This window comes from Hyla sarda, unplaced genomic scaffold, assembly GCF_029499605.1.
Source record: "Hyla sarda isolate aHylSar1 unplaced genomic scaffold, aHylSar1.hap1 scaffold_825, whole genome shotgun sequence".
Classification (NCBI taxonomy): domain Eukaryota; kingdom Metazoa; phylum Chordata; class Amphibia; order Anura; family Hylidae; genus Hyla; species Hyla sarda.
This window is the reverse complement of record NW_026610852.1, coordinates 40073-112161: the sequence shown is the minus strand read 5'-3', so window position 1 is coordinate 112161 and position 72089 is coordinate 40073. Positions and strand designations below refer to the sequence as shown.

General features: G+C 45.9%; 1 protein-coding gene across 8 annotated transcripts; it reads left to right on the top strand.

Moving 5' to 3' along the window:
- Window positions 1-16360: 16360 nt before the first annotated feature.
- LOC130347221 (uncharacterized) lies at window positions 16361-41791 on the top strand. 8 transcript variants are annotated; one of them, XM_056554641.1, is made up of 6 exons: window positions 16361-16665; window positions 28570-28623; window positions 31516-31974; window positions 34064-34117; window positions 38774-38809; window positions 40889-41791. In XM_056554641.1, exons 3-6 carry the CDS (start codon window positions 31849-31851, stop codon window positions 41279-41281), a joined length of 609 nt encoding a protein of 202 aa, XP_056410616.1. In that variant the 5' UTR covers window positions 16361-16665; window positions 28570-28623; window positions 31516-31848; the 3' UTR covers window positions 41282-41791. The 8 variants fall into 8 exon arrangements, 7 of the variants coding, with proteins under 7 accessions (XP_056410616.1, XP_056410617.1, XP_056410618.1 ...); XM_056554642.1 differs by having other exon boundaries at window positions 28531-28623; XM_056554643.1 differs by lacking the exon at window positions 28570-28623.
- Window positions 41792-72089: the final 30298 nt, after the last annotated feature.

Here is a 72089-nt window from a genome sequence, read left to right as displayed (position 1 = left end):
GCCTGCCCCGACCTTCTGCTACGTCCGACCTTGCTTTTGCCTACTCCCTTGTACCGCGCCTATCTTCAGCAGCCAGAGAGGTGAGCCGTTGCTAGTGGATACGACCTGGTCACTACCGCCGCAGCAAGACCATCCCGCTTTGCGGCGGGCTCTGGTGAAAACCAGTAGTGGCTTAGAACCGGTCCACTAGCACGGTCCACGCCAATCCCTCTCTGGCACAGAGGATCCACTACCTGCCAGCCGGCATCGTGACAATATCTATCTATCTATCTCATATCTATCTATCTCATATCTATCAACTATCTATCTATCTAATATCTATCTATCTATCTATCTCATATCTATCTATCTCATATCTATCAACTATCTATCTATCTAATATATATCTCATATCTATCTCATATCTATCTATCTCATATCTATCTATCTATCTATCTATCTATCTCATATTTATCTATCTATCTATCTCATATCTATCTATCTATCTATCTATCTATCTATCTATCTCATATCTATCTATCTCATATCTATCTATCTATCTATCTATCTCATATCTATCTATCTATCTCATATCTATCTATCTCATATCTATCTATCTATCTCATATCTATCTATCTATCTATCTCATATCTATCTATCTCATATCTATCTATCTCATATCTATCTATCTCATATCTATCTATCTATCTATCTCATATCTATCTATCTATCTATCTCATATCTATCTATCTATCTATGTCATATCTATCTATCTCATATCTATCTATCTCATATCTATCTATCTATCTCATATCTATCTATCTATCTCATATCTATCTATCTATCTCATCTTCTATCTATCTCATATCTATCAACTATCTATCTATCTATCTATCTATCTATCTCATATCTATCAACTATCTATCTATCTATCTCATATCTATCTATCTATCTATCTCATATCTATCTATCTCATATCTATCTATCTCATATCTATCTATCTCATATCTATCTATCTCATATCTATCTCATATCTCATATTGTCCCGGATAGAACGCATTTCTCAGTCCAGATATGCATGCCTGTCTATGGGCAGAGTAAAACGGTGTACAGCTTAGGACTGTGTGGGGGCCGAGGAGCAGGGGGTTTAGCTCCTGGCATGGACTCTTTGTTTTGGGATATTTCTTGGGATGCTCAATTTATAGGACGGGGAGGAGGATATTAATGTAGAGGTCAGTGTATTAATTCTGTTATTTCATTCAGGCCCTGAGGCTGTAAGGAATTCAGGCTGAAGATCCAAAACATCTCTTTTCTGACTAGTGCTTCAAATCTGTTGGTAAGGTGTCCAGGCACTTGGTCAATTGGTATAATTGTTATGGGGTTGGTGCTTCCAGGATGATGTCGGCTGCCGTGGCGCGATAATCCATGCAGTTGGTAACCTTTCCTTATGTTGGCCCGGTGTTGGTTCAATCTGATATGTAGGGGTTGTGTTGTCTTACCTACATATTGCTTTCCACATTCACATTGGATGAGATACACAATGTAGTTGGAATGACATGTGAGGTGTTTCTTTATGGGGAAGGATTGTCCAGTGTTGGTACTGGAGAAGTGTGATTCGTCATGACGGATGGTTTGGCAACATAGGCAGCTTGGTTTGTTTCACCGGAATGATCCTTTCTTCCCTTGATGTCCCTGTTCCTGTTTTAGGGTATGTCTTTTTAGTTTGCTTGGGGCAATCATTCCTTTCAGGGTGGGTGCTCGGCGGAATGTAATCCTGGGTTTGGTTGGGACGATTTCTTTCAGGTAGGGATCGGACTGTAAAATATGCCAATGTTTCTGTAGAATGTTTTTTATGGCTTGTTGGCCGGCAGAGTATGTTGTGATAAAATTGCAGTTGTAGGGGTTCTTTTTTGTGTCGCTCCTTTCTTTTTGCTTGGTCGGTAGGTCTGTTTTTTTATCCATGCGCTCCTCTTGGCTTAGTGCCTTGGTCCTGGAATAAGCATTTTGGATCAGTGTTTTCGGGTATCCTTTGGCCAGAAAGCGTTTTTCCAGGGTCTTAACCTGGGTCGCGAAGGTCGTGTCCTCGGGTACAATTTTTTCTGACCCTTTTGTATTGTCCGAAGGGTGTGTTTTCCCTCCATTTTTTGTAATGGCCACTGTGGAAACAGATGTAACTGTTTGAGTCCACAGTTTTGAAGAACGTGGATGTTATAATAGCTCCTTCTTTATGGGTGATCTCCAAATCCAAAAACTCCACTTTATCTGCGGAGAAATTTGGGGTGAGGGTTATCCCCCAGTCGTTGTTGTTAATCTCTACCACCAATTGATTTATTTTGTCCATCGGACCTTGCCATAGGATAAAGAGGTCGTCTATGTACCTCTTATATAGTCTGGCATATTTGGTGAACTGGTAATGAACGTATCTTCGAAGCGCCCCATGAATAGGTTGGCAAATGCAGGGGCTACTTTCGTGCCCATGGCGGTGCCACGTATTTGATGGAATGTTTGTCCATCATATTGGAAGAAATTATTTTTAAGGACTGTTTCCAGACAAGTTGTTAGAAATGTGACCTGTTCCGTAGGAAATATCTGGTACACTGGACTCCAAGGTCATGGCGTATATTGGTGTATAACGCCGTCACGTCCATTGTTACCAGGATCATGTCATCTACCCATGGTATGGGTTTCATTAGTGAAATAAGTTGATCGGAGTTCTTCAAATAACTATCGAGATTTTGGACATATTCCTGTAATATAAGATCCAGGTACTGTGACATGTTACAGGTACTACTGTCTATCCCGGAGATGATGGGTCTCCCAGGGGGGCATGTGGAGTTCTTGTGAATTTTGGGAAGGTGGTAATAATAGGGGACAGAGGGATTTTGTATGAACATGAACTTTTTCTCTTGTTTTGAAATTATTTTTTTGCTAAGACCGTCGTTGAGTAGGGACAGGATCTCCTTTTTTAATGTGGAATCTAGAGAGAGGGAGGAAGGCGCCTCATGTGCGGGATCAGTAGATCTTGCAGGTGGGGGTAGGGGACGGTAATTCCCAAGCCGCTTACCAAAGTTGGTTGTGCGCCCACACACAACAAGGTTAAGAGCAGAAGAGATATAGAAGAAGGTCCACTGCAGCCCTCCTGGGTAAGAGTAAAATCAAAACCGAATGACCAGGGAGTCAGGAGTTTGTCTGGCGCAGAGAGGAACCATCAGGCAGCCAAGTAAAATCAATGGATTTATTAATCCATTGATTTTATTAATCCATTGATTTTACTTGGCTGCCTGATGGTTCCTTTTTTAATGTGGGGAAAGGATCACCTTTGACTCTTCTATAGTAGTTTGTATCTTCCAGAATATGGCAGGCCTCCTGGTGGTAGTCTATATAGTCCTGGATAACCAGTCTCCCACCCTTGTCGGCTGGTCTGATGACGATATCCTTGTTTTCTTTTAGAGTTTTTAGGGCTTGTTTTTCTCCACATGTAAGGTGACCCTCTCGGGATTTCTGTGGGAATCGATCTGGCAGTTTCCTTAGATCTTCTGCTACCAATTCATGGAAGGTTTTCAGTCTAAACCCCTGACTTTCTACCGGATAGAATTTGGATTTGATATTTATATCAGGGTGTTTTCCAGTGGTTCCATGATCCTCGTCCTTCTTATAATTTTTTTTTTGGGTGTTGGGAAGTGTGAAATGACGCTGCAATGTCAGACGGCGGGTGAATTTATGAAGGTCTAAAAATACATCAAATTTGGCCGGATTGTTGTGAGGGCAGAAAGATAAGCCCTTCTGCAGAAGTGATGTTTCGTCGGAATTTAGGATATGGGTAGATAGATTGAATATTTTGATGGTAGAGTCCATGTCTTCGTTTTTATTTCTGTTTTCATTCATGTTTCCAATGGTGTCGTCTTGTTTCTTATTTCTTCTTGAATCTGCGACCCACTTACTTTCACTCAGCCTCGCTGACAGACGGCTGTCCGCGCATGCGCAGGGAGACTACAGCGGCTTCCAGGCACCTCCACAGCCCCCTGTACGCCGACCCTCCGACTTGCCAACTGCAGCGGAGGACGGTGACAGCCACCAGGGACCATATCAACATCATAGACACGTAGCAACAGCACGCACCTGTAATTGGAGGACACTAGTTGTCAGCATTTGACTACTCGATACCTGGTGAATCCACCTCCATAAAAACATCACAAAACTCAAAATCACCTAGTAAACATGTTCCTCTCTGTCATATACTTACAGAATAATGACTTAATGACCACTTATAATATGGTTTGTAACATCGCAAAGCACATGGTTCCTTTGTTTACCTTTTCTTTCTGTTCCTCCCTGACACGCACGCATGTCAGTGACGTCACCCGACCTACCCACATACCGTTTTTTTTTGCGTTTTTTTTCGTATATAAAAAGCATCATGTTATCTGTCACTGTACCCATGACCTGAGAAAGAGGGGCAATCCCTCGAAACGCGTTGTCAGTTTTATATGAAGAAATAAAGACTGCATTCTTTATCAAATCTGAAGTCTTCACCTGATTGACCACTAAGACGGATCCTGCGAGCGCCAGAGAAATGTCAACCTTTGATCTGTGACCTCTGCTATGAGCACAGAACTTGCATCTATCTCATATCTATCTATCTATCTCATATCTATCTATCTATCTATCTCATATATATCTATATATCCATCTGTCTATCTTATATCTATCTTATATCTATCTCATATCTATCTATCTCATATATATATCTATATATCCATCTATCTATCTCATATCTATCTATCTCATATCTATCGATCTATGTATCTCATATCTATCTATCTATCTCCTTTCTATCTATCCATCTATCTCATATATATCTATCTATCTCATATCTATCTTTCTCATAAATTATCTATCTCATATCTATCCATCTATCTATCTTTCTCATATCTATCTATCTATCTCATATCTATCTATCCATCTATCTATCTCATATCTATCTCATATTTATCTATCTATCTCATATCTATCTATCTATTTATCTATCTCATATCTATCTACCTACCTCATATCTATCTATCTCATATCTATCTCATATCTATCTATCTCATATCTATCTCATATCTATCTCGCTGCCAGCCCTTTATTCCAGGTCTTCCAGCTAACAACCCTCCCCGTGCCCCCTACCAGTGGGCGTTGCTAGGGTTGGTGTCACCCGGTGCGGTAGAAAATTGTGTCACCCCATACCTCCCCCCCCAGTAAGTTTTTAGCCTGTTGTGACAGACACCACTGTTGTAGCGCATTGTGAGAAATTCCAGTATAATAATCAGATATACCAGTTGCCACAGAATGGGAAAGTGTTAAAGAAGTTTTCACCATTTAAATATACAGCTCCCAGAATTACTTAAAGGGGTACTCCACTGGAAAACATTTACTTTTATATCAACTGGTGCCAGAAAGTTAAACAGATTTTTAAATTACTTCTATTTAAAATCTTAATCCTTACAGTACTTATAAGCTGTTGTATTCTCCACAGGAAGTTGTGTAATTCTTTCCAGCTTGTCCACAGTGCTCTGTCTGTCCATGTTAGGAACTGTCCAGAGCAGGAGAGGTTTGCAATGGAGATTTGCTCCTACTATGGACAGTTCTTGACATGGACAGAGGTGTCAGCACAGAGCACTGTGGTCAGACAGAAAATAAATTTAAAAAAAAAGAACTTCCTGTGAATCACTTATACAGCAGCTAATAAGTACTGGAAGGATTAAGATTTTTAAGTAGAAGTAATTTATAAATCGGTTTAACTTTGTAGCACCAGATGATTAAAAAAAATGTTTTCCAGTAGAGTAACCCTTTATGCAGTGGTTAGGTTATGCTGGAAGTTGTAGTTTCACTCACCATAACTGTAGAACTGACAAGTGACTACAGCTCTGATAGGACATAATGAGGAGAATGTACAATGATATCAGTGACTACAGGTGACGTGTTCTCTATAGTAAGGAGAATACACAATAATATCAGTGACTACAGGTGACATCTTCTCTATAGTGAGGAGAATACACAATGATATCAGTGACTACAGGTGACGTCTTCTCTATAGTGTGGAGAATACACAATGATATCAGTGACTACAGGTGACGTCTTCTCTATAGTGTGGAGAATACACAATGATATCAGTGATTACAGGTGACGTCTTCTCTATAGTGAGAAGAATGTACAATGATATCAGTGACTACAGGTGACGTCTTCTCTATAGTGTGGAGAATACACAATGATATCAGTGACTACAGGTGACGTCTTCTCTATAGTGAGGAGAATACACAATGATATCAATGATTACAGGTGACGTCTTCTCTATAGTCTTTCCTTATCTAATTCAGATGGTACATACCACCTGGTCCAGCTAAAACTTCTGTCTGCAGAATGTGATGCCCAGACGTCTCCTCACTATGTCAGCGCATTCTCATCCTCTATATGAAAACAAGTATTATTATAAACCTGCCAGACACTGTATCCTCTAAATATAATACTACTATACACTACACTCTTTGATTATAAACCTTCCATACACCGTACCCACTGAATATAATACTACCACACACTGTACATTCTGAATATAATACCAACACATACTGTACACTCTGCATATAAATCTGCCACATACTGTACCCCTGTATATAATGCCGCCACACACTGTACCCTCTGAATATAATACTACCACATACTGTACCCTCTGAATATAAATCTGCCACATACTGCGCCCTCTGAATATAAATCTGCCACATACTGTACCCTCTGAATATAAATCTGCCACATACTGTACCCTCTGAATATAAATCTGCCACATACTGAACCCTCTGAATATAAATCTGGTGGTGTAGCTAGTGGATGATGGGGGTGCTTGTACTGGGGGGTGTTGCTGGAGGATGATGAGGGTGCTACTGGCCATCCCCCCTGGCAGTATCATCCCCATCATCCATCGGCAGGATCATCCTCCTGGCAGGAGGCATCCACCATCAGGATCTGCTGATGGAGGTGCTGCTTCTGGAGGGGGTTGCTGGTGGATGATGATGGTGCTACTGCCAGGGGGGTAGCATTAGGTAGGCAGCAGTTCCCCCACTTAAGGTAGGTAGCAGTTCCCCCACATTAGGTAGGTAGCAGTTTCCCCACATTAGGTAGGATAGATTCCCCACATTTGGTACCAGTTACCCCACATTAGGTAGTAATTTCCCCACATTAGGTAGCACAGATTTCCCACATTAGGTAGCACAGATTCCACACATTAGGTAGCAGTTTCCCCACATTAGGAAGCACAGATTCCCCACATTAGGTAGCAGTTTTCCCACATTAGGTAGCAGTTTTCCCACATTAGGTAGCATAGATTCCCCACATTTGGTAGTAGTTTGCCCCCATTAGGCCACAGGTTCCCTTGCATGTTCTCCACCATAGGTCAAAGTCTCCCCACATTAGATCGCTGGTTCAAACAAACCCCCCCTCCCCCCACACAAAAAAAACACATACACACACAACACAGAGACACACACACACACACAGATAGATAGATAGAGAGAGAGAGACACACACACACACACACACACACACACACAGTCAGAAAGACACACACACAGTCAGAGAGACACACACTCACAGAGAGACACACAGTCACACACAGACACACAGAGTCACAAACAGACAGATAGTCACACACAGACAGAGAGCAACACAGACAGAGATAGCGACAGACACACACACAAACACAGAGACACACACACTCACAGACAGAGAGACACACACACACACACTCACAGACAGAGAGACACACACACACACAGAAAGTCACACACAGACACACACACACAGAGTCACCCACAGTCACACACACACATAGAGTCACACAGAGTCACACACACACAGAGTCACACACACACAGACAGAGACACACAAACAGAGATAGAGTGAGACAGACACACACTCACTCACCCAACCAGCGCAGCGCTCCTTCTCTCGGGGCGCTCTGCGAGTGACGTCACGTCCTCCTGCACGGCCCTGCAGAGGCACGTCGGGCCGGCGCAACAGAAGGCATGGGGGCGCAGGCCGGTTCACTGTGCAGGTGACGGGGGGGGGGATGGTCCTACTAGTAGGGAGACAGCGCAAGTGAGGACGGGGGGGGGGGGGTGCTAGTACAGAGACAGCGCAAGTGAGGACGGGGGGGGGGGGGAGTGCTGCTAGTTCGGAGACAGCGCAACTGAGGACCGGGGGCGTACCTAGTGTCACCCCATCAGGATGGTGTCACCCGGTGCGGGCCGCACCCCCCGCACACCGGTCGCAACGCCACTGCCCCCTACTCACTTAGACGCCAGGATGGGCTGAGGGCCCTTTACAATCAGCACAGGGGCTGCTACTATTTACCCAGGGCATTACTTACCTGGTGGAGCTACCTATTGGAGGCGTGACCTACCTGGAGGAACTACCCACTGATGGTACTTCCTATTAGGACATAACCTACCTGGGGGCACTACCTACTGATGGCACTTCCTACTTGGACATTACCTACCTGGGGGGGGGGGGCACTATTTCCTGGGAGTATTATTTACTCAGGGGCATTACCTACCGGGAGGAATAACTTACTACCTACTGGGGGCATTGTCTATTACATACCTGCAGGGGGCATTAAGTACAACTTATCTAGCTGAATGACCTACTGCCTACCTACTGGGACATAACCTATCTGGGAGCATTACTGAGGGAATTACCTACAAGGAGCATTATCAACCTACTGGTGGGGTTCTACTTTAACCCCTTAAGGACACATGACGTACTGGAACGTCATGTGTCCGTTATAGAACGTCATGTGTCCGTTATAGATCGAGGCGTGGCCCGGCCTCTAACAACGGCCGGGACCCGTGGCTAATAGCGCGCTATTAACCCTTTAGACACGGCGTTCAAAGTTGAACGCCGCGTCGAAAGTGAAAGTATGCCGGTTAGCTCAGTGGGCTGTTCGGGATAGACGCGGCGAAATCGCAGCATCCCGGACAGCTTACAAGACAGCAGGAGGGTCCCTACCTGCCTCCTCGCTGTCCGATCGCCGAATGACTGCTCAGTGCCTGAGATCCAGGCATGAGCAGTCATGCGGCAGAATCATCGATCACTGGTTTCCTATCAGAAACCACTGATCAATGTAAAAGATCAGTGTGTGCAGTGTTATAGCCCCCTATGGGAGCTATAACACTGCAAAAAAAAGTGAAAAAAAAATAAGTGAAAAAAGATCATTTAACCCCTTCCCTATTAACCTCTTCAGGACATAGGGCGTATGGATACGCCCTGCATCCCGAGTCCTTAAGGACCGAGGGCGTATCCATACGCCCGTGGGAATTCCGGCCCCCACCGCTAGCCGGTTGGGGACCGGAGCCGGATGCCTGCTGAAATCGTTCAGCAGGCATCCCGGCATATCGCCCAGGGGGGTCATTATGCCCCCACATGTCGGCGATTGCCGCAGATCGCTGGACAATTCAGTCCAGCGATCTGCGGCGATTCCGGGTCAATCGGGTCTCCAGCCAGCGCCTGCAGGGGTGAGGTGGCACTGGTGCCACCTCACGATCGCCCTGATTCGTCGGCCGGATTACCGGCCGACCAATCAGGGCGCCTGCTGCGGGTGTCATTCCCGCACCCGCTCCGCCCCTCTGGAGGACCCCGATCCCCGGCGTTAATGTTGGGATCGGGGCCCCAGGAGCAGCGGCGGCGGCGGGACTGACCTGCAGTGTCTGGATCGTTGGAGGTGAGTGACAGCCTCCTGCTGTTGCTTAGCAACAGCTCCCAGCATGCAAAAAGGGCATGCTGGGAGCTGTAGTTATGCAACAGCAGGAGGCAGACCACCACAACTCCCAGCATTCCCTTATGGGCATGCTGGGACTTATGGTTTTGCAACAGCTGGAGGCACATTCTTTCTATGGAAAAGTGTACCTTCAGCTGTTGTATAACTACAACTCCCAGCTTGCACAAACAGCTAAAGTGCATGCTGGGAGTTGTAGTGGTGCATCTGCTGGTTGCATAACTACAACTCCCAGCATGCCCGTTGGCTGTCGGTGACTGCTGAGAGTTGTAGTTTTGCAACAGCTGAAGGCACACTGGTTGTGAAACTCAGAGTTTTTTTTTACCTAACTCAGTGTTTCACGACCGGTGTGCCTCCAGCTGTTGCAAACTACAACTCTCAGCAGTCACCGTACACCATGCACCGTACATGCTGGGAGTTGTAGTTTTGCAACAGCTGGAGGCACACTGGTTGTGAAACACTGAGTTAGGTCACAAACTCAGTGATACATAACCAGTGTGCCTACAGTTGTTGCAAAACTGCAACTCTCAGCAGTCACCGACAGCCAACGGGCATGCTGGGAGTTGTAGTTATGCAACAGCTGGATGTCCCCCCCAATGTGAACGTACAGGGTACACTCACATGGGCGGAGGATTACAGTAAGTATCTGGCTGCAAATTTGAGCTGCCGCAAACTTTCTGCTGCAGCTCAAATTGCCAGCGAGAAACTACTGTGAACCCCCGCCCGTGCGACTGTACCCTAAAAACACTACACTAACACAAAAAATAAAATAAAAAGTAAAAAACACTACATATACATATACCCCTACACAGCCCCCCTCCCCTCCCCAATAAAAATGAAAAACGTTTGGTACGCCACTGTTTCCAGAACGGAGCCTCCCGCTGTTGCAAAACAACTCCCAGTATTGTCGGACAGCCGTTGACTGTCCAGGCATGCTGGGAGTTTTGCAACAGCTGGAGGCCCCCTGTTTGGGAATCACTGGCGTAGAATACCCCTATGTCCACCCCTATGCAAGTCCCTAATTTAGGCCTCAAATGCGCATGGCGCTCTCACTTTGGAGCCCTGTCGTATTTCAAGGCAACAGTTTAGGGTCACATATGGGGTATCGCCGTACTCGGGAGAAATTGTGTTACAAATTTTGGGGGGTATTTTCTGCTTTTACACTTTTTAAAAATGAAAAATTTTTGGGAAAACAAGCATTTTAGGTAAAAAAAAAATTTTTTTTTTACATATGCAAAAGTCGTGAAACACCTGTGGGGTATAAAGGTTCACTTAACCCCTTGTTACGTTCCCCGAGGGGTCTAGTTTCCAAAATGGTATGCCATGTGGGGGTTTTTCTGCTGTCCTGGCACCATAGGGGCTTCCTAAATGCGGCATGCCCCCAGAGCAAAATTTGCTTTCAAAAAGCCAAATGTGACTCCTTCTCTTCCGAGACCTGTAGTGCGCCAGCAGAGCACTTTTCACCCCCATATGGGGTGTTTTCTGAATCGGGAGAAATTGGGCTTCAAATTTTTAGGGGTATTTTCTGCTATTACCCTTTTTAAAAATAAAACATTTTTGGGGAAACAAGCATTTTAGGTAAAATTATTATTATTTTTTTTTACATTTGCAAAAGTCGTGAAACACCTGTGGGGTATTAAGGTTCACTTTATCCCATGTTACATTCCCCGAGGGGTCTAGTTTCCAAAATGGTATGCCATGTGGGTTTTTTTTTTGCTGTTCTGGCACCATAAGGGCTTCCTAAAGGTAACATGCCCCCCAAAAACCATTTCAGAAAAACGTACTCTCCAAAATCCCCTTGTCGCTCCTTCCCTTCTGAGCCCTCTACTGGGCCCGCCGAACACTTTACATAGACATATGAGGTATGTGCTTACTCGAGAGAAATTGGGCTACAAATACAAGTAAACATTTTGTCCTTTTACCCCTTGTAAAAATTCAAAAATTGGGTCTACAAGAACATGTAAGTGTAAAAAATGAAGATTGTGAATTTTCTCCTTCACTTTGCTGCTATTCGTGTGAACCACCTAAAGGGTTAAAACGCTGACTGAATGTCATTTTGAATACTTTGGGGGGGTCTAGTTTTTATAATGGGGTCATTTATGGGGTATTTCTAATATGAAGACCCTTCAAATCCACTTCAAACCTGAACTGGTCCCTGAAAAATACTGAGTTTGAAAATTTTGTGAAAAATCGGAAAATTGCTGCTGACCGTTGAAGCCCTCTGGTGTCTTCCAAAAGTAAAAACACGTCAATTTTATGATGCAAACATAAAGTAGACATATTGTATATGTGAACCAAAAAAAATGTATTCGTAATATCCATTTTCCTTACAAGCAGAGAGCTTCAAAGTTAGAAAAATGCAAAATTTTAAAATTTTTTATCAAATTTACGGATTTTTCACCAAGAAAGGATGCAAGTATCGACAAAAATTTACCACTAAGTTAAAGTAGAATATGTCACGAAAAAACAATCTCGGAATCAGAATGATAACTAAAAGCATCCCAGAGTTATTAATGTTTAAAGTGACAGTGGTCAGAAAACGCTCCGGTCCTTAAGGCCAAAATGGGCTCCGTCCTGAAGGGGTTAAAAGTTTGAATCACCCCCCTATTCCCATCAAAAAAAAAACACAGTGTAAATAAAAATAAACATATATGGTATCGCCACGTGCGGAAATGTCCGAATTATAAAAATATATTGTTAATTAAACCGCACGGTCAATGGTGTACGCGCAAAAAAATTCCAAAGTCCAAAATAGTGCATTTTTGGTCACTTTTTATATCATGAAAAAATGAATAAAAAGCGATCAATAAGGCCTATCAATGCAAAAATGGTACCGATAAAAACTTCAGATCACGGCGCAAAAAAATGAGCCCTCATACCGCCCCATACGCGGAAAAATAAAATAGTTATAGGGGTCAGAAAATGACAATTTTAAACATGTCGGGTTTGCAATAGTAAATGAGGGCCAATGTGTAAATAAAGAGAGGTGTATAACTACTATATAGCCTGATCCCAAAGAATACAACTGTCATCAATATTTAAGGGGTACGGACTATTTACCAAGCGAATAACCTGCAAGTCCCATTCTTGTGCTTTTATACTTAACCCTTTAATTTATTTATTTATCCAGGATATCACGCTCTCTTCTTTACCACACACTGCCACCTGGCATCAGGGACAGTTACACATCTATGCATACATAGAGGTAAGTACAACGTTGTGTAAGTGCATTACATTGTAGATCTACTTGTAGGTATACCCGGGCACTACAGCTCATTATACACGTATTCATTTTATTTTATCTAGACCATCGACACATTGAGGATTATTACCACTATCTGCAGATTACATCAACATTCAACAATAAAAGTATCTCTATTGTTTAACCCTTTCAGCGCTGGGATATGTTTATTTAAATATATATATTTTTATACACACACTCTACTGTAGAGACCCTGCTCAGGTTTCAGTTTGCGGCCCAATTTCCTGCCACAGGGTGTGGATTAAAGTTGCTCGTGATGCGATAGCTACACAGCACTTAGCATGACTGGAAGCCAACAATGAGTTAAGTGTATGCAGAAGAGTCCTTGCTCAGCTACTACTTTTTACTGACAAGAAAAATTCTTCTCATTGGAGCAGGAAGCAGGATTTTGGAGATAACTGGAAAATGAGTTCTGACTAGGCCTAAACTCCTCTCACATGGGACCTAGCAGAGATATGAGACAATCAGGTTCAAGTCCTCTAGCCTGTTCAGGACGTAGGGCGTATGCATACGCCCTGCATCCCGAGTCCTTTAGGACGTAGGGCGTATGGATACGCCCGTGGGAATTCCGGTCCCCACCGCTAGCCAGTTGGGGACCGGACTGGGATGCCTGCTGAAATCATTCAGCAGGCATCCCGGCACATCGCCGAGGGGGGTCCTGAGACACCCCCATGTTGGCGATCGGAAAAAATGACATGTCAATTCAGACATGCGATTTTCTCCTATTTCGGGATGATCGGGTCTCTAGTGACCCCATCACGCGGAAAATAGGGATGATCAGAGCTGTCAGTGACAGCCCCGATCATCCTGAAGGATAGGAGCGAGGTTTCAGCGCTGCAATCTCCTCCTGTCCCCTGCCATTAGTCAGAAATGAATTCTGACCAATGGCAGTGCACGACAGGGGGTTGCCATGGAAACCCCCCGCTCTGCCCACCCCTGGATGTCGGGCAGAACAGGGGGAGAAGATGGCGGCCTGTACCTGTGCAGAAGATGCCGTGCGGACTGCCGTTCATCGGTAGAGACAGCGGAGATCAGCGGCGCAGGTAGGGAAGTGACGGTGGGAGGGGGAAAGAAAGGTGGCAGTAAAGCAATATTTACTGCTGCCCTTCTAGTGGTTGCTAAACTGCAACTCCCAGCATGCCCAGACAGCCAAAGGCTGTCTCGGCAAGCTGGGAGTTGTAGTTTTGCAACATCTGGAGGGTCACAGTTTGGAGACCACTTTTAAAGTGTTGCCCAAACGGTAGCCCTCCAGATGTTGCCAAACTACAACTCTCAGCATGCCTACACTGCCCAGGCATGCTGGGAGTTGTAGTTCTGTAACATATGTCCCTTCAGATTTTGCAATTTTCATGAAAATTTAGAAAATTGCTGCTATAGTTTGAAGTCCTCTAATTTTTTCAAAAAGTACAAATATGTCCATTTTATGATGCCAACATAAAGTAGACATATTGTATTTGTGAATCAATATAAAATGTATTTGGAATATCAATTTTCCTTATAAGCAGAGAGCTTCAAAGTTAGAAAAATGCTAAATTTTCAAAATTTTCATGACATTTTGGGATTTTTCACCAAGAAAGGATGCAAGTAACAACTTAAAGTTACCACTACCATAAAGTAGAATATGTCACGAAAAAACAATCTCAGAATCAGAATAATCGGTAAAAGCATCTCAGAGTTATTAATGCTTAAAGTGACGGTGGTCAGATTTGCGAAAAAGGGTCCTTAAGGTGAAAATGAGCTGCGTCCTTAAAGGAGTAGTCCAGTGGTGAACCCAGTGGTGAACAACTTATCCCCTATCCTAAGCATAGGGGATAAGTTGCAGATCGCGGGGGGTCCGACCGCTGCGGCCCCCTGCGATCTCCTGTACGGAGCCCCGACAGCCCGCGGGAAGGGGGCGTGTCAACCTCCGCACGAAGCGGCGGCCGACACGCCCCCTCAATACAACTCTATGGCAGAGCCGAAACGCTGCCTTCGGCAATCTCCGGCTCTGCCATAGAGATGTATTGAGGGGGCGTGTCAGCCGCCTCTTCGTGCGGAGGTCAACACCCGCTATCTGGCCGGAGAGCCTGGCCCCCGTACAGAGAGATCGCAGGGGGCCCCAGCGGTCGGACCCCCCGCGATCTCAAACTTATCCCCTATCCTTAGGATAGGGGATAAGTTTTTCACCACTGGACTACCCCTTTAAGGGGCTAGGGAGAAAGGGTTGGACTTAGGAGACTAGCAGTTTCTGCATAGAATCTAGCTAAGATGAGTCATGTGACCAAGGATCTATACATTCTTACACATACATATATGGCTCATAAGTAGGGGCAACAAAGAGTAAAATGTCAACTCTTTCACAGCCATAATACCTCAATGTATTCAGTAGTAGACTTATAAAAATAACATGTTATGTAAATGTGACTTATGATAATGTCCATATTATGATGGGCCTGCACCCAACTAAACATACAGGGGAAGATTTATAAAAGCCTGTGCGGAGGAAAAGTTGACCAGTTGCCCATAGCAACCAATAAGATTGCTTCTTTCATTTTTAAATGGGCCTCTGAAAAATATAAGCAGCGATCTGATTGGTTGCTACTGGCAACTGGTCAACTTTTCCTCTGCACTGGTTTTGATAAATCTCCCCAACAATCCTTTATTTTTTCGAGATGAAATGTTTTCCCCATGTTGTATAAAATGAGGGCACACAACTCTTGGTACAACTTGGTACTAACTGCCAGGAGTGGTCCATATGAGCCGACCATTTTGAAAGTCAAAAGAAGCTCTGCAGCAGCTGCGTTGTGTAAGATAAATTATAGCCCCATGGTCTGAATATAATACGCTGCCTTATACTGTTTAAATGGTCATGGAAGATCATAAAGACCCTTTTGTGACTTCAAATATTCTTCTATTTTACAATAAGCCTTCATTATTTTATATATATATATATATATATATATATATATATATATATATATATATATATATAAGCTTTGTATTAGTTATTGCTTACAATTCAGTCTCCTATACAAGGAAGGAAACATAACATATGAGCAGTTGGATGAGGTCCCAGGTGACATGGAGTAGCACATATGCGGATTTACCTGTGTGGTGTCTATAAATGTAAATTATATATAGGAAATATACTGAGGAGCAGCTTTTGCATTAAGGACAGGCACTTCCATTAATAATTAGAGGGGATTGATGTCAGGGCCTACTATTGAAGAGGTTTCAGCAGGGATATTGGTTATTGATCCAAAATTATTGGGGAGATTTATCAATCATCCTAAAACCCTATTATATGTATGAATCCAGCAGATCATCTACATACAAAAGAGCTGGTTTGTGATTGGTTGGTCTTGATACAAGTGAGCTGGCCTGTGATTGGTCGGTCTGGCTTGGCACCTGCACGGTATGTTTGTCTGTTGTCCTGACAACCAACCACTCAGCTGGAGCGACCGCCAGAGGAGGAGCTATTCTGTGATTTCTGAGCCGTACAAGTGCATTATTGTATTATTTGTTGCGTCTTAGTGTCTGTGTGTGTTGTTTGTTGTTGTGTGTCTGTGTGTCTGTGCTTTTATTTCAGGTAACACCTCACTTTCCGGTTATACCATCCTTTCCGGATCATCCAGTGGTAAGTCCTACTCTAAACTATATTATCCCTCATTAATATCGTCACATATTTCTGTCCAGTTACACATCCAGGGGGAGAATTATCAAAACCTGTTCAGAGGAAAAGTTGTCCAGTTGCCCATAGCAACCAATCAGATCTCTTCTTTCATTTTGGACAGGCCCTTTTTAAAATGAAAGAAGATATCTGATTGGTTGCTATGGGCAACTGGGCAAGTTTTCCTCTGCACAGGTTTTGATAAATCTCCCTCCCAATGTATATTATAGCTGTATATTGCTCCAACTGTAAATATATGTCTGAAATAATAGGTCATGAGACTGGCATGTGATGGGCACTAACTGGTCACAGCCTGGCACATATATCATCTTATTATTATATGAACTGGGCTCTATGGGGGAGATTTATCAAAATATTTGAAAGAAGCGATCCAATGGGTTGCTATGGGCAACTGCACCACTCTTCCTCTACATGTTGGAGAGCACTGCTTTAGGCTGGAAAAAAAATGCCCCCAAAATGCATTTGGGACAAAACTACCGCTGCCAGATGTTAGCTAGGAGTCAATAGGAAAATATGAAATTCCATACCTACATAGTGTTTTAAAGGATAACTCCTGGATGTAACAACTTATCCCCTATCCTAAGGTCGCGGGGGATCTGACAGCTGGATCTCCCGAACGGTGCCCCAGTTCTCAGCATGAATGGGGCGTGTTGACCACCACACAAAGCGGCGGCCGACACGCCCCTTCCGGGCAGCTCTATGGGAGAGCTGGAGCGCTGCTTTCAGCAATCTCCGGCTCTGCCATAGGACTGCATGGAGGGGGCGTGTCAGCCACAGGTTCGTGCTGTGGTCGAAAGGGCTTGTTTCATGCAGGGAGCCGGGGCTCCATGCGGGAGATAACGGAGGGCCCCAGTGGTCAGACCCCAGCGATCTAACACTTTAGATAGGGGATAAGTTGTTACATCCCGGAGTTATCCTTTAATTTTTGGCATTACCTCACCCTTTAGTGGTGTTTTTTTGGGCTCAATGGAAACTTTTCAAAATCACTGCATTCACTAGCTATGTTCTTGTTTTTTTTGTTTTTGTTTTTGTTTTGTTTTTTTTCCTTTTCTTAAAAAAATTGTGGTGTTACTCCTCTCATAGTCCTCTATAGGTGGAAGAAAGGGCATTTTTCAATAGAAGTCACATGATATAAGAATCAGTGCACCTCTCTCCCCCTTGCCATGTGTTCTATGTACAGTTAATTGTTTACATCAGAATTCTGGACCAGGCTGTAAATTTTGGTTTTGGTAATATTTTTTGTTTGTCAGGGGAGCAGATATATTAATACTATTGATTCTTGGACAGTGTAAAACTTTCAAAATCACCAAATTTATCACAGTAGCTGTATGATATAAATCTGGCACATCTTTAGACTGTCTAATATAAGTCAGTACAGTGGTCCCTCAAGTTACAATATTAATTGGTTCCAGGGCAACCATTGTATGTTGAAACCATTGTATGTTGAGACCATAACTCTATGGAAAGATGGTAATTGGTTCTGAAGCCTCCAAAATTTTATCCAAAAATAGGAAAAAGGGAGGAGTAAACAAAAATAGGTAGATAACTAATATAGATAAAGCAAGTCCTTACATATAAAAGTACGAAAGATCTGCTGGTTGCTGTAAATCACTGTCTATGTAGAGGACAGGAGCTTCTTCAGGGTCCTGTATAGTACACACAATGTCCAAAAAAAGTATCATGGAGTCGCCTTTACCTGGTGTCCAAAGGAGCAGCTAACCCTGGCACAGGTAAAGAGTAGTACAGAACATGTAATACCTCCCTGCACTGTAGAGGGTGCTATCGGACAGGAATTCAGTGCATGCACTTCAGTAACAAGGGTTTTTCCAGTAAAATATCCGTTCTGATTGGTCAGTTCTTCCAGCCATGTTGAGTCTGGATTCAAGTTAAAATGGTCCAGAAAATACTATTGTATGTTGAAACTATTGTATGTTGAGGCCATTGTAAGTTGAGGGATCACTGTATCAGTAGTTTAGTTTTACATACCATTTCTGCATTCTTTTGTTTAGCAATTTGTTTATTAACCACTTAGGGACCAAGGGCGTACAGGTACGCCTTCGCTCCCTGGTACTTAAGGACCAAGGGCGTTTGTCACGATGCCGGCTGGCAGGTAGTGGATCCTCTGTGCCAGAGAGGGATTGGCGTGGACCGTGCTAGTGGACCGGTTCTAAGCCACTACTGGTTTTCACCAGAGCCCGCCGCAAAGCGGGATGGTCTTGCTGCGGCGGTAGTGACCAGGTCGTATCCACTAGCAACGGCTCACCTCTCTGGCTGCTGAAGATAGGCGCGGTACAAGGGAGTAGGCAAAAGCAAGGTCGGACGTAGCAGAAGGTCGGGGCAGGCAGCAAGGATCGTAGTCAGGGGCAACGGCAGAAGGTCTGGAAACACAGGCAAGGAACGCGCCGGGACAGAACGCGGGACAGAACAGACGGAGACAGAACAGACGGAGAGCGAGTCAGGTAGGGGAGCCGGGGTGCGCATCCCGAGCGGGCGCTACCCGCATCGCGAATCGCATCCCGGCTGGCAGCGGAATCGCAGCGCCCCGGGTCAGAGGACGTGACCGGAGCGCTGCCGCGGGGAGAGTGAAGCGAGCGCTCCGGGGAGGAGCGGGGACCCGGAGCGCTCGGCGTAACAGTACCCCCCCCCTTGGGTCTCCCCCTCTTCTTAGAGCCTGAGAACCTGAGGAGCAGACTTTTGTCTAGGATGTTGTCCTCAGGTTCCCAGGATCTCTCTTCAGGACCACAACCCTCCCAGTCCACTAAAAAAAAATTTTTCCCTCTGACCTTTTTGGCAGCTAAAATTTCTTTGACCGAGAAGATGTCCGAGGAGCCGGAAACAGGAGTGGGAGGAACAGATTTGGGAGAAAAACGGTTGAGGATGAGTGGTTTGAGAAGAGAGACGTGAAAGGCATTAGGGATACGAAGAGAGGGAGGAAGAAGAAGTTTATAAGAGACAGGATTAATTTGACACAAAATTTTGAAAGGACCAAGATAGCGTGGTCCCAACTTGTAGCTAGGGACACGGAAGCGGACATATTTAGCGGAGAGCCATACCTTGTCTCCAGGGGAAAAAACGGGGGGAGCTCTTCTTTTCTTATCCGCGAACTTCTTCATGCGTGATGAAGCCTGTAAGAGAGAATTTTGGGTCTCTCTCCATATGATGGAAAGGTCACGAGAAATTTCATCCACAGCGGGCAGACCAGAGGGCAAGGGAGTAGGGAGGGGGGGAAGAGGGTGACGGCCGTACACCACGAAAAATGGGGATTTGGAGGAAGACTCAGAGACCCTGAAGTTATACGAGAATTCGGCCCATGGGAGGAGATCTGCCCAGTCATCCTGGCGGGAGGAAACAAAATGTCGCAAATAATCACCCAAGATCTGGTTAATCCTTTCTACTTGTCCATTGGACTGGGGATGATATGCAGAAGAAAAATTTAATTTAATCTTGAGTTGTTTACAGAGAGCCCTCCAGAATTTAGACACGAATTGGACGCCTCTATCCGAGACAATCTGCGTAGGCAACCCGTGAAGACGAAAAATGTGTACAAAAAATTGTTTAGCCAACTGAGGCGCAGAAGGAAGACCAGGAAGAGGGATGAAATGTGCCATTTTGGAGAATCGATCAACGACCACCCAAATAACAGTGTTGCCACGGGAAGGGGGTAAATCAGTAATAAAATCCATACCAATCAGAGACCAAGGCTGTTCGGGGACAGGCAGAGGATGAAGAAAACCAGCGGGCTTCTGGCGAGGAGTCTTATCCCGGGCACAGATAGTGCAGGCTCGCACAAAGTCCACAACATCCGTCTCCAGAGTCGGCCACCAATAGAAGCGGGAGATGAGTTGCACAGATTTCTTGATACCCGCATGACCTGCGAGATGGGAGAAGTGACCCCATTTGAGGATTCCGAGGCGTTGGCGAGGAGAAACAAAGGTCTTTCCTGGAGGAGTCTGCCTGATGGAGGCAGGAGAAGTGGAGATCAGGCAGTCAGGTGGAATGATGTGTTGCGGAGAGAGTTCAACTTCTGAGGCATCCGAGGAACGAGAGAGAGCATCGGCCCTAATGTTCTTATCGGCAGGACGAAAGTGAATCTCAAAATTAAATCGGGCAAAGAACAGAGACCACCGGGCCTGGCGAGGATTCAGCCGTTGGGCAGACTGGAGGTAGGAGAGGTTCTTGTGGTCGGTGTAGATAATAACAGGAGAACTTGATCCCTCCAGCAGATGCCTCCATTCCTCAAGTGCTAATTTAATGGCTAGAAGCTCTCGATCCCCGATGGAGTAGTTCCTCTCCGCTGGAGAGAAGGTCCTAGAGAAAAAACCACAAGTGACAGCATGCCCGGAAGAATTTTTTTGTAGAAGAACAGCTCCAGCTCCCACTGAGGAGGCATCAACCTCCAATAGGAAGGGTTTGGAAGGGTCAGGTCTGGAGAGGACGGGAGCCGAAGAAAAGGCAGACTTGAGTCGTTTAAAGGCGTCTTCTGCTTGAGGAGGCCAGGACTTGGGATCAGCATTTTTTTTAGTTAAAGCCACGATAGGAGCCACAATGGTAGAAAAATGTGGAATAAATTGCCTGTAATAATTGGCGAACCCCAAAAAGCGTTGGATAGCACGGAGTCCGGAGGGGCGTGGCCAATCTAAGACGGCAGAGAGTTTGTCTGGATCCATCTGTAGTCCCTGGCCAGAGACCAAATATCCTAGAAAAGGAAGAGATTGGCATTCAAACAGACATTTCTCAATTTTGGCATAGAGTTGGTTGTCACGAAGTCTCTGAAGAACCATACGGACATGCTGGCGGTGTTCTTCTAGATTGGCAGAAAAAATTAGGATATCGTCCAGATATACAACAACACAGGAGTATAACAGATCACGAAAAATTTCATTGACAAAGTCTTGGAAGACGGCAGGGGCGTTGCACAGTCCAAAGGGCATGACCAGATACTCAAAGTGTCCATCTCTGGTGTTAAATGCCGTTTTCCACTCGTCCCCCTCTCTGATGCGGATGAGGTTATAGGCGCCTCTTAAGTCCAATTTAGTGAAGATGTGGGCACCTTGGAGGCGATCAAAGAGTTCAGAGATGAGGGGTAAGGGGTAGCGGTTCTTAACCGTGATTTTATTAAGACCGCGGTAGTCAATGCAAGGACGTAGGGAGCCATCTTTTTTGGACACAAAGAAAAATCCGGCTCCGGCAGGAGAGGAGGATTTACGGATAAAGCCCTTTTTTAAATTCTCCTGGACGTATTCGGACATGGCAAGAGTCTCTGGGGCAGAGAGAGGATAAATTCTGCCCCGGGGTGGAGTAGTGCCCGGGAGGAGGTCGATAGGGCAATCATAAGGCCTGTGAGGAGGTAGAGTCTCAGCTTGTTTTTTGCAGAAAACATCCGCGAAGTCCATATAGGCCTTAGGGAGACCGGTTACTGGAGGAACCACAGAGTTACGGCAAGGGTTACTGGGAACCGGTTTTAGACAGTTCTTGGAACAAGAGGACCCCCAACTCTTGATCTCCCCAGTGGACCAATCCAGGGTAGGGGAATGAAGTTGAAGCCAGGGAAGTCCAAGGAGAATTTCCGAGGTGCAATTGGGGAGGACCAAAAGTTCAATCCTCTCATGATGAGATCCGATGCTCATAAGAAGGGGCTCCGTGCGGAAACGTATGGTACAGTCCAATCTTTCATTATTTACACAATTGATGTAGAGGGGTCTGGCGAGACTGGTCACCGGGATGTTGAACCTGTTGACGAGAGAGGCCAAAATAAAATTTCCTGCAGATCCAGAGTCCAAGAAGGCCACTGTAGAGAAGGAGAAGGCAGAGGCAGACATCCGCACAGGCACAGTAAGACGTGGAGAAGCAGAGTAGACATCAAGGACTGTCTCACCTTTGTGCGGAGTCAGCGTACGTCTTTCCAGGCGGGGAGGACGGATAGGACAATCTCTCAGGAAGTGTTCGGTACTAGCACAGTACAGGCAGAGGTTCTCCATACGGCGTCGTGTCCTCTCTTGAGGTGTCAGGCGAGACCGGTCGACCTGCATAGCCTCCACGGCGGGAGGCACAGGAACAGATTGCAGGGGACCAGAGGAGAGAGGAGCCGAGGAGAAGAAACGCCTCGTGCGAACAGAGTCCATATCTTGGCGGAGTTCCTGACGCCTTTCGGAAAAACGCATGTCAATGCGAGTGGCTAGGTGAATAAGTTCATGTAGATTAGCAGGAATTTCTCGTGCGGCCAGAACATCTTTAATGTTGCTGGATAGGCCTTTTTTGAAGGTCGCGCAGAGGGCCTCATTATTCCAGGACAATTCTGAAGCAAGAGTACGGAATTGTACGGCATACTCGCCAACGGAAGAATTACCCTGGACCAGGTTCAACAGGGCAGTCTCAGCAGAAGAGGCTCGGGCAGGTTCCTCAAAGACACTTCGGATTTCCGAGAAGAAGGAGTGTACAGAGGCAGTGACGGGGTCATTGCGGTCCCAGAGCGGTGTGGCCCATGACAGGGCTTTTCCGGACAGAAGGCTGACTACGAAAGCCACCTTAGACCTTTCAGTGGGAAACAGGTCCGACATCATCTCCAGATGCAGGGAACATTGGGAAAGAAAGCCACGGCAAAACTTAGAGTCCCCATCAAATTTATCCGGCAAGGATAAGCGTATCCCAGGAGCGGCCACTCGCTGCGGAGGAGGTGCAGGAGCTGGCGGAGGAGATGACTGCTGAAGCTGTGGTAGTAACTGTTGTAGCATAACGGTCAGTTGAGACAGCTGTTGGCCTTGTTGCGCTATCTGTTGTGACTGCTGGGCGACCACCGTGGTGAGGTCAGCGACAACTGGCAGAGGAACTTCAGCGGGATCCATGGCCGGATCTACTGTCACGATGCCGGCTGGCAGGTAGTGGATCCTCTGTGCCAGAGAGGGATTGGCGTGGACCGTGCTAGTGGACCGGTTCTAAGCCACTACTGGTTTTCACCAGAGCCCGCCGCAAAGCGGGATGGTCTTGCTGCGGCGGTAGTGACCAGGTCGTATCCACTAGCAACGGCTCACCTCTCTGGCTGCTGAAGATAGGCGCGGTACAAGGGAGTAGGCAAAAGCAAGGTCGGACGTAGCAGAAGGTCGGGGCAGGCAGCAAGGATCGTAGTCAGGGGCAACGGCAGAAGGTCTGGAAACACAGGCAAGGAACACACAAGGAACGCTTTCACTGGCACTAAGGCAACAAGATCCGGCAAGGGAGTGCAGGGGAAGTGAGGTGATATAGGGAAGTGCACAGGTGAACACACTAATTGGAACCACTGCGCCAATCTGCGGCGCAGTGGCCCTTTAAATCGCAGAGACCCGGCGCGCGCGCGCCCTAGGGAGCGGGGCCGCGCGCGCCGGGACAGAACAGACGGAGAGCGAGTCAGGTAGGGGAGCCGGGGTGCGCATCCCGAGCGGGCGCTACCCGCATCGCGAATCGCATCCCGGCTGGCAGCGGAATCGCAGCGCCCCGGGTCAGAGGACGTGACCGGAGCGCTGCCGCGGGGAGAGTGAAGCGAGCGCTCCGGGGAGGAGCGGGGACCCGGAGCGCTCGGCGTAACAGCGTTCCTGTACGCACGTGGGAATTTCGGTCCCCGCCGCGCACCGGGCGGGGACCGGACCGGGTTGACTACTGATATCTATCAGCAGGCACCCCGTGCAAATGCCCAGGGGGGTCCTGAGATCAACCCCCCCCCCATGTCGGCAATCGCCGCAAATCACTGGTGAATTCATACTGGTCTACGGTGACCCGGTGACCCGGAAAGTAAGGGGGATCGGGGTTGTCCAAGACACCCACGATACTCCTGAAGGGATAGGAGTGAGGTGGCAGGGGGGGCACCCCTCCTATCCCTGCTATTGGTCGTTCAGAAGCAAAGACCAATAGCAGATCGGGGGCAGGGGGGGGTTAACGTTCGGTTCCCCCATTCTGCCCACCCACAGTGGCCGGGCAGAACGGGGAACCGTCGGTGCACAGTGCCGGAGGTCCACTTACCCATCGGCAGCTGGCGGCGATCAGCGGCAGCGGGCGGGGATTGGTCGTTCGGAAGCGACGACCAGTAGCAGATCGGGGGCGGGGGTTAACGTAGGCTGGGCAGAACGGGGAACCGTCGGGGAACAGCGCCGGAGGTCCACTTACCCATCGGCAGCGGGCGGCGATCAGCAGCAGTGGGCGGGGATCGGTGGCGGCAGAGGACAGCGATGCGGCTCCCTGGATTCTACGGAAGCCGGTGAGTTGCCTAGCAACATCTGGAGGGCTACAGTTTGGAGATCACTGTGCAGCGGTCTCTAAACAGTAGCCCTCTAGATGTTCCAAAACTGCAAATCCCAGTATGCCCAAACAGCAAATAGCTGTCTCGGCATGCTGGGAGTTGTATTTGCGTACCTCCAGCTGTTGCATAACTACATCTCAGTTGTAGTTTTGAAACAGCTGGACTGGCACACTGGTTGGAAAATACTGAGTTAGGCAACAGAACCTAACTGAAGGGTTTCCAACCAGTGTGCCTCCAGCTGTTTCAAAAGTACAACTCCCAGCATGCACGGTCTGTCAGTACATACTGGGAGTTGTAGTTTTGAAACAGCTGGAGGTTTGCCCCTCCATATGAATGTACAGGGTACATTCACACGGGCGAGTTTATAGTGAGTTTCCTGAAGTTTGAGCTGCTGCAAATTTTTTGCCGCAGCGCAAACTCCTAGCTGGAAACTCACCATAAACCCGCCCGTGTGAATGTACCCTAAAAACATTACACTACAATACACTAACACCTAATTAAGGCTAAAACACTACATATACACCCCCTTACACTGTCCCCCCAGTTTAGCAACCGCTCGAGGCACCCTGTTTGGGAATCACTGGCATAGAATACCCCTATGTCCACCCCTATGCAATCCCTAATTTAGTCCTCAAATGCACATGGCACTCTCTCATTTCGGAGCCCTGTCGTATTTAAAGGAAAGGAAGTTTAGGGCCACATATTTGTGGGGTATTTCCATGACTCCATTTTGGAAACTACACCCCTAACGGAATGTAACAAGGGGTATAGTGAGCCTTAACACCCCACAGGTGTTTGAAGAAATTTAATTAAAGTTGGATGGGAAAATGAAAAATAAATTGTGTTACCCTAAATTTTTCATTTTCACAAGGGAAAATAGAAAAAAAAGCCCCCCAAAATTTGTAACCCCATTTCTTCTGAGTAAGAACATACCCCATATGTGGATGTAAAATGCTCTGCGGGCGAACTACAATGCTCAGAAGAGAAGGAGCGCCATTGGGCTTTTGGAGAGAAAATTTGTCCGGAATTGAAGGCCACGTGTGTTTACAAAGCCCCCATAGTGCCAGAACAATGGACCCCCCCACATGTGACCCATTTTGGAAACTACGCCCCTCATGTAATGTAATAAGTGGTACAGTGTGCATTTACACCCCACAGGTGTCTGACAGATTTTTGGAACAGTGGCCTGTGAAAATGAAAAATGAAATTTTTAAATTGCATAGCCTACTGTTCCAAAGATCTGTCAAACGCTAGTGGGGAGTAAATACTCACTGCACCCCTTATTAAATTCTGTGAGGGGTGTAGTTTCCAAAATGGGGTCACATGAGGGGGGTCCCGCTGTTCTGGCACCACGGGGGGGCTTTGTAAACGCACATGGCCCCTGACTTCCATTCCAAACAAATTCTCTCTCTAAAAGCTCAATGGCGCTCCTCCTCTTCTGAGCATTGTAGTGCGCCAGCAAAGCACTTGATGTCCACACATGGGGCATTTCCATACTCAGAAGAAATGGGGTTACAAATTTTAGGGGTAATTTTCTCCTATCACCCCTTGCAAAAATTAAAAATTTACACGTCCAACTTTAACAAAAAGTCGTCAAACACCTGTGAGGTGTTGAGGCTCACTGTACCCCTTGTTACATTCCTTGAGGGGTGTAGTTTCCAAAATAGTATGCCATGTTATTTTTTTGCTGTTCTGGCACAATAGGAGCTTCCTAAATGGGACATGCCCCCCAAAAACCATTTCAGCAAAATTTGCTTTCCAAAAGCCAAACGTGACTCCTTCTCTTCTGAGCATTGTAGTTCACCCTCAGAGCATTTTACGTCCTAACATGGGGTATTTCCATACTCAGAAGAGAGGGGGTTACAAATTTTGGGGGGCATTTTCTCCCATTACGCTTTGTAAAAATGGTAAATTTGGGAAAAAAATTTGCACTTTAGTGAAAAATATAATTATTTTCATTTACACATCCGAATTTAATGAAAAGCCGTCAAACACCTGTGGGGTGTTAAGGCTCACTGGATCCCTTTATACGTGTCTTGAGGGGTGTAGTTTCCAAAATGGTATGCCACATGGGGCGTTTTCTGCTTTCTGGTACCATAGGGGCTTCCTAAATGTGACATGACCCCAAAAAAACATTTCAGCAAAATTCACTCTCCAAAATCCCATTGTTGTTCCTTTCCTTCTGAGCCCTCTACTGCGCCTGCCGAACACTTGACATACACATATGAGGTATTTCCTTACTCAAGAGAAATTGGGTTACACATTTTAGGAAGATTTCTCTCCTTTTACCCCTTGTAAAAATTCAAAAACTGGGTCTACAAGAACATGCCAGTGTAAAAAATATAGATTTAGAATTTTCTCCTTCAATTTGCTGCTATTCCTGTGAAGCACCTAAAGGGTTAACACACTTACTGAATTTCACTTTGAATACTTTGAGGGGTGCAGTTTTTATAATGGGGTCATTTGTGGGGTATTTCTAATATTAAGGCCCTTCAAAATCAACTTCAAATCTGAACTGGTCCCTGAAAAATTCCAATTTAGAAAATTTTGTGAAAAATTTGAAAATTGCTGCTGAACTTTGAAGCCCTCTGATGTCTTCCAAAAGTAAAAACATTTCAACTTTATGATGCCAACATAAAGTAGACATATTGTATATGTGAATCAATATATAATTTATTTGGAATGTCTATTTTCCTTACAAGCAGAGAGCTTCAAAGTTAGAAAAATGCTAAATTTTCAATTTTTGCATCAAATTTTGGAAATTTTTCACCAAGAAATTATGCAAGTATCGAAAAAATTTACCACTAACATAAAGTATATTTTGTCAGGAAAAAAACAGTCTTGGAATCAGAATGAAAAGTAAAAGCATCCCAGAGTTATTAATGCTTAAAGTGACAGTGGTCAGATGTTCAAAAAACGCTCTGGTGCTTAAGGTGAAAATTGGCTTGGTCCCTAAGGGGTTAAAATGCAAAAAAAAAAAAAAATTTCCATAGTGTATCTACCCCATGTGAACATACCCTATCAGGACAGGTATAAGAGCTTTGTCCTGTAATAAGCCAAGCAACCCAGTGATCACATGATTGGGAGAGATATTCAGCCATTGGAAGTAACAATGAAGGTTCCCAGAGTGGACATGTTTCATGTGCAGACTATTGTATAGGGGTCAAGTAGTAAAAGGATCCACTGCCACCTTATAGGCAGCTTCCTACTGCCCATTAGATTGCATGTAATAATACATCTCATAGCTTACAGATACTGTTGGGTTGTTAGAGGAACATGAGGGGGAGCTCTATGAAAGGCCGACATGCTGTTCTTATGCAGGTGACCTCTGCTTTCTGTGTCCAACCCTGAAGGTTCCTATTGATGACAACAAGAAACAGAAATCAACAAAACACTGGTGCAGAAAATACATAGAAAAATCCTCATATTTTTTTTATCATACAAATAGTAATGTGGTAAATATATAAAGAATAATTGTATATGTCAATCACTAATCAATCAGGTTATATGAATATTGTGCAGGAATATGTCTTTACTGTTTACAGAACGAGTCAATAAGCTGACCTCTGTCTCTTTTTTTGGAGATGGAGCGCCACACTTTTGAAAGGACACCCCACTATGACTACACGGATGACGAGGTAAATCTCATGTTTGTGTTGACTTTCATTAATCCTATAGTTGTGAATAATAATTGCTCTGTTAAAGTGAATCTTCTCCTGAATCATCTCCATACAAGGTGTAGAATCTGCAGATCTTTGCATTTAGGTGCTAGAGGGATAAGATTACCCATACATTTAGTTTTGATGATCGCCTGTGTTACCAGCTGAAGAGTCAAACAGTTGGTGCTAAGTTTCAGCAGCATCTCCTCCCTCCTCTGTTTTGTCAGATTAAGGAACTGAATAGTGACGTGGGCTGTCAATCATGCCGAGGGGACATTACTGCACCCAGAGCGGCGAGACTAGATAAGTATAGCTCCCGTCTAGGGGGCTACTTACAGGGCTGCTGGGGGGGGGGGGGGACTTACAAACTGCAAATCCTCCCCATCCCTGTGGACAGAAATGTCCTCCGGGGATGGTGCAGATGAAGATATTACTACACTGCTCAAAAAAATAAAGGGAACACTTAAATAACACAATTGCACTCCAAGTCAATAACATTTCTGTGAAATCACACTGTCCACTCAGGAAGAACACTGATTGACAATCAATTTCACATGCTGTTGTGCAAATGGAACAGACAACAGGTGGAAATTATAGGCAATTAACAAAACACCCCCAATAAAGGAGCGGTTCTGCAGGTGGTGACCACAGACCACTTCTCAGTTCCTATGCTTCCTGGCTGATGTTTTGGTCACTTTTGAATGCTGGCGGTGCTTTCCTTCTAGTGGTAGCATGAGACTGAGTCTACAACCCACACAAGTGGCTCAGGTAGTTCAGCTCTTCCAGGATGGCACATCAATGTGAGCTGTGGCAAGAAGGTTTGCTGTGTCTGTCAGCGTAGTGTCCAGAGCATGGAGGCGCTACCAGGAGACAGTCCAGTACATCAAGAGACATGGAGTAGGAGGGCAACAACCCAGCAGCAGGACCGGTACCTCGGCCTTTGTGCAAGGAGGAGCAGGAGGAAAACTGCCAGAGCCCTGTAAAACGACCTCCAGCAGGCCACAAATGTGCATGTGTTTACTCAAACGGTCAGAAACAGACTCCATGAGGGTGGTATTAGGGCCCGACGTCCACAGGTGGGGGTTGTGCTTACCAGAAAATACCAAGATTGGCAAATGCGCCACTGTTGCCCTGTGCTCTTCACGGATGAAAGCAGGTTCACACTTAGCACATGTGACAGACTGCTTTCTAAAAAAAAAAAAAAAAAAAATGTGGCTGTGACAGGGGGAAAATAGCCTAAAAGGCCATACGAACCCAGCCTTGGTCCCCCGCAGCTCCTGTGTGTCTCCTGGTCCCCTGATCTTCTCTTTTCTTCCTGCCTTTGAGACAGGCAATTAGTCCAGGACTTGCTCGCTCAGCCAATAACTGGCTGTCAGAGGACACTACTGTGAAGAAGAAAGATCGGGGGACCTAACCGGGGCGAAACAAAGCTGGGGTGGACCAACAGGGCATTGGGCTAGATATATATCTATCTATATTTTTTTTTCCTGCCCCAGCAGCATATGATTCATTTTTTTTTTTTTTTTTTTTTTTTTTAGAAAACATTGGAATACCCCTTTAATATTTAAAGGGGAACTCCGGTGGAAAAATTATGTTTTCAAATCAATTGATGCTATAAAGTTAAACAGTTTTGTAAATTACTTCTATTTAAAAATCTTAACCCTTCTAGTACTTATCAGCTGCTGTATACTACAGATATACTACAGAGAAATTTGTGAAATTCTTCACAGTCTGACAAGTCCAGTCTGTCCATGTTAGGGACTGTCCAGAGCTGGAGAGGTTTTCTATGGGATTATGCTTCTAATCTGGACAGTTCCTGACATGGACAGTTGTGTCAACAGAGAGCACTGTGGTCAGACTGGAAATAACTACACAAACTTCTCTGTAGTATATCTGTAGTATACAGCAGCTGATAAGTACTAGAAGGATTACAAATCTGTTAAACTTTCTGGCACCAGTTGATTTGAAAACATTTGTTTTCCACTCTTTAAAGGTCTAACACATTGATAGGCTGCGCTCTTTCACTTTAATGGAACTGCCCTGCATTATCATTCACAGCTGCCTATATGGACAACCTGCTAATCCTGTAGACATAATGAAGAAGATGAGAAAGATGACCAGTTGCCCATTGCAACCAATTAGATTGCTTCTTCAATTTTTGAACAGTCCTCTGAAAAATAAAAGAAGCACTCTGATTGGTTGTAAGGGCAACTGGTAAACTTTTCCTAGACATAGGTTTTGATAACATTTCCCCCATGGTGTTCAGGGAGCATCCCAACCATCAAATATTGGTGGCCTTTCCTAAAGACAGGCCATCGACATTTACCTCTTAGTGGAGAGTAATAACACTACAGGTTATGGATACTAGATTCAAAAGGACAGAACGTTGGTTCAGGGATTTATTCTGATGCCATATTTGGAATCAGGAAGGAACATTTCCACCTGGTATTGGGCAATTGGCATGAGCCTTATAAGGTTTTTTTTTGCCTTCCTCTGGATCAACACAGTAGTGACACAATAGGCAGATAGGTTGAACTTGATTAACTTTTTTTTAAAAATCTTTTTTCAATTGTGGGGAAGATTTATTAAACCTGTGCAGAGGAAACATTTACCAGTTTCCCATAGCAACAAATCAGGTTGCTCCTTTCATTTTTAAAAAAGCCTCTGAAAAAGAAAAAAAAGAAATCTAATTGGTTGCTATGGGCAACTGGTCAACTTTTCCTCTGCACAGATTTTGACACATCTCCTCCTTTCTAAGTATCTGTCCCCCAAAATAGAGCCTAAAATCCTGAATCCTGGATGTTTGGTGCCATCTTTTCAAAAAGGCAATGTTGAAATCTATGTTGATATTTATTTCTTTATTTTTCTTAGTACCTAATATGATAGATTTACCAAGACCAGCAATTCATAACAGATGTAAAGTAAACTATCTACAGCCAACCCATACACAATGTATAGAGAGGCAGAGCACATACATGACTGCCTTTCCATGCTCGATATCACAGGTGGTCCCAACAATGAGACCCCTGCAATCATACTGCATACTTATCCCCCATTCTGGGAATAGGGTATACATCTTAACCTCTTAAGGACGCAGGGCGTATGGATACGCCCTGCATTCCGAGTCCTTAAGGACGCAGGGCGTATCCATACGCCCGTGGGAATTTCGGTCCCCACCGTTAGCCGGTTGGGGACCGGAGCCGGATGCCTGCTGAAATCTGCCCGCCCCTGGTTGTCAAGGGGCTCTGGAAAGAAGATGGAGGCCGTACCTGCAGGAGAAGATGCCTGGGGACCTGGGATCTTCGCTTGAGCCTGCAGGATCCTGATCAGGTAGGGAATCCACAGTGGGGGGGTGGAATTGAAAGTGAAAGTAAATCGATCTTTACTGTGGCAACCACTAGGGGGGCCAAACTGCAACTCCCAGCATGCCCAGAGAGCCAAAGGCTGTCTGGGCATGCTGGGAGTTGTAGTTTTGCAACATCTGGAGGGTCACAGTTTGGAGACCACTGTTACAGTGGTACCCAAACAGTAGCCCTCCAGATGTTGCCAAACTACAACTCTCAGCATGCCTCGACTGCCCAGGCATGCTGGGAGTTGTAGTTCTGTAACATCTGTCCCTTCAGATTTAGTAATTTTCATGACATTTTTGAAAATTGCTGCTCTACTTTGAAGCCCTCTAATTTTTTCAAAAAGCAAAAATATGTCCATTTTATGATGCCAACATAAAGTGGACATATTGTGTTTGTGAAGAAAAATAAAATGTATCTGGAATATCCATTTTCCTTACAATTAGAGAGCTTCAAAGTTAGAAAAATGCAAAATTTTCAAAATTTTCATGAAATTTTGGGATTTTTCACCAAAAAAGGATGCAAGTAACGCCGAAAATTTACCCCCAAAATAAAGTAGAATATGTCACGAAAAAACAATCTAGGAATCAGAATATTCGGTAAAAGCGTTTTCGTGTTATTAATTTGTAAAGTGACGGTGGTCAGAATTGCGAAAAAGGGCTCAGTCCTTAAGGTGAAAAAGGGCTGCGTCCTTAAGGGGTTAATAATGGGACAAACCCTTTAGGGTCTATTCACACAGCAGAATTTCCACACCAATTCCGCTTCCTTGGGTGGTTTCTGGCTTGTGGATTTTATGCGGAATTTGTGCTTAATCTGTGCAGAAATTCAGAAGTGTTAATGGGAGAGAGGAATCCCATAGAAGTCTATTGGGCTTTCATTTGAGGCAGAATTCCACAAGCGCAAATTCTGCTGTGTGAATAGACCCTTAGGCTATAATTCCACTTGGGATTTTGTGCAAAATTGCCCCCATTCTGTCGCACAGAGTTTTTTGCCTTGAAAAAGCGCTGCAGCCAGATTTCAATAAGGAACTGCAAAATGCTAGGTCCACTTGCCATTTTTGAGTTTGGCATTTTATAAATCTTTTTGGCTCAGTGGGTGATTTTCAAAAACGACCTCATGTTGAAAACATGGCGTTTTTCGAGCAAATCTGATTTATCTGCGAAGGCACGGATGCTGACCGCTGTGATTGGCCATACAGTACCGGCCAATCACCGGCAAACATGAATAAGTTATGTGAAGTTCTGTTCACATCACTGGCCGGAGTACGGTACAGTGCAGGGATGTGGAGCGGTGTTGCGTGTCACCTGCTTCTCATGACTAGAAATTATGATCACAATGGGTCTCAGGAGTGAGACCCGCTGTGATCTGTCACTTAGTGCAGGTACTACTGCTCCCAACATTGAACAGACTCTGTAGTACCACAATAATCACGCACATATAGTTGATATCGGATTTTACACTGTATTTATTAAAAATATAATTATTAAAATACATCAAAAACATTATTAATAAAAAGTTTTAGAAAATTAAGATAAAAATATATATTATTTTTACAATTACATGGACCCTTTATCCATTTGGACTATTGCCGGCTACATTTTCACGTCCCTGACCGCTCACATCAATCATTACCTGATTGAAAATGTAAAAAACTTTTTGTCATAAAAAAGAAATACTTAATTCCCTACAAATTTTCCCATCCCTACTTCTTCATTTAAAATTTTTTTTCTCTTGTACCAAACTAAATTTGTTAAAATACACCCACAAGGAATCTGCCAAAAGGTAAAAACACCTGAAAAAACACCTGAAAAAAATCAGTGGCAGTTTTTCATGCATTTTTTCTGGTGTTTTTTTAGCCTAAAAAAAACACCAGTACAAAGCTTTAGTGTAATTCTAGCCTTAGGCTTCGTCCTATAGATTATTACTTAGATAAGATACAAATAAAGACATTTGATAGGGGAAATGAGTAAAACAAGATCATTTTATTTCATCATAATGTATAGATATAATACATTACGCCATAATATGTTTAATGAGCTGAATAAAACTAAGTTTAATCTGTTCTGTTCTAGGTCTTTGAGATGAACAGAAGGGCCATAGACATTATCACAGCGTTCCAGGAAGAAGTAAGTGACATTGGAGATAATCAAATTTGTTATATAAAAGTATACATATAAAGTTTAGTAGGCATTCAGGGGATTCATCAATTGTGATATTTTTGTTGATTTGTGAAAAAGGCAAATAATTGCACAATTTGTGCACTAACTGCAGATGTGTGATTATTTGCTGTTTAAGACGGTACTTGCTAAAGGGGTGTGACCTATTGAAAAGGGGTGTGGTTGCTCACCGTTTACACTGCCAGCCTAAACTGCTGCTAAGATCTCCCCTTGCTCAGAGCTGGCGGAGATATCATCATGGGTGCACAGGTTTACTGGACTTATATAGGAATTTTAGGAACTCATACAGCCACAGCGTCTGTCCCTCCCTCCTCCCTTCCAAAAGCAATAGTCCAAAAAACTACTTTTTTAACCTCTTAAGGACCCTTGATATACGCGTATGTCATGACACCCTGGTACTTAAGGACCAGGACCCATGACGTATGCGTACGTCATGGAGTATTCCGGTCCCCGCAGCGCGCCGGGCGGGGATCGGACCGGGATGCCTGCTGAAATCCTTCAGAACCCCCCCCCCCCATGTCGGCGAACGCGGCAAATCGCAAGTGAATTCACACTTGCGATTTGTGCAATTACGGGTCTATAGTGACCCGGAATATAAGGGGGATTGCGATCCCCCTGAAGGGATAGGAGTGAGGTGGCAGGGGTGCCACCCCTCCTATCCCTGCTATTGGTCGTATAGACGCGACGACCAATAGCAGATCGGGGGCGGGGGGGGTTACTTTCGGTTTCCCCGTTCTGCCCACCCACAATAGGCGGGGCAGGACGGAGAAACAGACAGGGACCGGCGCCGAAGGTCACTTACCGATCTGCGGAGGCTGCGGGCGACGGTGATCGGTGGGCAACGATGTTGTGCGGCTGGCTCCCTGGATCCTAGGGAAGCCGATGAGTTGCCTAGCAACATCTGGAGGGCTACAGTTTGAGACCACTATACAGTGGTCTCAAAACTGTAGCCCTACAGATGTTACAAAACTACAGTTTTGGAGTTGTAGTTTTGCAACAGCTGGAGACACACTGGTTTGAAAATACTGAATTAGGTAACAGAACCTAACTGAAGGTTTTCCAACCAGAGTGTCTCCAGCTGTTGCAAACGTACAACTCACAGCATGCACGGTCTGTCAGTACATGCTGGGAGTTGTAATTTTGAAAAAGCTGGAGGTTTGACCCCACCCCCCCCCATGTGAATGTACAGGGTACATTCACACGGGCAGGTTTACAGTAAGTTTCCTGCTTGAAGTTTGAGCTGCAGAGCAAACTCCTAGCTGGAAACTCACCGTAACCCGCCAGTGCGAATGCACCCTAAAAACACTACACTACACTAACACATAATGAAGGGTAAAACACAACATATACACCCCCTTACACTGTTCCCCCCCCCCCCCCCCAATAAAAATGAAAAACGTATTGTATGACAGTGTTTCCAAAACGGAGCCTCCAGCTGTTGCAAAACAACAACTCCCAGCATTTCCGGACAGCCACTGACTGTCCAGGCATGCTGGGAGTTTAGCAACAGCTGGAGGCACCCTTTTTGGGAATCACTGGTGTAGAATACCCCTATGTCCACCCCTATGCAATCCCTAATTTAGTCCTCAAATGCGCATGGAGCTCTCTCATTGCAGAGCCCTGTCGTATTTCAAGGTATCAGTTTAGGGTCACATATGGGGTATTTCCATGCAGCTAAAGCAGGACGAAATTGCTTTCTGACATCAAGTTAGACTACATTCACACCACTATTTTTATCATACGTTTGCCAGATCACCTGTAGAAATTTCAAAGTTGGCTACTGCCGTATCCCCGCCAGACCCACGCCACATCTCATTCTCATTTTTGAGACTGGAGTCAGATAGTGACTTTGGTCGGCTCATTTTTGCACCGCATCAGTTTTATTGCCGGACTTAAACCGCAACATTCCATGGTTTTTCCGTCCAGCAACAAAACCAGATTTTGTTGTGAAAAATTATCTGACCAGAGTCACTATCTAACTCCAGTTGGCTCATGCAAATCAATGAGACAGGTCTGTCGAGGATACAGCAGCGGACGGTTTTGAAATTTCCGGCGATCCGGCGACTGTATGAAGAAATCGTGGTGTGAATGTTCCCTCTGTGATCATTTTTCCAGAAGGGGCGATTTCCCCATGGACACCCATGCTTGCACTATAGATCTACAATAAAGCTGTGAATTATAATACACAGAAGAAAGTGCTGAACTTTTCCCAAAGGAATCCTACAAATATTTACAGGCATATTTAAAGTTGTGAATAAACCGGGCTATTCACAAAACGTAAATCCTCAATTCCAGCCACCAGCCAATTGCATAAGGTCTAAAATACATAGAGCATATAATAACACTGCCAGTGAAGAGACGTAGTAATAAAAGGGGAGACCAAATTTAGGGAATACACTTGCTTTAAAAGATGTGTCTTTAGGGCATGTTTGAAACTGAGGAAGATGGGTATAAGCCTGATGGTCCGAGGTATTGCATTACAGAGAACTGGTGCAGCACAAGCAAAGTCTTAGAGGTGGAATTGAGGGGTTCAGATTAAAGAAGATGTTAACTTTAGATCATTTCACTACTTATTAGCTGCTGAATATTACAGAGGAAATTCTTTTCTTTTTGGAACACAGTGCTCTCTGCTGACATCATGTCCACAGTGCTCTCTGTTGACATTTCTGTCCATTTTAGGAACTGTCCAGAGCAGCATATGTTTTCTATGGGGATTTTCTCCTACTCTGGACAGTTTTTAAAATGGACAGAGGTGTCAGCAGAGAGCACTGTGGTCATGACGTTAGCAGAGAGCTCTATGTAAGAAAATAATTTCCTCTGTAGTATTCAGCAGCTAATAAGTACTGGAAGGATTAAGATTTTTTTTAATAGAAGTAATTTACAAATCTGTTTAACTTTCTGGCACCAGTTGATTAAAAAAAAAAGTTTTCCACCGGAGTATCCCTTTAAGATCACATAACAGCTGTAGAGAAAGATGAATCTGGCAGTGGCATTTAGGATGGACTGGAGAGGGAGAGTTTAGAGAAGGGAAGGCCTATTAGTAAAGAGTTTCAGTAGTCCAGGTGGGAATGAATTAAAGCATCCACAATAGTTTTGGTTGTTTCAGCAGTAAATGAGGGGTGCGTGGAAGACAGATCTGAGTCTACCATAACTTCAAGACAGCGGGTTTACTGTCCAGGAGTAATGGTTGTACCACTCACCGAGATGGAGATGTCAGGTTTAGGTAGATTAAATGGAGGAAATACAAGAAGTTCTGTAATAGAAAGATTTCTTTTCAGGAATAGGGAGGACACAATGTTAGAGACAGCAAAGAGAAAGTTGCTGGTGTTCTGTAGGAGTGCGGGGGTGATGATACGGGAAGAGGTAGAGAGCTGTATGTCATCAGCGGAGAGATGGTACTGGAGTTCAAATCTACTGAGGAGAAGGCCCAGGAAGGGTCCCTGAACCCCAACAACAAGAGCAGCAGGGAAATAGCTAGAGATAGGGATTGATACACCGAAGGAGCGTTCACGGAGGTAGGAAACAAAAACCAGGAGAGAGAGGAATCTTTAAGAACAATGGAGTGGAGTATAGCAAGAAGTAATTGGTGATCTACAGTGTCAAATGCTGCATAGAGATCAAGAAGAATCAGTAGAGAGAATTGCTATTAGATTTAACCATAAGACATCATTAGTGACTTCGGTTAAGCCAGTTTCTGTGGAGAATGGGGAATGTAATCCAGACAGTAAGGGGTCAAGGAGAGAGTTCCTGGAGAGATAATGGATTAGGTGGGAATAGACCAAGCATTCCAGGAGTTTGGAGATGAAGTGGAGAGACAGGTGAATAGTTAGCTGCACAGGATCCAGAGATGTTTTCTTCAGAAATGGGGTTATGACAGAATGTTTGAAGGAGGAATGAAAGATTTTAGTTATGTGATTGGTGATGGCAGGGGAGAGAATGCGGTAACACGGTGAGAGGATGTACCTGTATATACTTTCATGTACTGATTCATAGCACTATATACATGTATATAGCATCATGTACCTGTATATTACATCACCTACCTGTATATACCACCATTGAACTTTATATTTCATCACCTACCAGTACAAACCACCATGTAGATAGCAGCGTATGCCTGTGCAGCTGGCTTTTTTGGGGGTAGGGGTGTGCTGATACAGGACTTCACCAGGGGCACAATGGACACTATAGTGCCCCACACAGTAGTTAGATCTCAGTATAGTGTCCCTCACAGAAGATTGTAGGGATGTACTGATATTGGTATCAGTCAGGATATAGGTATGAACTTCGTATACTCGTGCAAATGTCCCTGCTAACATATGATGTAGATATAAGAAAGGCTTTCTTCACAACGGTCACATGGGTTCAGTTTTAAAGACATGATGAATATGAAGGATTTGTTATAATCTAGTTTCTAAAAGATCTTCTAAATAGAATTACACAGAATGCTGCAGTATTCTAGAAGACAGAGACTACGTGCGCTCTTTTCTTATAGATATTTTCTTTATTAATAGATAAGCCCTTCAATACATAAGTATGTTCTGAATACCTACATTAGATTGAAGTAACAATAACTTATTTCTGTTTTATTTTTCATGTGGACAGAACAGAGAACAGGAACTAAGGATCACCCAATACTATGTAAGTGATATAACAAATAACCATATTAGCTCCTTATAGACAGAGGCAATTTTCATTTTTTTGCAGTTTCAGTTTTTCCTCCTCTCTTCTTATAGTCATAAAAATGTTTCATAAAATATGCTGGGAAACAAAAAATTTATTTTAAGGTGAAAACGAACACAAATTTTTTTTTTTTTTTTATCTGAGTTGGGGGTGCTATTTTTTATACATTGTTTATTATGCTCGTTAACTGACATGTTATGTTGATGCTTTTAAAATGTACACATATGCTTAAAGAGGTAATCCAGGGAAGTATATATATATATATATATATATATATATATATATATACATATATATATATATATATATATATATATAGTCCAACAGGAAGCATGAAGCGGCACTCCAGCGATTTCAAGATAAGAAAAAGTTACTTTATTCACCCATAGTGCTACATTTCGACCCTCTCAATGGAGTCTTTATCAAGCATGCTTGAAATCGCTGGAGTGCCGCTTCATGCTTCCTGTTGGACTATTTTTGTTTGATGCACCTTTGGTCAACGTTGGAGCTGGCTGAGCACCCACAGATCTATTATATAGGGCTAGAAGCCCCTTCATGGTGCTCCTTAACTACTATTTTCAATTTTATATAATATATATATTTATGAAAAGAGCACAAACCAAAGCAACCACACTACCTGGATATGTACCCTGTAAACTATCCTGCCTGATATGCATTGTCTTCTCTGGCTTCTTGAAATTCTTTGCCATCTTTCCCTCGCCTTGCCTACATCTCCCAGCAATCATTGCAGCACTGCTCTGTCAGCTGGCTCCCTTCTGCAGTGAGCAGCAGAGAGAGGTTCAGTGTCTGATTGGCTGAGGCTTCACACACCTCACAGTTCTTAGCACTAAAGAGAGCATGACCATCAGTGCAGGGTAGAAACCACATGGTCTGTGTCTCACAGGAAGGTGGGGGTTGCTTTCAGATAGTTATTTGGACATAGACAGAGTGGATGGCTGGATGATGTCATTCCCTCACTTTATGCACATAAGTAACAACTAAAGAGGGGAGACTGCTCTATATAGCTAATGAATGATATTTAGACAATTAAATACGTTGATGAGAGGAAAAGATGGGCTATAGGTTTAGTTTCCCAGAGTACCCCTTTTTACACCTGTGGAATCATTTTAGGGCTCTTTTTTTCTGTATAAGTCATTCCCCATGCAGGATTAATAAGGTTAAGTTTTATGAGTTAGGATAATTATACATGCAGTTATTCCAAATATGCAAACAACATTTTTTTTTCTTTACTTTTTTGTATGGGGAGGGTTAATTTATATTTGTAAAAACAGATTTCTTTTTCTTTACACGTTAACAGCCAATTACTGTTGGGGCTTGCTGGAAGATGTGGTTTTGCAACTTTTGTAGGTCTAGAGTTTGGTGACCAATGCCCAAGGGGACTTGTATGAGCAATGGTTAGATGACTTATACAGATTTATGCAGGACATATGTCCTTTATTGATCTAAGTGATTTACATACATCCCACTCCATACATCCTACAACACGCGCTCAGAGATAAGAGACGGACTGCAGTTCTGGAGATCGTGGAGGTCCCAGCAGTCAGACCCTCCTCAATTATACTCTTACCTTCAATCTGTGGATATGGATTAAGACATTTTTACTGCATCCTTGAGGACTGATTTTTTATTTTCTCTGTAATTAATTGTTTTGCATTGTAGTATAAGCCCTCTGTGGTTATGCACAACATCAGAAACCTTGGTTACTAGTTTATTTTGTTAAAGTGAGCTACACATATCTTTCTTCTTGTTCATTGTTTCATAAACCTTGTTGTTATCATTCATGAGTCAACCTAAAAGAAGTATTTCCTAGAGAAAAGTGATATTTGCCCAAAATTGCCTACAAATAAAGACACCATCGTTGGACCTCTGTTGTCTCATTATGTCAAAGTCTTGGCTTTGGATCCCCTGATACTGTTCTAGTCGAGAGCAACCCTTTCTGACGGAGGATATTACAACAATCATGGAAGGCTGGATGAGGCAAATCATACAGATTATCTGATTTACTTATGTGTGAAGGAAGAAGAGGAGAAGAAGGAGAAGGAAAACAAAGAAGAGGAAGAGGAAAAAGAGGAGGATGAAGGGGAGGAAAAAGAAGAGGAAGAGAAGGAGAAAAAGAAGAAATATGAAGAGGAGAAGGAGAACGAAGATGAGAAGCAGGATGAAGGGGACAATGAAGAAAAAAAAGAAGAGAAGGAGGAAGAGAATGACAGAAAGGAGAAAGAACAAGTGGAGAAGAATGAAGGGCAGAATGAAGCAGAGGAAGAGGTAAAGAAGGAGAAAGATGAAAAGGTAATAGAAGAAGAAGAAGAAGAAGAGCTAACTTGCTGCACGTGGTTTTGTACACCAACTAGAGCCTTCATCAGCAGCGTAACAAACTTTTTCTTTACCAAATGTGGAGGACTCCCTTAACATCAAGTGGAGTCTGGAGGAGGCGCTGTTAAAGAGATTATCAATAGGTATTACCTTTCTTCCCTTCCCAGCAGCTCACTTCTGATTTGGTCTCTACTCTTCCTAATACCTTCTGGTATGAAAAGGTAGATCTTAGATGGCAGAGCAGGTACTATGCTGAAGCCTTTACATGCAGGTGAAACCAGTGGCAGCAAATGTATGCAACATTGTGTGTACATTGGCTACCATATGGAGGCATGGTTTTGCCCACATGTGGTGACCACAACAAAGTACTTGACCCACCATCTCATTCCCCCCCTTTTATTCCAGGTGATAAGTCAACAGGGAAAGAGACCAAGCTTGAAGTGAGCCACTGGGAACCAGGGAAAGATAATGCCATTTTAGATGCTGAGATAACCCCTTTAACATGTAGAGGCAAATGAGGCGCCATTACTATCAGGAGGGTTCATTTGCCTCATATGGGGTAGGAGGAGACCCCCTTTAAGATCAAAGATTGGAGGACAAGACTCCCTTAAGACCACTGGAGTCTGGAGGAGGCGCTGTTAAAGAGGTTATCAAGACAGCAGAAAAGGTATGACCTTCCTTCGCTTCCCAGCCACTGGAGAGAGGGAAAAGTTTATGCCATTTTAGCTCCTTTGATAACCCCTTTAACATAAAGAGGCAAATGAGGCGCCTATAACATCAGGAGGATTCATTTGCCTCATAAGGGGTAGGAGGAGACCCCCTTTAAGATCAAAGACTGGAGGACAAGACTCCCTTAAGACCACTGGAGTCTGGAGGAGGCGCTGTTAAAGAGGTTATCAAGACAGCTGAAAAAGTATGACCTTACCTCGCTTCCCAGCAGCTCACTTCTGCTTTGGTCTTGACTCATCCTGATACCTTCTGGTATGAAAATGGAAGGCCGAGATGGGGGAGCAGGTAGCATGTTGCAGTCGTCACATGCAGGCGAAATCAGTGGCGGCAAATGTATGCAACATCGGAGGCCTGGTTTCACCCACATGTGGTGACCACAACACATTACCTGACCCCTTATTTCAGCCACCCCCTTTATTCCAGGTGAGAAGGTATAGGGATGAGATGAGAGCTATGTGGAAAAGAACCACTGGAGGTAGGGGAAAGTTTATGCCATTTTAGCTCCTCTGATAACCCCTTTAACATATAGAGGCAAATGAGGCGCATTTAACATCAGGAGGATTCATTTGCCTCATAAGGGGTAGGAGGAGACCCCCTTTAAGATCAAAGACTGGAGGACAAGACTCCCTTAAGACCACTGGAGTCTGGAGGAGGCGCTGTTAAAGAGGTTATCAAGAAATCTGAAAAGGTATGACCTTACCTTGCTTTCCCAGCAGCTCACTTCTGGATTGGTCTCGACTCGTCCTGATACCTTCTGGTATGAAAATGGAGGGCCGAGATGGGGGAGCAGGTAGCATGTTGCAGTCGTCACATGCAGGCCAAATCAGTGGCGGCAAATGTATGCAACATCGGAGGCCTGGTTTCACCCACATGTGGTGACCATAACACATTACCTGACCCCTTTTGTCAGCCACCCCCTTTATTCCAGGTGAGAAGGTATCGGGATGAGATGAGAGCTAACTGGAAAAGAGCTGGAGGGAGGGGAAAGTTTATGCCATTTTAGCTCCTTTGATAACCCCTTTAACATATAGAGGCAAATGAGGCGCCTTTTACATCAGGAGGATTCATTTGCCTCATAAGGGGTAGGAGGAGACCCCCTTTAAGATCAAAGATTGGAGGACAAGACTCCCTTAAGACCACTGGAGTCTGGAGGAGGCGCTGTTAAAGAGGTTATCAAGACAGCTGAAAAGGTATGACCTTCCTTCGCTTCCCAGCCACTGGAGAGAGGGAAAAGTTTATGCCATTTTAGCTCCTCTGATAACCCCTTTAACAGAGGCAAATGAGGCGCCTTTAACATCAGGAGGATTCTTTTGCCTCATAAGGGGTAGGAGGAGACCCCCTTTAAGATCAAAGACTGGAGGACAAGACTCCCTTAAGACCACCGGAGTCTGGAGGAGGCGCTGTTAAAGAGGTTATCAAGACAGCTGAAAAAGTATGACCTTACCTCGCTTCCCAGCAGCTCACTTCTGCTTTGGTCTTGACTCATCCTGATACCTTCTGGCATGAAAATGGAGGGCCGAGATGCAGGAGCAGGTAGCATGTTGCAGTCGTCACATGCAGGCGAAATCAGTTGCAGCAAATGTACGCAACATCGTATGTACATTGTCTACCACATGGAGGCCTGGTTTCACCCACATGGGGTGACCACAACACATTACCTGACCCCTTATTTCAGCCACCCCCTTTATTCCAGGTGAGAAGGTATCGGGATGAGATGAGAGCTATGTGGAAAAGAGCCACTGGAGGTAGGGGAAAGTTTATGCCATTTTAGCTCCTCTGATAACCCCTTTAACATATAGAGGCAAATGAGGCGCCTTTTACATCAGGAGGATTCATTTGCCTCATAAGGGGTAGGAGGAGACCCCCTTTAAGATCAAATACTGGAGGACAAGACTCCCTTAAGACCAGTGGAGTCTGGAGGAGGCGCTGTTAAAGCGGTTATCAAGACAGCAGAAAAGGTATGACCTTCCTTCGCTTCCCAGCCACTGGAGAGAGGGAAAGGTTATGCCATTTTAGCTCCTCTGATAACCCCTTTAACAGAGGCAAATGAGGCGCCTTTAACATCAGGAGGATTCATTTGCCTCATAAGGGGTAGGAGGAGACCCCCTTTAAGATCAAAGATTGGAGGACAAGACTCCCTTAAGACCACTGGAGTCTGGAGGAGGCGCTGTTAAAGAGGTTATCAAGACAGCTGAAAAGGTATGACCTTCCTTCGCTTCCCAGCCACTGGAGAGAGGGAAAAGTTTATGCCATTTTAGCTCCTCTGATAACCCCTTTAACAGAGGCAAATTAGGCGCCTTTAACATCAGGAGGATTAATTTGCCTCATAAGGGGTAGGAGGAGACCCCCTTTAAGATCAAAGACTGGAGGACAAGACTCCCTTAAGACCACCGGAGTCTGGAGGAGGCGCTGTTAAAGAGGTTATCAAGAAAGCTGAAAAAGTATGACCTTACCTCGCTTCCCAGCAGCTCACTTCTGCTTTGGTCTTGACTCATCCTGATACCTTCTGGTATGAAAATGGAGGGCCGAGATGCAGGAGCAGGTAGCATGTTGCAGTCGTCACATGCAGGCGAAATCAGTGGCAGCAAATGTACGCAACATCGTATGTACATTGTCTACCACATGGAGGCCTGGTTTCACCCACATGTGGTGACCACAACACATTACCTGACCCCTTATTTCAGCCACCCCCTTTATTCCAGGTGAGAAGGTATCGGGATGAGATGAGAGCTATGTGGAAAAGAGCCACTGGAGGTAGGGGAAAGTTTATGCCATTTTAGCTCCTCTGATAACCCCTTTAACATATAGAGGCAAATGAGGCGCCTTTTACATCAGGAGGATTCATTTGCCTCATAAGGGGTAGGAGGAGACCCCCTTTAAGATCAAATACTGGAGGACAAGACTCCCTTAAGACCAGTGGAGTCTGGAGGAGGCGCTGTTAAAGCGGTTATCAAGACAGCTGAAAAGGTATGACCTTCCTTCGCTTCCCAGCCACTGGAGAGAGGGAAAAGTTTATGCCATTTTAGCTCCTCTGATAACCCCTTTAACAGAGGCAAATGAGGCGCCTTTAACATCAGGAGGATTCATTTGCCTCATAAGGGGTAGGAGGAGACCCCCTTTAAGATCAAAGATTGGAGGACAAGACTCCCTTAAGACCACTGGAGTCTGGAGGAGGCGCTGTTCAAGAGGTTATCAAGACAGCTGAAAAGGTATGACCTTCCTTCGCTTCCCAGCCACTGGAGAGAGGGAAAAGTTTATGCCATTTTAGCTCCTCTGATAACCCCTTTAACAGAGGCAAATGAGGCGCCTTTAACATCAGGAGGATTCATTTGCCTCATAAGGGGTAGGAGGAGACCCCCTTTAAGATCAAAGACTGGAGGACAAGACTCCCTTAAGACCACCGGAGTCTGGAGGATGCGCTGTTAAAGAGGTTATCAAGACAGCTGAAAAAGTATGACCTTACCTTGCTTCCCAGCAGCTCACTTCTGCTTTGGTCTTGACTCATCCTGATACCTTCTGGTATGAAAATGGAGGGCCGAGATGCAGGAGCAGGTAGCATGTTGCAGTCGTCACATGCAGGCGAAATCAGTGGCAGCAAATGTACGCAACATCGTATGTACATTGTCTACCACATGGAGGCCTGGTTTCACCCACATGTGGTGACCACAACACATTACCTGACCCCTTATTTCAGCCACCCCCTTTATTCCAGGTGAGAAGGTATCGGGATGAGATGAGAGCTATGTGGAAAAGAGCCACTGGAGAGAGGGAAAAGTTTATGCCATTTTAGCTCCTCTGATAACCCCTTTAACATATAGAGGCAAATGAGGCGCCTTTTACATCAGGAGGATTCATTTGCCTCATAAGGGGTAGGAGGAGACCCCCTTTAAGATCAAATACTGGAGGACAAGACTCCCTTAAGACCAGTGGAGTCTGGAGGAGGCGCTGTTAAAGCGGTTATCAAGACAGCTGAAAAGGTATGACCTTCCTTCGCTTCCCAGCCACTGGAGAGAGGGAAAGGTTATGCCATTTTAGCTCCTCTGATAACCCCTTTAACAGAGGCAAATGAGGCGCCTTTTACATCAGGAGGATTCATTTGCCTCATAAGGGGTAGGAGGAGACCCCCTTTAAGATCAAAGATTGGAGGACAAGACTCCCTTAAGACCACTGGAGTCTGGAGGAGGCGCTGTTAAAGAGGTTATCAAGACAGCTGAAAAGGTATGACCTTCCTTCGCTTCCCAGCCACTGGAGAGAGGGAAAAGTTTATGCCATTTTAGCTCCTCTGATAACCCCTTTAACAGAGGCAAATGAGGCGCCTTTAACATCAGGAGGATTAATTTGCCTCATAAGGGGTAGGAGGAGACCCCCTTTAAGATCAAAGACTGGAGGACAAGACTCCCTTAAGACCACCGGAGTCTGGAGGAGGCGCTGTTAAAGAGGTTATCAAGAAAGCTGAAAAAGTATGACCTTACCTCGCTTCCCAGCAGCTCACTTCTGCTTTGGTCTTGACTCATCCTGATACCTTCTGGTATGAAAATGGAGGGCCGAGATGCAGGAGCAGGTAGCATGTTGCAGTCGTCACATGCAGGCGAAATCAGTGGCAGCAAATGTACGCAACATCGTATGTACATTGTCTACCACATGGAGGCCTGGTTTCACCCACATGTGGTGACCACAACACATTACCTGACCCCTTATTTCAGCCACCCCCTTTATTCCAGGTGAGAAGGTATCGGGATGAGATGAGAGCTATGTGGAAAAGAGCCACTGGAGGTAGGGGAAAGTTTGCCATTTTAGCTCCTCTGATAACCCCTTTAACATATAGAGGCAAATGAGGCGCCTTTTACATCAGGAGGATTCATTTGCCTCATAAGGGGTAGGAGGAGACCCCCTTTAAGATCAAATACTGGAGGACAAGACTCCCTTAAGACCAGTGGAGTCTGGAGGAGGCGCTGTTAAAGCGGTTATCAAGACAGCTGAAAAGGTATGACCTTCCTTCGCTTCCCAGCCACTGGAGAGAGGGAAAAGTTTATGCCATTTTAGCTCCTCTGATAACCCCTTTAACAGAGGCAAATGAGGCGCCTTTAACATCAGGAGGATTAATTTGCCTCATAAGGGGTAGGAGGAGACCCCCTTTAAGATCAAAGACTGGAGGACAAGACTCCCTTAAGACCACCGGAGTCTGGAGGAGGCGCTGTTAAAGAGGTTATCAAGAAAGCTGAAAAAGTATGACCTTACCTCGCTTCCCAGCAGCTCACTTCTGCTTTGGTCTTGACTCATCCTGATACCTTCTGGTATGAAAATGGAGGGCCGAGATGCAGGAGCAGGTAGCATGTTGCAGTCGTCACATGCAGGCGAAATCAGTGGCAGCAAATGTACGCAACATCGTATGCACATTGTCTACCACATGGAGGCCTGGTTTCACCCACATGTGGTGACCACAACACATTACCTGACCCCTTATTTCAGCCACCCCCTTTATTCCAGGTGAGAAGGTATCGGGATGAGATGAGAGCTATGTGGAAAAGAGCCACTGGAGGTAGGGGAAAGTTTATGCCATTTTAGCTCCTCTGATAACCCCTTTAACATATAGAGGCAAATGAGGCGCCTTTTACATCAGGAGGATTCATTTGCCTCATAAGGGGTAGGAGGAGACCCCCTTTAAGATCAAATACTGGAGGACAAGACTCCCTTAAGACCAGTGGAGTCTGGAGGAGGCGCTGTTAAAGCGGTTATCAAAACAGCTGAAAAGGTATGACCTTCCTTCGCTTCCCAGCCACTGGAGAGAGGGAAAAGTTTATGCCATTTTAGCTCCTCTGATAACCCCTTTAACAGAGGCAAATGAGGCGCCTTTAACATCAGGAGGATTCATTTGCCTCATAAGGGGTAGGAGGAGACCCCCTTTAAGATCAAAGATTGGAGGACAAGACTCCCTTAAGACCACTGGAGTCTGGAGGAGGCGCTGTTCAAGAGGTTATCAAGACAGCTGAAAAGGTATGACCTTCCTTCGCTTCCCAGCCACTGGAGAGAGGGAAAAGTTTATGCCATTTTAGCTCCTCTGATAACCCCTTTAACAGAGGCAAATGAGGCGCCTTTAACATCAGGAGGATTCATTTGCCTCATAAGGGGTAGGAGGAGACCCCCTTTAAGATCAAAGACTGGAGGACAAGACTCCCTTAAGACCACCGGAGTCTGGAGGATGCGCTGTTAAAGAGGTTATCAAGACAGCTGAAAAAGTATGACCTTACCTTGCTTCCCAGCAGCTCACTTCTGCTTTGGTCTTGACTCATCCTGATACCTTATGGTATGAAAATGGAGGGCCGAGATGCAGGAGCAGGTAGCATGTTGCAGTCGTCACATGCAGGCGAAATCAGTGGCAGCAAATGTACGCAACATCGTATGTACATTGTCTACCACATGGAGGCCTGGTTTCACCCACATGTGGTGACCACAACACATTACCTGACCCCTTATTTCAGCCACCCCCTTTATTCCAGGTGAGAAGGTATCGGGATGAGATGAGAGCTATGTGGAAAAGAGCCACTGGAGAGAGGGAAAAGTTTATGCCATGTTAGCTCCTCTGATAACCCCTTTAACATATAGAGGCAAATGAGGCGCCTTTTACATCAGGAGGATTCATTTGCCTCATAAGGGGTAGGAGGAGACCCCCTTTAAGATCAAATACTGGAGGACAAGACTCCCTTAAGACCAGTGGAGTCTGGAGGAGGCGCTGTTAAAGCGGTTATCAAGACAGCTGAAAAGGTATGACCTTCCTTCGCTTCCCAGCCACTGGAGAGAGGGAAAGGTTATGCCATTTTAGCTCCTCTGATAACCCCTTTAACAGAGGCAAATGAGGCGCCTTTTACATCAGGAGGATTCATTTGCCTCATAAGGGGTAGGAGGAGACCCCCTTTAAGATCAAAGACTGGAGGACAAGACTCCCTTAAGACCACCGGAGTCTGGAGGAGGCGCTGTTAAAGAGGTTATCAAGAAAGCTGAAAAAGTATGACCTTACCTCGCTTCCCAGCAGCTCACTTCTGCTTTGGTCTTGACTCATCCTGATACCTTCTGGTATGAAAATGGAGGGCCGAGATGCAGGAGCAGGTAGCATGTTGCAGTCGTCACATGCAGGCGAAATCAGTGGCAGCAAATGTACGCAACATCGTATGTACATTGTCTACCACATGGAGGCCTGGTTTCACCCACATGTGGTGACCACAACACATTACCTGACCCCTTATTTCAGCCACCCCCTTTATTCCAGGTGAGAAGGTATCGGGATGAGATGAGAGCTATGTGGAAAAGAGCCACTGGAGGTAGGGGAAAGTTTATGCCATTTTAGCTCCTCTGATAACCCCTTTAACATATAGAGGCAAATGAGGCGCCTTTTACATCAGGAGGATTCATTTGCCTCATAAGGGGTAGGAGGAGACCCCCTTTAAGATCAAATACTGGAGGACAAGACTCCCTTAAGACCAGTGGAGTCTGGAGGAGGCGCTGTTAAAGCGGTTATCAAGACAGCTGAAAAGGTATGACCTTCCTTCGCTTCCCAGCCACTGGAGAGAGGGAAAATTTTATGCCATTTTAGCTCCTCTGATAACCCCTTTAACAGAGGCAAATGAGGCGCCTTTAACATCAGGAGGATTCATTTGCCTCATAAGGGGTAGGAGGAGACCCCCTTTAAGATCAAAGATTGGAGGACAAGACTCCCTTAAGACCACTGGAGTCTGGAGGAGGCGCTGTTCAAGAGGTTATCAAGACAGCTGAAAAGGTATGACCTTCCTTCGCTTCCCAGCCACTGGAGAGAAGGAAAAGTTTATGCCATTTTAGGTCCTCTGATAACCCCTTTAACAGAGGCAAATGAGGCGCCTTTAACATCAGGAGGATTAATTTGCCTCATAAGGGGTAGGAGGAGACCCCCTTTAAGATCAAAAACTGGAGGACAAGACTCCCTTAAGACCACTGGAGTCTGGAGGAGGCGCTATTAAAGAGGTTATCAAGACAGCTGAAAAGGTATGACCTTCCTTCGCTTCCCAGCCACTGGAGAGAGGGAAAAGTTTATGCCATTTTAGCTCCTCTGATAACCCCTTTAACAGAGGCAAATGAGGCGCCTTTAACATCAGGAGGATTAATTTGCCTCATAAGGGGTAGGAGGAGACCCCCTTTAAGATCAAAGACTGGAGGACAAGACTCCCTTAAGACCTTTGGAGTCTGGAGGAGGCGCTATTAAAGAGGTTATCAAGACAGCTGAAAAGGTATGACCTTCCTTCGCTTCCCAGCCACTGGAGAGAGGGAAAAGTTTATGCCATTTTAGCTCCTCTGATAACCCCTTTTATAGAGGCAAATGAGGCGCCTTTAACATCAGGAGGATTCATTTGCCTCATAAGGGGTAGGAGGAGACCCCCTTTAAGATCAAATACTGGAGGACAAGACTCCCTTCAGACCAGTGGAGTCTGGAGGAGGCGCTGTTAAAGCAGTTATCAAGACAGCTGAATAGGTATGACCTTCCTTTGCTTCCTAGCCACTGGAGAGAGGGAAAAGTATATGCCTTTTTAGCTTCTCTGATAACCCCCTTAACATATAGAGGCAAATGAGGCACCTTTTACATCAGGAGGATTCATTTGCCTCATAAGGGGTAGGAGGAGACCCCCTTTAAGATCAAAAACTGGAGGACAAGACTCCCTTAAGACCACCGGAGTCTGGAGGAGGCGCTGTTAAAGAGGTTATCAAGACAGCTGAAAAAGTATGACCTTACCTTGCTTCCTAGCAGCTCACTTCTGCTTTGGTCTTGACTCATCCTGATACCTTCTGGTATGAAAATGGAGGGCCGAGATGCAGGAGCTGGTAGCATGTTGCAGTCGTCACATGCAGGCGAAATCAGTGGCAGCAAATGTACGCAACATCGTATGTACATTGTCTACCACATGGAGGCCTGGTTTCACCCACATGTGGTGACCACAACACATTACCTGACCCCTTATTTCAGCCACCCCCTTTATTCCAGGTGAGAAGGTATCGGGATGAGATGAGAGCTATGTGGAAAAGAGCCACTGGAGGTAGGGGAAAGTTTATGCCATTTTAGCTCCTCTGATAACCCCTTTAACATATAGAGGCAAATGAGGCGCCTTTTACATCAGGAGGATTCATTTGCCTCATAAGGGGTAGGAGGAGACCCCCTTTAAGATCAAAGACTGGAGGACAAGACTCCCTTAAGACCTTTGGAGTCTGGAGGGGGCGCTATTAAAGAGGTTATCAAGACAGCTGAAAAGGTATGACCTTCCTTCGCTTCCCAGCCACTGGAGAGAGGGAAAAGTTTATGCCATTTTAACTCCTTTGATAACCCCTTTTACAGAGGCAAATGAGGCGCCTTTAACATCAGGAGGATTCATTTTCCTCATAAGGGGTAGGAGGAGACCCCCTTTAAGATCAAAAACTGGAGGACAAGACTCCCTTAAGACCACTGGAGTCTGGAGGAGGCGCTGTTAAAGAGGTTATCAAGACAGCTGAAAAAGTATGACCTTACCTCGCTTTCCAGCAGCTCACTTCTGCTTTGGTCTTGACTCATCCTGATACCTTCTGGTATGAAAATGGAGGGCCGAGATGTGGGAGCAGGTAGCATGTTGCAGTCGTCACATGCAGGCGGAATCAGTGGCAGCAAATGTACGCAACATCGTATGTACATTGTCTACCACATGGAGGCCTGGTTTCACCCACATGTGGTGACCACAACACATTACCTGACCCCTTATTTCAGCCACCCCCTTTATTCCAGGTGAGAAGGTATAGGGAGGAGATGAGAGCTATGTGGAAAAGAGCCACTGGAGGTAGGGGAAAGTTTATGCCATTTTAGCTCCTCTGATAACCCCTTTAACATATAGAGGCAAATGAGGCGCCTTTTACATCAGGAGGATTCATTTGCCTCATAAGGGGTAGGAGGAGACCCCCATTAAGATCAAATACTGGAGGACAAGACTCCCTTAAGACCAGTGGAGTCTGGAGGAGGCGCTGTTAAAGCGGTTATCAAGACAGCTGAAAAGGTATGACCTTCCTTCGCTTTCCAGCCACTGGAGAGAGGGAAAAGTTTATGCCATTTTAGCTCCTCTGATAACCCCATTTACAGAGGCAAATGAAGCGCCTTTAACATCAGGAGGATTCATTTGCCTCATAAGGGGTAGGAGGAGACCCCCTTTAAGATCAAATACTGGAGAACAAGACTCCCTTAAGACCAGTGGAGTCTGGAGGAGGCGCTGTTAAAGCGGTTATCAAGACAGCTGAATAGGTATGACCTTCCTTTGCTTCCTAGCCACTGGAGAGAGGGAAAAGTTTATGCCTTTTTAGCTCCTCTGATAACCCCCTTAACATATAGAGGCAAATGAGGCGCCTTTTACATCAGGAGGATTCATTTGCCTCATAAGGGGTAGGAGGAGACCCCCTTTAAGATCAAAAACTGGAGGACAAGACTCCCTTAAGACCACTGGAGTCTGGAAGAGGCGCTGCTAAAGAGGTTATCAAGACAGCTGAAAGGGTATGACCTTACCTTGCTTTCCCAGCAGCTCACTTCTGGATTGGTCTCGACCCGTCCTGATACCTTTTGGAATGAAAATGGAGGGCCGAGATGGGGGAGCAGGTAGCATGTTGCAGTCGTCACATGCAGGCGAAATCAGTGGCAGCAAATGTATGCAACATCGTATGTACATTGTCTACCACATGGAGGCCTGGTTTCACCCACATGTGGTGACCACAACACATTACTTAACCCCTTATGTCAGCCACCCCCTTTATTCCATTTGAGAAGGTATCGGGATGAGATGAGAGCTAACTGGAAAAGAGCCACTTGAGGGAGGGTAAAGTTTATGCCATTTTAGCTCCTTTGATAACCCCCTTTACAGAGGCAAATGAGGCGCCTTTTACATCAGGAGGATTCATTTGCCTAATAAGGGGTAGGAGGAGACCCCCTTTAAGATCAAATTCTGGAGGACAAGACTCCCTTAAGACCAGTGGAGTCTGGAGGAGGCGCTGTTAAAGAGGTTATCAAGACAGCTGAAAAAGTATGACCTTACCTCGCTTTCCAGCAGCTCACTTCTGCTTTGGTCTTGACTCATCCTGATACCTTCTGGTATGAAAATGGAGGGCCGAGATGAGGGAGCAGGTAGCATGTTGCAGTCGTCACATGCAGGCGGAATCAGTGGCAGCAAATGTACGCAACATCGTATGTACATTGTCTACCACATGGAGGCCTGGTTTCACCCACATGTGGTGACCACAACACATTACCTGACCCCTTATTTAAGCCACCCCCTTTATTCCAGGTGAGAAGGTATAGGGAGGAGTTGAGAGCTATGTGGAAAAGAGCCACTTGAGGTAGGGGAAAGTTTATGCCATTTTAGCTCCTCTGATAACCCCTTTAACATATGGAGGCAAATGAGGCGCCTTTTACAACAGGAGGATTCATTTGCCTCATAAGGGGTAGGAGGAGACCCCCTTTAAGATCAAATACTGGAGGACAAGACTCCCTTAAGACCAGTGGAGTCTGGAGGAGGCGCTGTTAAAGCGGTTATCAAGACAGCTGAAAAGGTATGACCTTCCTTCACTTCCCAGCCACTGAAGAGAGGGAAAAGTTTATGCCATTTTAGCTCCTCTGATAACCCCTTTAACATATAGAGGCAAATGATGCGCCTATAATATCAGGAGGATTCATTTGCCTCATAAGGGGTAGGAGGTGACCCCCTTTAAGATCAAAGACTGGAGGACAAGACTCCCTTAAGACCACTGGAGTCTGGAGGAGGCGCTGTTAAAGAGGTTATCAAGACAGCTGAAAAAGTATGACCTTACCTCGCTTCCCAGCAGCTCACTTCTGGTTTGGTCTTGACTCATCCTGATACCTTTTGGTATGAAAATGGAGGGCCGAGATGGGGGAGCAGGTAGCATGTTGCAGTCGTCACATGCAGGCGAAATCAGTGGCAGCAAATGTACGCAACATTGTATGTACATTGTCTACCACATGGAGGCCTGGTTTCACCCACATTTGGTGACCACAACACATTACCTGACCCCTTATTTCAGCCACCTCCTTTATTCCAGGTGAGAAGGTATCGGGATGAGATGAGAGCTAACTGGAAAAGAGCCACTGGAGGGAGGGGAAAGTTTATGCCATTTTACCTCCTCTGATATCCCCTTTAACATATAGAGGCACATGAGGCGCCTTTTACATCAGGAGGATTCATTTGCCTCATAAGGGGTAGGAGGAGACCCCCTTTAAGATCAAATACTGGAGGACAAGACTCCCTTAAGACCAGTGGAGTCTGGAGGAGGCGCTGTTAAAGGGGTTATCAAGACAGCTGAAAAGGTATGACCTTCCTTCGCTTCCCAGCCACTGGAGAGAGGGAAAAGTTTATGCCATTTTAGCTCCTCTGATAACCCATTTTACAGAGGCAAATGAGGCGCCTTTAACATCAGGAGGATTAATTTGCCTCATAAGGGGTAGGAGGAGACCCCCTTTAAGATCAAATACTGGAGGACAAGACTCCCTTAAGACCACTGGAGTCTGGAGGAGGCGCTGTTAAGGAGGTTATCAAGACAGCTGAAAAGGTATGACCTTCCTTTGCTTCCTAGCCACTGGAGAGAGGAAAAAGTTTATGCCTTTTTAGCTCCTCTGATAACCCCCTTAACATATAGAGACAAATGAGGCGCCTTTTACATCAGGAGGATTCATTTGCCTCATAAGGGGTAGGAGGAGACCCCCTTTAAGATCAAAAACTGGAGGACAAGACTTCCTTAAGACCACTGGAGTCTGGAAGAGGCGCTGTTAAAGAGGTTATCAAGACAGCTGAAAGGGTATGACCTTACCTTGCTTTCCCAGCAGCTCACTTCTGGATTGGTCTCGACTTTTCCTGATACCTTTTGGTATGAAAATGGAGGGCCGAGATGGGGGAGCAGGTAGCATGTTGCAGTCGTCACATGCAGGCGAAATCAGTGGCAGCAAATGTATGAAACATCGTATGTACATTGTCTACCACATGGAGGCCTGGTTTCACCCACATGTGGTGACCACAACACATTATCTGACCCCTTATGTCAGCCACCCCCTTTATTCCGTTTGAGAAGGTATCGGGATGAGATGAGAGCTAACTGGAAAAGAGCCACTGGAGGGAGGGGAAAGTTTATGCCATTTTACCTCCTCTGATAACCCCTTTAACATATAGAGGCACATGAGGCGCCTTTTACATCAGGAGGATTCATTTGCCTCATAAGGGATAGGAGGAGACCCCCTTTAAGATCAAAGACTGGAGGACAAGACTCCCTTAAGACCACTGGAGTCTGGAGGATGTGCTGTTAAAGCGGTTATCAAGACAGCTGAAAAGGTATGGCCTTCCTTCGCTTCCCAGCCACTGGAGAGAGGGAAAAGTTTATGCCATTTTAGCTCCTCTGATAACCCCTTTTGCAGAGGCAAATGAGGCGCCTTTAACATCTGGAGGATTCATTTGCCTCATAAGGGGTAGGAGGAGACCCCCTTTAAGATCAAATACTGGAGGACAAGACTCCCTTAAGACCAGTGGAGTCTGGAGGAGGCGCTGTTAAAGAGGTTATCAAGACAGCTGAAAAGGTATGACATTACCTTGCTTCCCAGCAGCTCACTTCTGGTTTGGTCTCGACTCTTCCTGATGCCTAGTGTTGAGCGGCATAGGCCATATTCGAATTCGCGAATATTCGCGAATATATGGGCGAATATTCGTCATGTATTCGCGAATATTTGCATATTCGTAGTATTCTCGCTTTTTTTTTCGCAACGCGAAAAATTCGTGTATGCGCAAATTTACATATGCGAAAATTAGCATATGCAAAAAATATTGCAAGCAAAAATTCGAATATGCGAAAATTAGCATATGCAAATGTTCGCATATGCGAAAATCCGCACGCCAGTCTCACACAGTAGTATTAGAGTCTTCTTTACACCACACGAGCTGGAAGCAGAGAGGGATGATCACTGTGATGTGTACTGTGAAAAAAGAAAAATAAAAAAAACGAATATTCGTAATTACGAATATATAGCGCTATATTCGCGAAATTCGCGAATTCGCGAATATGCGATATTCGCGAATCATATTCGAATTGCGAATATTCGCGAGCAACACTACTGATGCCTTCTGGTATGAAAATGGAGGGCCGAGATGGGGGAGCAGGTAGCATGTTGCAGTCTTCATATGCAGGCGAAATCAGTGGCAGCAAATGTATGCAACATCCTATACACATTGTCTACCACATGGAGGCCTGGTTTCACCCACATGTGGTGACCACAACACATTACCTGACCCCTTATGTCAGGCACCCCCTTTATTCCATTTGAGAAGGTATCGGGATGAGATGAGAGCTAACTGGAAAAGAGCCACTGGAGGGAGGGTGAAGTTTATGCCATTTTACCTCCTCTGATAACCCCTTTAACATTCAGAGACAAATGAGGCGCCTTTTACATCAGGAGGATTCATTTGCCTCATAAGGGATAGGAGGAGACCCCCTTTAAGATCAAAGACTGGAGGACAAGACTCCCTTAAGACCACATGAGTCTGGAGGAGGTGCTGTTTAAGTGGTTATCAAGACAGCTGAAAAGGTATGACCTTACCTTACTTCCCAGCAGCTCACTTCTGGTTTGGTCTCGACTCGTCCTGATACCTTCTGGTATGAAAATGGAGGGCCGAGATGGGGGAGCAGGTAGCATGTTGCAGTCGTCACATGCAGGCGAAATCAGTGGCAGCAAATGTATGCAACATCGTATGTACATTGTCTACCACATGGAGGCCTGGTTTCACCCACATGTGGTTACCACAACACATTACCTGTCCCCTTATTTCAGCTACCCCCTTTATTCCAGGTGAGAAGGTATCGGGTTGAGATGAGAGCTAACTGGAAAAGAGCCACTGGAGGGAGGGGAAAGTTAATGCCATTTCAGCTCCTCTGATAACCCCTTTAAAATATAGAGGCAAATGAGGCGCCTTTTACATCAGGAGGATTCATTTGCCTCATAAGGGGTAGGAGGAGACCCCCTTTAACCTGTTCAGTACCCCGGGCGTACTGGTACATTCCGACACCCTGGGTACATGTACATCCGTGCGAATTTAGGTCCCTGCCGCGCAGCGGCACCCAGCGCAAATGCCCAGGGGGGTCATCAGACCCCCCCAATGTTGGCGATCGGCGCAAATCGCAAGTGAATTCACACTTGCGATTTGCGTCTATTCCGGTGATGTGGGTCACAGGTGACCCGCTGACCCGGAAATACATGGCGATCGGGGGTGTTGGATACACCCCCTATCAGCCACTGTATCTATGGGAAGGTGGCGATTTCTTCACCCCCAGGAACGCTGCTATTGCCAATAGCAGCCGGCAGGGGAGGGGTTAACGGCATCCTCTTGCAGCTCCCATGGCTGGCTTAGTTCAGTCAGCGGTCAGAGCTGCTGGAGGAAGCTAGGGACCTCTCCTCTGCATGATCGGAACCCCCTCAGGACTGAAGATCCCCCTTAGAGCAGATCTTATACCCTATCCCCCTAAGAGCAGATCTTATCCCCTATCCCCTATCCAAAGGATAGGGGATAAGATGCCTGATCGCGGGAGTCCCACAGCTGGGGACGCCCGTGAGCATGCACGCGGCACCCCGTTTGTAATCAGCCCCCCGTATTCGCTACGGGTTTGATTACGGTCGACCGCAGGGCCAGCGGCGTGTGACGTCCGCAGCTCCCCCCCCCCCCATATAACTGTGTGTGATTTTTAATCACAAACTGTTATATATCGTATTTATCGGGGTATACCACTCATCGGCCTATTACACGCACCCCCTTTTTTCCAAGGAGGTTTTGGTAAAAAAGTTTTTTTACCAAAATATCCTTGGAAAAATGAGGGTGTGTGTTTTTCAGGTGTACCACGATAAACTGTTTCTGGTGGCTTCTGCAGTTCAATGATTTAAAGCAAGCGCTTTAAATCTTTTACGTGCAGTGGCTTCTGTGGGGCCAGAGTGCCGCTGCTCTAGTCCCCGGTTTTATAGTTAAATATCCCCCCGCTCCCTGATTCCCTCCCAGTCCCCGGTTTTATAGTTACATGTGCCCTGGGGACTGCGGTCCTTCATGCTCCGGCGGCCTCCTGATCTGTCACTGCGCCGTGCACTGACTGACGAGTGACGTCGTGTTGAGGACGTCACTCGTCATTACGCAGCGCACAGTGACAGATCAGGAGGCCACCGGAGCATGAAGGACCGCAGTCCCCAGGGCACATGTAACTATAAAACCGGGGACGGGGAGGGAATTGGGCCGTGGCGGCGGCGGGATATTTAACTATAAAACGGGGGACGGGGAGGGAATTGGGCCGTGGCGGCGGCGGGATATTTAACTATAAAACCAGGGACGGGGAGGGAATTGTGCAGTGGCGGTGGCGGGACATATAACTATAAAACTGGGGACGGGGAGGGAATTGGGCCGTGGCGGCGGCGGGACATATAACTATAAAACCGGGGACTGGGATGGAATCTGGCGGTGGCAATGGGACTCTGGCCAGGCAGAAGCTGCTGCAGTTCAATGATTTAAAGTGCCCGCTTTAAATCATTGAACTGCAGCAGCTTTTGCGGGATCACAAACAGTATATCGGCGTATAACACGCAGATAGACTTTAGGCTAAAATTTTTAGCAGCGGAGGCATGCGCTTTTCTTGCCTCCGACTCCGAATCTGTCAGTGAGGACGATGAAGATCCTACATTTCTACTTCTGTGGGGCCAGAGTGCCACTGCTCTAGTCCCCGGTTTTATAGTTAAATACCCCCCCCCCCTGCTGCCTGATTCCCTCCCCGTCCCGGTTTTATAGTTAAATATCCCGCCGCTGCCACTGCCCAATTCCCTCCCCGTCCCCAGTTTTATAGTTACATGTGCCCTGGGGACTGCGGTCCTTCATGCTCCGGCGGCCTCCTGATCTGTCACTGCGCCGTGCACTGACTGACGAGTGACGTTGTGTTGAGGACGTCACTCGTCATTACGCAGCGCACAGTGACAGATCAGGAGGCCACCGGAGCATGAAGGACCGCAGTCCCCAGGGCACATGTAACTATAAAACCAGGGACGGGGAGGGAATTGGGCCGTGGTGGCGGCGGCGGGATATTTAACTATAAAACCGGGGACTGGGAGGGAATTGGGCCGTGGTGGCGGCGGGATATTTAACTATAAAACCAGGGACGGGGAGGGAATTGGGCAGTGGCGGCGGCGGGACATATAACAATAAAACCGGGGACGGGGAGGGAATTGGGCCGTGGCGGCGGCGGGATATTTAACTATAAAACCAGGGACGGGGAGGGAATTGGGCAGTGGCGGCGGCGGGACATATAACTATAAAACCGGGGACTGGGAGGGAATCTGGCGGTGGCAGTGGGACTCTGGCCAGGCAGAAGCTGCTGCAGTTCAATGATTTAAAGTGCCCGCTTTAAATCATTGAACTGCAGCAGCTTTTGCGGGATCACAAACAGTATATCGGCGTATAACACGCAGATAGACTTTAGGCTAAAATTTTTAGCAGCGGAGGCATGCGCTTTTCTTGCCTCCGACTCCGAATCTGTCAGTGAGGACGATGAAGATCCTACATTCCTGTGTTCTTCATCGTCCTCCTCATCATCTAGTACTGATGAGGAGTCACCTGTGCGGCAGAGACGCCGCCAGGTGAGGCCACGCAACCCCCATTGTAGTGGCCCTGTGGCCTGCACTAGTGCGAGTGGTGATGCCGCTTGTACTAGGAGTCCGAACCCCTAGACAAGTTTACCAGAGCCCCCTTCTGGTGAACCTTTCTGGAGACCCCCAGAGGGTTATCTGCCACGGATTCTGGAGTTTGTTGGCTACTCCGGAATCCGGATTGACAATTCTGGATTCACAGAAATTTGACTATTTCAGTTATTTTTTCAGTGACAGTTTTGTCAATCTAATGGTGGAGCAGACAAATCTGTACGCCAGGCAGTTCATTGCCCACCACCCTGATTCTTTTTTGGCCAGGTCCAATGAATGGTACTCCATTGATGCAGCAGAAATGATGACATTTTGGGGCCTCTTGCTGCATATGGGCCTGGTCAAAAGCCAAGTGTCAGGCAGTACTGGAGCGGGGACATCCTATACAAGACCCAGCTTTACAGTATTGCCCTGACACTGAAGCGGTTCAAGGCCATTCGGAAATGCCTCCATTATGCACATAATGAGGCATGTCCACCCCGAAGTGATCCCACCTATGACCGGCTTTACAAAGTGAGACCGCTCATCGATCACTTTGGGGCCAAATTTTTGGAGGCCTACGTACCACTCAGGGACCTCTCGGTAGATGAGTCTCTTATCAGTTTTAAGGGGAGACTCATCTTCCGCCAGTATATTCCCTCGAAGCGGGCGCGGTATGACGTGAAGCTATATAAACTTTGTGAGAGTACCTCCGGGTACACTTACAAGTTTAGGGTGTATGAGGGACGAGATTCCCGTATTGAACCCCCAGATTGTTTACCCACTCTGAGTGTTAGCGGTAAAATCGTTTTGGACCTTGTGTACCCATTGTTGGATAAGGGTTACCACGTGTACGTGGAAAACTTTTATACCAGCATCCCTCTCTTCACAACCCTTCCACCAGATCCACGTCCGCTTGTGGGACCGTGCGGAAGAACCAGAGAGGCCTCCCTTTAAATTTGATCCAGACACCTATGTCCAAGGGTATGTCCCGTGCCCTTGCCCATGAAAACCTGTTGCTGGTCAGGTATAAGGATAAGAGGGATGTCCTTATGCTGACTACTATTCATGGCAACAGCAGCTCACCTGTCCCTGTGCGAGGTACCACAACACCGGTCCTCAAGCCCGATTGTATTCTGGACTACAATCGGTATATGGGGGGAGTTGATCTTTCTGATCAAGTCCTCAAGCCATACATGGCCATGCGGAAAACACGGGTATGGTACAAAAAAGTTGCGGTCTACATGGTACAGGTTGCCATGTACAATGCTTTTGTACTGTCCCAGTACGCTGGCAACACAGGGACATACCTTCAATTCCAAGAAGAAGCCCTAAAGGTCCTTATCTTTGGTGACCGGGAAAGAGCAGGCTGGACTTCCCAAGGAACTGAAGTATTAGGTGCCAGGATCGTCCCAGGCCAACACTTTCCAGGTGAAGTCCCCCACACTGGAAAGAAGGGACGAACCCTGAAAAAAATGCAGAATGTGTCACAAGAGGGGGATTCGGAAGGACACCACCACTCAATGTGACACTTGCCCCCATCATCCGGGCCTCTGAATTAAAAACTGCTTCAGTGAGTATCACACTTCCATACGGTACTAAATTTTCCCTCTTCATTTTAATTTCCCATAATTTGACCCCAATGTACCAAGTCCAGAGTACATTGCAAATTTCAACCCCATAAAACCACTAAAATGCCCAAAAAACTCTTTATAAAAAAAAAACTGATAAGACCTCTGGGGGTATTTCTTCCAAAAATGGGTCACTGAGTCACTATCATCGGGGACTTTTTATGTTGCCTCAAATGTTCAGCGCTCTCTCTCTCCACCTGAGCGGGGTGCGCATTAATGCAACAGGTTAGGGACGGCCACACACATCACATTCCCAGAATGATGATTCAGAGCATAGGGTTTGGGGTGGGCATATTTTTTTGTTTTGGCTATGCTCTGGTTCATCATTCTGGGAACATAATTTATAATTTTATGTCCCACTGTACCACACTTTAGTTACATAGTGTACCCCAGTTATTTACCACATGTAATGCCCCTTGAGGGGGGTCCCACTGTTCCTCCTCCATAGGAGAAATACAAAGCTCAAGGACCCTGACTGATCTCCGGCACCTCTGAGACCAGTGTGCAAGCTGTTTACGGCCAAATATGAGGTATGTCCTTACTCCAAAGAAATGTATTTGCAAATTTACAGTAACATTTTCTCCTGTTACCACTTGTGAAAATGAAAAATTTGGGGTAACCCCAGCATTTTTGTGTAAAAAAATAAAATTTTTCCTTTTAACATGCCACTTAATGAACATTTATCAAACACCTGAGGGGTGTTAAGGCTCACTGTACCCCTTGTTACGTTCTTTGAGGGGTGTAGTTTCCAAAATGGTATGCCATGTGTTTTTTTTTTTTTTGCTGTTCTGGCACCATAGGGGCTTCCTAAATGCGACATGCCCCCCCCCCCCCCCCCCCATTTCAGCAAAATTTGCAAATGTGACTCCTCTTCTGAGCATTGTAGTGCACCAGCAGAGCACTTGACATCCACTCATGGGGTATTTCCATACTCAGAAGAGATGGGGTTACAAATTTTGGGGGGCATTTTGTCCTATTATCCCTTGTAAAAATTTAAAATTTGAGAGAGAACCAGCATTTTAGTGAAAAAAAAAATAATTTACACATCCAACTTTAACGAAAAGTCGTCAAACACCTGTGGTGTGTTAAGGCTCACTCTACCCCTTGTTATGTGCCTTGAGGGGTGTAGTTTCCAAAATAGTATGCCATGTGGGGTTTTATTTGCTGTCCTGGCGCCATAGGGGCTTCCTAAATGGGACATGCCCCTCAAAAACCATTTCAGCAAAATTTGCTTTTCAAAAGCCAAATGTGACTCCTTCTCTTCTGAGCATTGTAGTGTGCCAGAAGAGCACTTGACATCCACACATGGGGTATTTCCATACTCAGAAGAGATGAGGTTACAAATTTTGGGGGGCATTTTGTCCTATTATCCCTTGTAAAAAAAAAAAATTAATTTGAGGGAAAACCAGCATTTTAATGAAAAAAAATCATTTGCACATCCAACTTTAACCTCTTAAGGACCAATGACGTCCTGGGACGTCATGGCACCCTGGGCCTTAAGGACCAATGACGTCCCAGGACGTCATGGCGTTTTCCGCTCCCTGCCGCTCGCCAGGCAGAGATCGGAACCGGATGCCTGCTGAAATCCTTCAGAAAGCATCCAGATCTGCGGCGATACCGGGCTGATCGGGTCTCTGGGACCCGACCGCCCGGTAATTTTGCATGATCCCGGCAGCCAGGACCATGGTAAAGTATAGGAGCAAGGTGTCAAGCCTGCCACCTCCTCCGATCCCCTGCGATTCTTCGGTTAGTTAACCGACCAATCGCAGGGGGGGGGGCAGTTACTTCCTCCCGCCCTGCCCGGCCCCTGGAAGTCCGGAGAGGACGGAAGGAAGACCGGAGGACGCAGCGGGGGACGGGGGAGTGCTGGGGACCGGCCCCGGTACTTACCTCGTCCCTGAAGACCCGGATCCCGGCGATAAAGACGGCGGCGGCGGCAACAGGTGAGTGGATCTTCAGCCGCGGTCGGCCCCTTTACAGCAATGCACGTCGCCGTAAAGCGACATGCATTGCTGTATTGGGACCCTGTATACTACAACTCCCAGCATGCCCAGACAGCCCTTGGCGTCTGGGCATGCTGGGAGTTGTAGTTTTGCAACATCTGGAGGCCCACAGTTTGGAGACCACTGTGCCCTTCCAGATGTTGCAAAACTACACATCCTCAGCATGCCCTTACTGTCCAGGCATGCTGGGAGTTGTAGTTCTGTAACATCTGGCCCTTCAGATGTTGCAGAACTACAACTCCCAGCATTCCTGGACAGTTTTGGCATACTGGGAGTTGTAGTTTTGCAACATCTGGAAGGGCACAGATTGGGAACCACTGTATTAGTGGTCTGCAAACTGTAGTCCTCCAGATGTTGCAAAACTACAACTCCAAGCATGCTGGGAGTTGTAGTTCGGCAACATCTGGCTCTAAAAATGTTGCCGAACTACTACTTCCAGCATGCCTGAGAATGCTGGGAGTTGTAGTTTTGCAACAACAGGAGGCACACTGGTTGGGAAACATTGTCTGTTTCCTAACTCAGTGTTTCCCAACCCGTGTTCCTCCAGCTGTTGCAAAACTATAACTACCAGCATGCACTGATAGACTGTGCATGCTGGGAGTTGTAGTTTTGCAACAGCTGGAGGTTCCCCCCCCCCCCCCGTGAATGTACAGGATACATTCACATGGGCAGGGGGCTTACAGTGAGTATAAAACCCCACATGGGATACCATTTTGGAAACTACACCCCTCAAGGCGTGTAACAAGGAGTCCAGTGAGCCTTAACACCCCGCAGGTGTTTGACGACTTTTCGTAAAAATTGGACGTGTAAATGAAAAAAAAATTTCCACTAAAGTGCAGTTTTTTCCCCAACTTTACCAATTTTACAAAGGGTAATGGGAGAAAATGGCCCCCAAAATTTGTAACCCCATCTCTTCTGAGTATGGAAATACCATGTTAGGATGTAAAATGCTCTGCAGGCGAACTACAATGCTGAGAAGAGAAGGAGCGCCATTGAGATTTTGGAAAGAGAATTCATTTAGAATGGTAGTCAGGGGCCATGCGCGTTTACAAAGCCCCCCGTGGTGCCAGAACAGTGGACCCCCCACATATGACACCATTTTGGAAACTACACCCCTCACAGAATTTAATAAGGGGTGCAGTGAGTATTTACACCCCACTGGCGTTTGACAGATCATAAATGCTCACTGCACCCCTTAATAGATTACATGAGGGGTGTAGTTTCCAAAATGGGGTCACATGTGGGGGGGCGGGTCCATTGTTCTGGCACTATGGGGGCTTTGTAAACACAGGTGGCCTTCAATTCCGGACAAATTTTCTCTTCAAAATCCCAATGGCGCTCTAAGCATTGTAGAGCGCCAGCAGAGAACTTTACATCCACATATGGGGTATTTTCTTACTCAAAAGAAATGGAGTTACAAATTTTGGGGAGGCTTTTTTCCTATTTTCCCTTGTGAAAATGAAAAATTTAGGGTAACACCAGCATTTTAGTGAAATTTTTTTTTCCCTTTTCCCATCCAAATTTAATGAAAATTCGTCAAACACCTGTGGGGTGTTAAGGCTCACTATACCCCTTGTCACATTCCGTGAGGGGTGTAGTTTCCAAAATGGGGTCACATGTGGATATTTATGTTTTTGCGTTTATGTCAGAACCGCTGTAAAATCAGCCACCCATGTGCAAATCACCAATTTAGGCCTCAAATGTAAATGGTGCGCTCTCACTCCTGAGCCTTGTTGTGCGCCCACAGAGAATTTTACGCCCACATATGGGGTATTTCCGTACTCAGGAGAAATTGCGTTACAAATTTTGGGTTCCTTTTACTGCTTGTGAAAATAAAAAGTATGGGGCAACACCAGCATGTTAGTGTAAAATTTTTTATTTTTTTAAACTAACAGGCTGGTGTAGACCCCAACTTTTCCTTTTCATAAGGGGTAAAGGGAGAAAAAGCCCCCAAAATTTGTAGTGCAATTTCTCCCGAGTACGGAAATACCCCATATGTGGTCCTAAACTAATACGACAGGTCTCTTAAATGAGCGCCATGCGCATTTGAGGACTAAATTAGGGATTGCATAGGGGTGGACATAGGGGTATTCTATGCCAGTGATTCCCAAACAGGGTGCCTCCAGCTGTTGCTAAACTCCCAGCATACCTGGACAGTCAGCGGCTCTCCAGAAATGCTGGGAGTTGTTGTTTTGCAACAGCTGGAGGCTCCGTTTTGGAAACACGGTTTTCATTTTTATTGGGGGGGGGCACAGTGTAAGGGGGTGTAATATGTAGTGTTTTACCCTTTATTATGTGGTAGTGTAGTGTAGTTTTTTTACGGTACATTTGCACTGGTGTGTTACGGCGAGCTTACAGCTAGGAGTTTGCGCTGCATTGAAAAATTTGCCGCAGCCCAAACTTGAAGCAGGAAACTTACTGTTAACCTGCCTGTGTGAATGCAACCTGTACGTTCACATGGGGGGGGGGGGGGGGGGGCAAACCTCCAGCTGTTTCAAGACTACAACTCCCAGCATGTACTGACAGACCGTGCATACTGGGAGTTGTACTTTTGCAAAAGCTGGAGGCACACTGGTTGGAAAACCTTCAGTTAGGTTCTGTTACCTAACTCAGTATTTTCCAACCAGTGTGCCTCCAGCTGTTGCAAAACTATAACTCACAGCATGTGCTGATCGCCGAAGGGCATGCTGTGAGATGTAGTTATGCAACAGCTGGAGGTACGCAACTACAACTCCCAGCATGCCGAGATAGCTGTTTGGGCATGCTGGTATTTGCAGTTTTGCAACATCTGAGGGCTACAGTTTATAGACCTCTGCACCGTGATCTCCAAACTGTGACCCTCCAGATGTTGCAAAACTACAAATACCAGCATGCCAAGACAGCAAAGAGCTGTTTGGGCATGCTAGGAGTTGTAGTTTTGCAAGATCTGGAGGGATACAGTTTAGAGACCACTGTATAGTGGTTTCAGACTGTAGCCCTCCAGCTGTTGCAAAACTACATATTCCAGCATGCCCAAACAGCTGTCTGGGCATGCTGGGAGTTGTAGTTTTGCAACATCTGGAGGGCTACAGGTTAGAGACCACTGTATAGGCAACTAGGCAACTTACTGGCTTCCGTAGGATCCAGGGAGCCATCCTCTTCTGCTGCACGACATCGCCGCCCGCTGATCACCGTCGCCCGCTGCCTCAGGACGGGTAAGTGGATTTCGGCGCCCTGTCCTCTTCGGTTTCCCCATTCTGCCCCGCTTATTGTGGGTGGGTAGGACGGGGAAAACGAAAGTTAACCCCCCCCCGCCCCCGATCTGCTATTGGTCTTCGCTTCTGATGACCAAAAGCAGGTATAGGAGGGGTGGCACCCCTGCCACCTCACTCTTATGCCTTCAGGGGGATCGTAGGTGTCTTAGACAACCGCGATCCCCCTTGAATTCACTTGCGATTTGCACCAATCGCCGACATGGGGGGGGGTCTGATGACCTCCCTGGGCATTTGTGCGGGAAGCCTGCTGATCAATATCAGCAGTCACCCCGGTCCAGTCCCCGCCCGGTGCGCGGTGGGGACCGAAATTCCCACGGGCGAATTCATACGCCCTTCGTCCTTAAGTACCAGGACGCAAGGGCGTATGCATACGCCCTTCTTCCCCAACAGGTTAAGATCAAATACTGGAGGACAAGACTCCCTTAACCCCTTAACGATGCAAGACGTATATTTACGTCCTGCGCCGGCTCCCGCGATATGAAGCATCACATCACGTCCGTCCCGACGCTCATCAACGGCCGGCACCCGCGGCTAATACCACACATCGCCAATTACGGCAATGTGCGGTATTAACCCTTTAGAAGCTGCGGACCGCCGCTTCTAAAGTGAACGTGAAACTATCCCGGCTAGTCAGCCGGGCTGTTCGGGACCGCCGCGGTGAAATCGCGGCGTCCCGAACAGCTTACAGGACACCAGGAGGGCCCTTACCTGCCTCCTCGGTGACGAATGACTGCTCCGTGCCTGAGATCTAGGCAGGAGCAGTCAAGCGCCGATAACACTGATCACAGGCGTGTTAATACACGCCAGTGATCAGCATGAGAGATCAGTGTGTGCAGTGTTATAGGTCCATATGGGACCTATAACACTGCAAAATAAAATAAAATAAAAAGTGTTAATAAAGGTCATTTAACCCCTTCCCTAATAAAAGTTTGAATCACCCCCCTTTTCCCATAAAAAAAAAAAACATATGTGGTATCGCTGCGTGCGTAAATGTCCGAACTATAAAAATATATAATTAATTAAACCGCACGGTCAATGGCGTACGCGCAAAAAAATTCCAAAGTCCAAAAAAGCGTATTTTTTGGTCACTTTTTATACCATTAAAAAATGAATAAAAAGTCCGATCAAAACAAAAATGGTACCGATAAAAACTTCAAATCACGGCGCAAAAAATGAGTCCTCATACTGCTCAGTACGGGGAAAAATAAAAAAGTTATAGGGGTCAGAAGATGACATTTTTAAATGTATACATTTTCCTGCATGTAGTTATGATTTTTTCCAGAAGTATGACAAAATCAAACTTATATAAGTAGGGTATCATTTTAACCATATGGATCTACAGAATAATGATAAGGTGTCATTTTTACCGAAATATGCACTGCGTAGAAACGGAAGCCCCCAAAAGTTACAAAATGGCGTTTTTTCTTCGATTTTGTTGCACAATGATTTTTTTTCCATTTCGCCGTGAATTTTTGGGTAAAATGACTAATGTCACTGCAAAGTAGAATTGGTGACACAAAAAATAAGCCATAATATGGATTTTTAGGTGGAAAATTGAAAGGGTTATGATTTTTAAAAGGTAAGGAGGAAAAAAGGAAAGTGCAAAAACTGAAAAACCCTGAGTCCTTAAGGGGTTAAGACCACTGGAGTCTGGAGGAGGCGCTGTTAAAGAGGTTATCAAGACAGCTGAAAAAGTAAGAACTTACCATGCTTCCCAGTTGCTCACTTCAGGTTTGGTCTCATCCTGATACCTTCTGGTATGAAAATGGAGGACCGAGATGGGGGAGCAGGTGGCATGTTCAGTCGTCACATGCAGGCAAAATCAGTGGCAGCAAATGTATGCAACATTGTGTGTACATTGGCTACCACATGGAGGCCTGGTCTCGCCCGCATGTGGTGACCATAGCACATTACCTGACCCCTTATTTCAGCCTCCCCCTTTATTCCAGGTGAGAATGTATCGGGATGAGATGAGAGCTAACTGGAAAAGAGCCACTGAAGGAAGCGTGAAGTTTATGCCATTTTAGCTCCTCTGATAACCCCTTTAACATATAGAGGAAAATGAGGCGCCTTTTACATCAGGAGGATTCATTTGCCTCATAAGGGGTAGGAGTAGACCCCTTTTAAGATCAAAGACTGGAAGGCAAGACTCCCTTAAGACCATTGGAGTCTGGAGGAGGCACTGTTAAAGAGGTTATCAAGACAGCTGAAAACGTATGACGTTCCTTCGCTTACCAGCAGCTCACTTCTGATTTGGTCTCGACTCGTCCTGATTCCTTCCGGTATGAAAATGGAGGGCCGAGATGGGGGAGAAGGTAGCTTGTAGTCACATGCAAGCGAAATCAGTGGCAGCAAACAAATGCAACATCGTGTGCACATTGGCTACCACATGGAGGCCTGGTTTCGCCCCCACATGTGGTGATCACAACACATTACCTGACCCCTTATTTCAGCCACCCCCTTTATTCCAGGTGAGGAGATATCAGGATGAGATGAGAGCTATTTGGAAAAGAGCCACTGGAGGGAGGGAAAAAGTTATGCATTTTTAGCTCCTCTGATAGCACCTTTAACATATAGAGGCAAATGAGGCGCCCTTAACATCAGGAGGAGACCCCCTTTAAGATCAAATAATGGAGAACAGGACTCCCTTAAGACCAGTAGAGTCTAGAGGAGGCGCTGTTTAAAGAGGTTATCAAGACAGCTGAAAAGGTATGACCTTACCTCACTTCCCAGCAGATCACTTTTGGTTTGGTCTCGACTCGTCCTGATACCTCCACGGTAGCTTTACTGAGGGTAGAGAGGTGATATAGTATATGCAGTACAGACAATTTCCCAAATAGGTGACCAGTTACACAGAGGGACCTCGCAGGCTTCCTGGGAATTGCATAGATACACTTTAGTGCAGGCCATGGTGACTATATAGAAGACTTGACTGACTTGACAATTGACAAGAAGATGACTTTGAGCTTACTTGAGCTGACTTGTGGCTGCAGGCTTTAGGCTTGAGGCCTCAAATGCTCTGGACACACTCTGAGGCAACTGCACTGGACCTCAGCAGAAGCAAGAATGCAGGAGGAGAGCGATTGTAGCTCCACCCCTGCTTTTATTGGAGTGTCTTGCAAAGAGCCCATAGGTCACTAGAGGGGTCACCTGGTCACTAGTGCCTCCTGGGTATCAAGCACATGGTCACGCTAGTTAAAGAAACATTACACTTTTAACATATAACATGTGTACATAGGGGTTAAAACTGCAGGGGGCCCTGGGTACATAAAGGGACTCTTGGTAACCATGCAACTGCTGTAGTAACATGTCAAATGACAATATACATAGCTCTTTCGGATTGGGCTGCCAGAGGCTATCTACCCAATGCATTGGCTACTGGGGTCTCTTGGTTGGACACACTTCCCCCAGAGCTCTATGCATTGTTAGACAACATTAGACATTTGTTACCTTATTTTACCTTCTGGCCAGTAAAATATCCTGGGCACGTGGACACAAGAAAATATTAGACATTAAGCATTATAAACATTTTGTGGACTAGTACTATAGTAAATGCTACAGCCCTAATGTGATATTAAACATATGTGCATGACTTAACGTGGTGTCAGTGGACTATGTGTAGCACAGGACTTTATGTGGTATTTTAATCTTTATACCTAGCTGGAACTTGGCCTTGAGTGGACTGTTGAGGACCTACACAGCACCTACCCTTGGGATTAAGGAATGCCTACTTCTTCGGGAGCTCTTGACTCGATTGGAATTGCAACAGGCTCTCCCTCGTCGAATTCTGGAGTAGGTAGCGGTTCGGGACTGGCAGGACTTGGACTTGTTGGCAGAGACATTGGTGAGACAGGTGATCGGGAGATTGGGGTATAGACTGGTGACAGGACTGGGACTGGTGTGGCGACTAAGGTTGGTTGAACCGGTCCAGGGTTTGGCGAGATACAGAAGACCGAAGGTTGACTTTGGGAGAACATAGGGACATTCATGGATGGGTGGATTTCCTTGCCCGGCACATACTCCCTCGCAGGTCTGACAGCTGGTGGAGAAGGTGCTGGGAGCAGGAATAGGTCTTCCTTGAGACACAGCTTGATTCTGTTACGATGGACAATTTGCGGCTCATACCCAAGTTTTTGTACCTCGTACATGTCAGAGTCTGGATAGGGTACAGACATCACTGTGTATGGTTCTGTCTCCCAGATAGAGTCCAGTTTATGAGTTCTCGGGAACTTCCGCAGCCAGATTTTGTCATCTAGCTGGAGGGGTTTGGCGGAGGCATGACAGTTATAATCTTGCTGTTGTCTTCGTTAAGCCTCGCCCATCTTTTTGCCAACAATCTCTTTTGCTTCTTGGATCCTTCTTTGATCCTGGGGAGTTATTGAATGGGGCTTGAAGCCCAAATGCCCATGCCATTCCCTCATCGGGTAGAAAGGGGTGTAGCCGGTAGAACAATGGACCGTGTTGTTATAAATCTCCAACAATTCGGGCAACAATTGGGGCCACTCTTCATGCTTGGATACAGATGCAGCTCGCAACATGTTGATGAAGACTTGATTGATGTGCTCACAGAGCCCTTTCCCTTGAGAGTGGTAAGCTGTAGTCCAAAGTTTCTTACAGGCGTGGAACTGACACAGCTCCTCAAAGAGTTGGGCCTCGAAGGCCCTTCCACGGTCTGTTAGGACAGACTCCGGACACCCAAGGGTTTGCACCCAATTGGAGTACAACATCTGGGCCGCTGTCTTGGCTGTGAGGTCTTTAACGGGTACCATGACAACCCATTTGGAGTAGTGATCCACCATGGTGAGAGCATAAGTGTGCCCAGACTGGGTAGGAGACAACTTGACATGGTCTAGCGCGACCAACGGATTAGGCCTTTCACTCTGGATTGAATGGAGGGGTGCTCTTGCGCCCTTGCACATATTCTTGGTGACATTGCAGAGTGCACACTCACTGCACCATTTCTCAATGTCGCTCCACATTCCAATCCAGTAGCCTCGGTCTTGTGGACTCCAAAGTGTCCCGACTGATCATGACATGTGTTGCGGACCATCGCCGCATCTCTTCGAGGAACCAGAATCTGATGAAGTCGAGCATCAGAGACCGGATCCAAAGAATTTCTGTAGCTGGGTTGTCGCCGGTGAGGATTCTGTGTTGGATCATGGACGCATGTACGAAGTCTGTAGGGTGTTTACTAAAAGCCTTGTGGTACCTTTTGGCGACGTTGACGACTCCCTTGACTTGATCCCTTGGGGTGGTATTGTCTCCTACTTGGAGTTGCGCCCACCAGGGCTCAGGAGAACTCATACAGGATCCTTCAACCACTTGGGCCGCATGCTTTTGAGCCACCTTGTGTTCTGTTAGGATGACCCTTGACTCTATGAGATACAGCTGGGCGACTGGGGTGTATTTAGGTAGCACAGTAGTAGAATCAGACAGATTGACTAACCGTACTGGGGCCCATTGGTAACTGTAACAAGGCTTCTCGCAGCTCCAACAAGGATGATCGAGGATGATCTTCCAGTTGCATTGGCTCCAGCAGGGCTTGATAGTCCTTGTTTCTTACTCCAG

Coding starts and splice junctions, on each gene's coding strand:
- LOC130347221 (XM_056554643.1), top strand. CDS start 31,849: ATGCCTGCTGAAATCTGCCCGCCCCTGGTTGTCAAGGGGCTCTGGAAA. Junction 34,118..38,773: donor TCACAGCGTTCCAGGAAGAA/GTAAGTGACATT, acceptor TCATGTGGACAG/AACAGAGAACAGGAACTAAG. Junction 38,810..40,888: donor TAAGGATCACCCAATACTAT/GTAAGTGATATA, acceptor TTATGTGTGAAG/GAAGAAGAGGAGAAGAAGGA.